Source organism: Echiichthys vipera (assembly GCF_963691815.1).
Source record: "Echiichthys vipera genome assembly, chromosome: 18".
NCBI classification, from domain to species: domain Eukaryota; kingdom Metazoa; phylum Chordata; class Actinopteri; order Perciformes; family Trachinidae; genus Echiichthys; species Echiichthys vipera.
The window spans coordinates 26,353,235-26,412,649 of record NC_139843.1 but is presented as its reverse complement, the minus strand read 5'-3'; the positions used below and the strand labels follow the sequence as shown (position 1 = coordinate 26,412,649).

At 42.9% G+C, this 59,415-nt stretch overlaps 2 protein-coding genes across 2 annotated transcripts; one reads left to right on the top strand and one right to left on the bottom strand.

Annotated features, from left to right (window-relative positions):
* Positions 1-3,517: 3,517 nt before the first annotated feature.
* adgra1a (adhesion G protein-coupled receptor A1a) lies at positions 3,518-27,042 on the bottom strand (the record flags this gene model as incomplete). The annotated part of the gene is made up of 5 exons (XM_083932924.1): positions 3,518-5,015; positions 5,105-5,200; positions 17,199-17,350; positions 21,407-21,530; positions 26,993-27,042. The coding sequence occupies 5 exons, from the start codon at positions 27,040-27,042 to the stop codon at positions 3,518-3,520; spliced, it is 1,920 nt and encodes a 639-aa protein (XP_083789050.1).
* Positions 27,043-45,158: 18,116 nt separating this feature from the next.
* On the top strand, positions 45,159-51,892 carry cabcoco1 (ciliary associated calcium binding coiled-coil 1). Its single transcript, XM_083932452.1, has 6 exons — positions 45,159-45,225; positions 45,306-45,397; positions 46,388-46,557; positions 47,598-47,742; positions 50,834-50,906; positions 51,063-51,892. The coding sequence occupies exons 1-6, from the start codon at positions 45,163-45,165 to the stop codon at positions 51,141-51,143; spliced, it is 624 nt and encodes a 207-aa protein (XP_083788578.1). The 5' UTR covers positions 45,159-45,162; the 3' UTR covers positions 51,144-51,892.
* The last annotated feature ends 7,523 nt before the right edge of the window (positions 51,893-59,415 follow it).

Sequence of the window (59,415 nt, the reverse complement as noted above, 5' to 3'; positions counted from 1 at the left end):
CAAAATGTCTCGTCTGTTTAATTTATATACAAACATAAATGTAAAAGTTACCATTTTAGGGGCAATCACATGCTTTAACTTTATGCTAGGCTAGGCTAAACCCCGCCTGGCTACAGCTCCATACAGACATCTCACTTAAACGACAAAAAACAAATTAATGTTTACAATCGATTGTGGTGAGCCTGAAAACTTGCCGTACCCAAACTAGGCTAGCCTGAAGGGCTAGGCTTTCCTGGTAACTTAGGTCAGACCTATTGAAATGGTTTCAGGAAACAGATAATAAGCCAATTATTATTTTTTTATTATGTAAGCTTGGCTCAACTGGTAATGCTGCATTATGAAACACCTCTCTGGAGAAAACATAAGGATGTTTCTGGAACAACTTGAAAGAGTTGCTTCTAAAACCTGAGTTCAAGATTGTATGATCTATCAAAACTTGTTGAGAATGAGATGTGTGTCATTTCTCGTCACAGTGAAAGCTGGCACATCATTTTGGCACTATAGCCTACAAAGTTTGTGCTTTGTAGCACATTGCAGTTTTTTTGGAATTATTATCTCACCAGGTGTGTTACTATAGTACATACTAGTGCAATATTTGTCAGACAAGAGTCTATTTGACTCTATTTGGCAGCATACATAAAGTGTCTCCATAGAAAATCTTCATAGACTCAAAAAATTAATCTTTATCAAGATATTCATAAATGTAAGATTCTGCAAGGGTGAATCCATAACAATAAATACACATAGCACAAAAACACACCGCATTTGTATGAACCTCATGCACTGTTGCACACATAAACACACACACATGCTCACACTGATTCAAAAGTGTTATGTCATATGTGTAAGCACTCAAGTAAAATTATATTGTGTCTAGCAATGCCATTAGAAACGTAATAACATTGGCAAATACAGATCTTTTTAAAACCATCAATCCAAATATGTAAAGGTGCAATCAGTGATATTTTTACTGGTTCTTTGCATAATACTGTATATTAGCAGAGGTTTCAATGCCAGTCTATCTTCCTCATTGATTGGATGGATACTACCATAGACTGTATAAAAAATGGACGTAGCATACCCGTTGAGGTCCATTCTCTCAACTTGATCCAATCGTCCTCGGCTACGGGAGTCTCCATCTTGTCAGACTTTGACTCCGCCTCATTTCCTCTTACCAAAAAAGGGCATGTATGTGATGTTGGGAGGAGGGAGATACGTCCATCTGGCTGACGTTTACCACCGAGGAGAAGTGAGGGCCAGAGGCTAGCTGTTACTCAAGAGGCCACGCCCCTAATTATTATTATTATTATTATTATTATAAACTTTAACTTCCAATAAAATATAAACTAGCCTGATACAAAAAAATGTACCCTCCTCAGTGTTGTCATGGAGATATGACCTAAACAAAAAGACTAGAATGTTTTTTGTCCCAGGCCTTAAACAGGTTTAATGATGCTGTGAAAACGGCCTATTTAACATGGGGGTCAATGAGAAACTACTCTATTATGATACCTGCCCCTAGTGGACACACCGAGAACTGATGTTTTTGGCACTTTCTGATTGGATCAACCAGAACGTCACTGTGGTGGGGGGTTTAATACTACTCATAATGCTCTTCCACTTGCTGGTTGATGAGCTTCTGAGTGTTTGAGATCTGTAAAGAATATTCATGTATTTGGGTTTTTTTTAATGAAAAAATTATATATATATAAAAAAAAGTTAAAGTATAGCCTATGAGTAAAAGTCACTTCACTAAGAAGTTTTAAGTCAAATGTACACTGCTGCGCTGCATTCCTCCTGTGCTCCAGCTCAGTCATGGCTCACTTATTTCAATGTAAATAAGACATGTTTCAGCAGCCACATTAATGATATACTGCCCTACAGAGGCAAAGTACACTATCTACAACATCAATAACATCATGAGTTACAGTATAGAGTTTGGGACTGAAAGTATACAGGTTACGGTGGATTTGGATTAAAATTATACCATAGCAAACCAGTAAACCATAATATCTTATAGGAGTGCAGACTATTCATTTGTTGGGACAACAAATAAACTGACTTTTTGAAGCCTTGTTTTATTGTTTGACTTTTTTTCGGAGTTACTGCACTTTGCCTTTGTAGGGCACACATTTTGTTTGTTTTCTAAGGATTTCGATGGTAACAGCTGCTTGGTGACAGAACTTGAATATTCCTGTGAATGTTCTCATTCGTCCAGGTCATCGTTATCCTCAAAGCAATTTCAGTCAAAAGCAACTGGACTCAGTTATTTGTCTAGGAAGACGTTTCACCTCTCATCCAAGAGGCTTCATTAGTTCATGTATGCATCTGACCAGGCTGGGACTGGTCCAACTATCTGGTGTGGAGATCCAGGTATTTAACCTCTCACAAGGGCGATGATGTCACTGAAACGACCGTTGTTAGAGTGGCAGTCATTGGTGGGAAGTTGGTTTCGGCTTCGTTAAAGAACAACTGTTCACAAATGGCCCCATGTGACTCCAACAACTGCCGTTAAGACTCAATAGAGCACTAACGAAGCCGAAACCAACTTCCCACCAACGACTGTCACTCTAACAACGGTCGTTGGCACTTGGAGCACAAAGGGTTTCAGTGACATCCTCGCCCTTGTGAGAGGTTAAATACCTGGATCTCCACACCAGATAGTTGGACCAGTCCCAGCCTGGTCAGATGCGTACATGAACTGATGAAGCCTCTAGGATGAGAGGTGAAATGTCTTCCTAGACAAATAACCAAGTCCAGTTGCTTTTGACTGAAATTGCTTTGAGGATACTTAACTATGAAAACCTTGCTCTGTCATCACTCATTTTAAATGTCAACATAGCTGATCTCACAGCACAGTCGCTGTCACAGTTTGCATGGTGATGACTGCTGGTCAACTTTCATACTCATACAAGTTTAATGGGTCGATGCAATCTTTGCGTCTAATCCAATTGGGTCTGCCTGTCCTCAAGTATCTGCTGGATCAGGTCTCTTATGTTAGACAATTAATATGTGCTCTTTAAGTTTGGGTATCTTTCCCACTGTTCTGTTTGGATAAGGCCGAACTCTGAATTGTGTGAAGTATTTTGTCTTGGGTTATTCCTTGCAGTTCACCTGTATGTCTGTGGTCTGCAGAAGAAATGTGCAGCAACTGACACAAACATTGGGAGGGCATTCAAACTCCACATGAAAAGGCCCAAACTGGACCTGACGTGGTTCTACCTCAGGGCCTTCTCGTTGTAACTACTGAGCCACTGATTGCAACTTTAAACTGCTTGGAGCAGAATATGAATTCAACATTAATTGAACCTCTCTTGTTTTTTAATATTTGTTATAAAATCTGATTAGTAGCACACTTAAAGATAACTTCTTCATAAAGGATTCTGAAATATCATCAGGATAACTGAACTCAACCTGTGATTTAAGGGCAAAGCTGAAGGCATTGAGACCCAAACACTTACAGAGTCATTTGATTATCCTTGAAGGTCTGGTGAGTACAGGTACAAGTATAAGAAAACTATACGGCGGTTTCATTCCTCCAAGGGCCAGTCCGTATGTTTCCTGTGGCGTCTGAACCAAACAGGCTGTCTTCCTGTAGGCTCCTGTTCCGGCCGATGGTACCTCGCCGGCTTACAGTGCCATGCTGCCGAGGCAGAGTATTTCTTGGGAAACCTTTTGGCTCCACCTCTACACAAAGCCTATCCTTTTCTTTCTCTGTTGTCTTAGACATGCAACTGTAAGTGTCTGGGTCTTGCTGATATTGCAAGGTGAAGGGATCGGGTTTCTCACAGCAGCTCGGAGTGGAAGAGTGATCAGCTGAGCTGTACATGCGCCATTGGCAGCTGTGGACCCCTTGAGAAGGCAGGAGGAGGCTGTGGCAGGAAGTAATGCTGTCATGCATGTTGTGTGGGTGGCTGTGACAGGAAGTAATTGAGTCTTGTACGCTGTGGCAGGAGGACTGGCGTTGCAAGCTGTGGCACGAGGCCAGCTGCTTATCCAAGTGAGGGCTGGGGCAGGGAAGCTGGAGGTCCGGTTGTGGGGTGTTGGAAACCAGCGGTGAGCCCTCAAGGTGGTGCACTGTGTGAGGACTGTCCAGGTGGGAACTGTGCACACTCCCATCCATACTAGTGGAAGTCATGTGAGAACGGTAGTCCTGGAGGCATGGGCGTGGGCGGTTGAAGGAGCGTGACTTTGTTCTGTCATTAAGGCAGCTCTGTAGAGGAAGAGCAGGGCGAGGGAGATCATCAGAAAGTGACTGTGGACGGGGTGAGGGCACTGGCTCAGCGAGAGGGGAGATGGGGGTTGCACTAACAGGACTCATTACAGCTACACAGCATGGACCTGTGTGGTTGGCCGTGGGGCTCTGGGAAGGTGGGGTCATTTTGTGGTAAGAACTCTGCACAAGGTGAGGAGAGAGTAGAGGCTGCTTGCCTGAACATGGGGAGCTCAGGTGGCAGTGTGGCTGATGGACCTCCTGCCTCTGGCTCTGTCCATTCCCATTCCCATCCTCTGACTTAGACTTGGATGGGCAACAAGCCCACCAGCGGTGCCATACATCATCACGCTTGGCACAATGCTGGATGAGAAGGAAAAGTCCCAGAGTGACACAAAAAGCCCCATACAGGCAGCTAAATATCATATCCAGGAAATGTCCCAGTGACACCGCCAATGCTCCTAAAGCCCAGGTAGCCAGGAACAGAAAGAGGGTAAAGGCTGTGGCCCGGAGCTGAGATTTAAATGAGTGCTCATTGGCCAGCACCGACATGCCTGTTGCAAATGGCGGACAGTCCCCAGCTGACCCAGAAACTCCCCCAGTGTCGATGTGGCAGTGATGGTTGGACTCACTGGATGATAACTGCTGCTGCTCCTCACTCAGAACTCGCAGGTCATACTTTTTCTCTGGGTGGCGTTTAAGCTGGACGTAGGTGCACAAGAAGTACAGAGACATGACTAAAACCAGAAGACTCACTGGAGCATAGAAACCTCCCAAGCTTGGTTCCCATGCCATCCAGCAACTGAAAAAGACACACAGAGAAATTAACATGTATTTTTTTTACTGAAGAATTAATGAAAACATGATTAGTCAGACATAATGAGTACTTACTACAAAGCATCATCCCTGCTACCATAGTTATCCATACCAAACGCTGCCGTTACACCAACAACGATGAGAGGGATTCCATCACTTACAAGATAAAATCTGCAAAAGAAGTTTAAAATGACAAAGTATGATGGGATCACACCAGCTGCAGAAACTCCAAAGAAAGTTCTATAGTAATTTCTTTCTTTAAGATTATTTTTTGGCAGTTTTCAAGCCTTTTTTTATTAGCTAGGACAGACAGGAAATGGGGTGATTGAGAGAGAGGGTGAGACATACAGCAAAGGGCCGCAGGTCGGAGTCAAACCCACGGCCACTGCTCTAACCACTATGCCACCGGCCGCCCAGTTCTAGTGTTATTTATATTTATCTATCTATCTTATCTATGATTTATATTACTATTGGATGGATTGCCATAGAATCTGGTTCACACATACATGTTCCGCTTTGGTGATCCTCTGACTTTTCATCTAACGCCATCATCAGGTCAAAATTACAATTTGTCCAATACTTTGTTTTATGACTAAATACATGCTAAACTAATGGCATTCCCATCAGCCTCAGCTTTGCAAGGTGTTTAGAAGTTATTAGCAGAGTTAGGGTTAGCTTACAACCAAAGATGCTGTCCCAGTTAGTCAATAAGCTCAACTGCAAGGAAAACAATGGGATCTTATTGAGGAAGGCTCAGTCTTTTCTTTCTGAGGAAACTTCGATCCTTTGACATCAGCCCAAGGCTGCTAGGCTTTTTCTACCAGGGCATCCTGGCTAGTGTCCTATTTTATGCTGTTCTGTGCTGGGGGGGCAGTATATCTATTGACGATAAGAACAGGATCAATAAGCTGATCAAGAGGGCTGACTCTGTGATTGGCTTCAGCCCAGACAAGTTTGAGGTAACAGTGAAGAAGAGAACAAGGACCAAGTTGAAAACAGTCATTCTCTATGGAAACCACCCATTTCACAACACATTTAGGGCCCATCCACACGGGAACGCGTTTTCCTATAAACGCACATTTTTAATACTGGTTAGACCGACCATCCACACGCAGCCGGCGTTATCGGAAGTCTGAAAGCGGTCTTTTCTGCGTTGTCGTCTGGACCGCGAAAATGCATACTTTGTTAACGATGCCGTCATATCCACACCTCGGACCTCTAACCCCCGTGCAACACATTACAACAGCGCTGCTGCGTGGAGAGAGACACAGACCCACAGACTGAACTGGACTCTGAGGCTGAGCCACATGCATGGGAATGAATTAGGCCGACCATATATTTCTCCTTTTTCCCTGATGGTCTGAATAGGACGCTAAATTGGTCGCTAATAGCTTTTTATAAATAAAGTTGCCAAAAAGGTCGCAAAAAGTAGCGAGACAGTGACCGCCTGTGAGTGCTTTGGAACGGGGAAGGGCTCACAACAGCACCCGCTGCTTGTTGAAATCAGTTACCACAGAGTGATTCGTGCATCAGAGTCCAAAACAGCACAGAAGTGACCACTAACACCAGAAACAGTCGACAGATTTCTCTCTAGGATGGATGAGGATTTGGGAAGTCTCCAGATTTGGCGACAAATCTCTGGTATTTGTATTATGATTCAGTGGAGCTCCGTATCTTCTTCTCCATGTTGGTGTATTTCTGTGGCAGTTACAGCGCCCGGCATGTGTATTACAGCGTTTTCAGCTGGTTTCGTGTGGACGCAGATATTTCTTGAGCAGAGTCCGTGTGGACAGAAAACCTTTCAAGAATGGAGGGAAAAAAAAGATTGTTTTCGATCGTGTGGACGTACCCTTAAGGAGCTCCAAAGCTCATTTTGTGAGCGCCTAGTGATGCCTCAGTGCTCTACTGAAGGACTCAGACCTGTGATTTAAGGGCAAAGCTGAAGGCATTGAGACCCAAACACTTACAGAGTCATTTGATTATCCTTGAAGGTCTGGTGAGTACAGGTACAAGTATAAGAAAACTATACGGCGGTTTCATTCCTCCAAGGGCCAGTCCGTATGTTTCCTGTGGCGTCTGAACCAAACAGGCTGTCTTCCTGTAGGCTCCTGTTCAGGCCGATGGTACCTCGCCGGCTTACAGTGCCATGCTGCCGAGGCAGAGTATTTCTTGGGAAACCTTTTGGCTCCACCTCTACACAAAGCCTATCCTTTTCTTTCTCTGTTGTCTTAGACATGCAACTGTAAGTGTCTGGGTCTTGCTGATATTGCAAGGTGAAGGGATCGGGTTTCTCACAGCAGCTCGGAGTGGAAGAGTGATCAGCTGAGCTGTACATGCGCCATTGGCAGCTGTGGACCCCTTGAGAAGGCAGGAGGAGGCTGTGGCAGGAAGTAATGCTGTCATGCATGTTGTGTGGGTGGCTGTGACAGGAAGTAATTGAGTCTTGTACGCTGTGGCAGGAGGACTGGCGTTGCAAGCTGTGGCAGGAGGCCAGCTGCTTATCCAAGTGAGGGCTGGGGCAGGGAAGCTGGAGGTCCGGTTGTGGGGTGTTGGAAACCAGCGGTGAGCCCTCAAGGTGGTGCACTGTGTGAGGACTGTCCAGGTGGGAACTGTGCACACTCCCATCCATACTAGTGGAAGTCATGTGAGAACGGTAGTCCTGGAGGCATGGGCGTGGGCGGTTGAAGGAGCGTGACTTTGTTCTGTCATTAAGGCAGCTCTGTAGAGGAAGAGCAGGGCGAGGGAGATCATCAGAAAGTGACTGTGGACGGGGTGAGGGAACTGGCTCAGCGAGAGGGGAGATGGGGGTTGCACTAACAGGACTCATTACAGCTACACAGCATGGACCTGTGTGGTTGGCCGTGGGGCTCTGGGAAGGTGGGGTCATTTTGTGGTAAGAACTCTGCACAAGGAACGCGTTTTCCTATAAACGCACATTTTTAATACCGGTTAGACCGACCATCCACACGCAGCCGGCGTTATCGGAAGCCTGAAAGCGGTCTTTTCTGCGTTGTCGTCTGGACCGCGAAAATGCATACTTTGTTAACGATGCCGTCATATCCACACCTCGGACCTCTAACCCCCGTGCAACACATTACAACAGCGCTGCTGCGTGGAGAGAGACACAGACCCACAGACTGAACTGGACTCTGAGGCTGAGCCACATGCATGGGAATGAATTAGGCCGACCATATATTTCTCCTTTTTCCCTGATGGTCTGAATAGGACGCTAAATTGGTCGCTAATAGCTTTTTATAAATAAAGTTGCCAAAAAGGTCGCAAAAAGTAGCGAGACAGTGACCGCCTGTGAGTGCTTTGGAACGGGGAAGGGCTCACAACAGCACCCGCTGCTTGTTGAAATCAGTTACCACAGAGTGATTCGTGCATCAGAGTCCAAAACAGCACAGAAGTGACCACTAACACCAGAAACAGTCGACAGATTTCTCTCTAGGATGGATGAGGATTTGGGAAGTCTCCAGATTTGGCGACAAATCTCTGGTATTTGTATTATACCAGCGCTGTGTAAAGCGGCAGCCAGCAACAGTTGCTCCCTCTCCTTTCCGCACTTTTTTGCTATTTTATCTTATTTTACTGTCTTTTTATTAGTACTTTTTCCTGTAAGTCGTAGTGCTAACCTTAGCCAACTATGTTCGTGAACTTTCTTACGTGTTTTTTGTCCGTTTGTCTCATTCTTGGGACAATTTTTGCCGACCGCGTCTCCGTCTGGACGCAACAATGCGGCGGCTCCATTGTTTACACCCGTGAACAGCTGTTGTCGCTAGCACCAACGGCGCTGATGCGGGAGAGGCCTGAAATCCCCAAAGAACTGAGGAGAAAGTACAGGGGATGTAAGGCTGGACGTAAACAACGGGAAAAGAAGAGGAGATATAAACCATCTCTCCCTTCCATCACCATGGGGAACGTGAGGTCGCTGGCTAACAAGATGGACGAGCTGGCGGGCCTGGTGAAGACTCAGTGGATGTATCGTGTGAGCAGTGTGCTGTGTTTCACGGAGACGTGGCTCCACGAGGACATCCCGGACTCGAACGTAACTGTGGACGGCTTTCAGACTGTTCGGGCGGACAGGAGTCACCGTGAGAGTGGCAAGAGGAAAGGTGGGGGACTTGCTATTCTTATTAACAACAAGTGGTGTCATCCTGGACACGTTACTGTAAAGGAGCGTGTGTGTAGCCCGGACATTGAGCTGCTTGCCGTGAGTCTGCGGCCATACTACCTGCCGAGGGAGTTTTCACACGTGATCGTTCTGGTTGTTTACGTTCCTCCGACTGCAAACGCGGCGCGCGCGAGTGACGTCATCCACACCGTCGTCGCGGGACTTCAGACACGGCACCCAGACGCATTCATTGCAATATCTGGGGACTTGAACCACATCACTCTGGCTGCAACACTGCCCACTTTCAAGCAGTTTGTGGACTGTCCCACCAGGGAAAACAAGACACTGGACCTGCTGTATGCTAATGTTAAGGAGGCTTACAGCTCCAATGCCCTTCCTCCTCTTGGAAGATCAGATCACAACCTCATCCATCTGCAGCCCCTGTATAAGCCCCAAGTCCAGCGGCTTCCTGTGACCACCAGGACTGTGAGGAGATGGTCACAGGAGACTGACGAAGCTTTACAGGGTTGCTTTGAACTCACAGACTGGGATTTGCTCTGTAATTCACATGGGGAGGACCTTGATGATCTCACGGACTGCATAACAGGGTACATCAATTTCTGTGTGGACAGCGTTGTTCCTACAGAGACTGTACTCTGTTTCCCAAATAACAAGCCGTGGGTCACCAGAGACATCAAGGTCCTGCTGAATGCGAAGAAGAGGGCCTTCAGAGAGGGGGACAGAGAGCAGATGAGGCAGGTCCAGAGGGAGCTGAAGGAGAGGATCCAACAGGGCAAAGACACCTACAGGAGGAAGCTGGAGCACAAACTCCAGCAGAACAACTTAAAGGACGTGTGGAGCGGCATGAGGAGCATCACTGGCTACAAACCATCTGGTAGCCAGACGGTAGGAGGTGGTACTGAACGTGCCAATGAGCTGAATCTGTTCTTCAACAGATTTGATGAAAGGGCTCTGGACCACCTCCCCACGGCTCCTCTACAACCACCCACCTCCAAACCTCCAACCCTGCTGACACCTCCCCCTCAATTCCTTCCTGATTTTGCCCTACCTGTCCCCTCCCCCCCGCCATCACCTCTCTCCACCCCCACCAACACACACAGCAGACAGACCTTCACTGCAGAGCAGGTGAGGAAGGAGCTGTGCAGACTCCGCCCAGGCAAGGCAGCGGGTCCCGACGGTGTCAGCCCGAGGGTCCTCAAAACATGTGCGATCCAGCTGTGTGGAGTCCTGCAGTACATCTACAACCTCAGCCTGAATCTGGAGAAGGTCCCTGTGCTGTGGAAGACATCCTGCCTGGTACCATTACCAAAGAAGGTGCATCCCAGTACCTCAGAAGACTACAGACCGGTGGCGCTGACGTCGCACCTGATGAAGTCCCTGGAGAGGCTGGTTCTTTCACTTCTTCGGCCCCTGGTCAGCTCATCACTGGACCCTCTACAGTTTGCCTACCAGCCGAGACTAGGAGTGGAGGATGCTATCATCTTCCTGCTCAACCGTGCCTGCGCCCACCTGGACAGAGCGGGGACCACAGTGAGAATCTTGTTCATGGACTTCTCAAGTGCGTTCAACACCATCCGGCCTGCTCTGCTGGGACGGAAGCTGACGGCGATGCAGGTGGACCCTCCCCTGGTTTCCTGGATTACGGATTACTTGACAGGTCGACCACAGTATGTCAGACTGCAGGACGGAGTGTCTGACACCGTGGTCTGCAGCACTGGAGCTCCACAGGGTACTGTTCTTTCCCCATTTCTGTTCACCCTGTACACCTCGGACTTTCAGTTCCTCTCTGAGTCCTGCCACCTGCAGAAGTTTGCTGACGATTCTGCAATTGTTGGCTGTGTCAGTGAGGGGAAGGAGGAGGAGTACAGGGGCGTTGTGGACTCCTTTGTCGACTGGTGTGCAGCTAATCACCTGATTCTAAACGCCACCAAGACAAAGGAGCTAGTGGTGGATTTCCGCAGGAGTAAATCTGCCCCCACACCCATCTCCATCAACGGCGTGACTGTGGATGTTGTCCAGGATTACAAATATCTTGGAGTATACCTGGACAACAAACTGGACTTTTCCAAGAACACTGAGGCTGTTTACAAGAAGGGCCAGAGTCGTCTCTATTTCCTGAGGAGGCTCCGGTCATTCAAAGTATGTAACACCATGCTGAGGATGTTCTACCAGTCAGTGGTAGCCAGTGCCATCTTCTTTGCTGTTGTGTGCTGGGGCAGCAGACTGAGGGCAGCAGACGCAAAGAGGATCAGTAAGATCATCAGGAAGGCTGGCTCCGTCCTGGGGGTCACACTGGACTCTTTGGTGGCGGTGTCTGAGAGGAGGATGCTGTCTAAACTGCTAAGCATCCTGGACAACAACACTCACCCTCTCCACCAGCTGCTGACCTCCAGCAGAAGCACCTTCAGCCACAGACTCATTCTCCCCCGGTGTAATACTGAACGCCGGAGGAAGTCTTTTCTTCCGGCGGCCATCAAACTTTATAATTCATCTCCCCTCAGTCAGGTAAGGAACAGTGGAGACACTGTATCCTGAAAATGTCACTTTGTCACTTTATACCATCACTGCATCACTTTATTCAGTTGTACTTTATTCAGTTGTACTGTCACTTACTTCAGTAAGTAATGCTGCTATACGACACTGTCACTTTATACCACCACTACATCACTTTATTTATTTATTAATGGTTTACTGTAACTATCGGCTGATACACTTACTGTGCTTTAGGACATGCTGCTACATTTCACTGTGGTTACTGTAACTTACTTAAGTACGAAATGCTGCTACACTCCACTGTGCCATACTGTCACTTAGTTCTGTAGGACATGCTGCTACATTTTTAACATTTTTAACACTTATAACTTATCGCTCCTTCTCACTTATTTAGTTTGTACTTATTTTATTTCAATCTGCTGCTAAACTGCACGCTGCGTATTGTTGTATATTGTATATACCTGCGCTTAACCACGACGTCTGTTGCACTCTGTCACACTTGGTTCATTGCTTGATTTATCTGACGTTAGCTTTATTTTGATTTGATTTATGTTTATGCTTATTGTTACTCTGATCCTTTTCCGCCTTTGTATCGAAACTGTTGCACAATAATTTCCCTCGGGTTAAATAAAGCTTCTTGAATCTTGAATCTTGAAACTTATGATTCAGTGGAGCTCCGTATCTTCTTCTCCATGTTGGTGTATTTCTGTGGCAGTTACAGCGCCCGGCATGTGTATTACAGCGTTTTCAGCTGGTTTCCTGTGGACGCAGATATTTCTTGAGCAGAGTCCGTGTGGACAGAAAACCTTTCAAGAATGGAGGGGAAAAAAAGATTGTTTTCGATCGTGTGGACGTACCCTTAAGGAGCTCCAAAGCTCATTTTGTGAGCGCCTAGTGATGCCTCAGTGCTTTACTGAAGGACTCAGATGCTCCTTCGTTCCTGCAGCAGTCAGATTTTTTAACGCCCGCGAACTAACGGTTGTTTGTTACTTTTAAATTCTGGAGCTGTATTTTCAATTATAAATGTTTTTTATCAATTTCTCTGCTGCTATTCTCTTGTGTTTAGTACTCTGTCATATATTATGTCTGAATCATCTAACCATGTCAAAACAGCTGTGCAATGCAACTGTATGTATTGTATGTCAAGTGGATGTATGTGTTTTATCTGGTGGCATAGTTTCCCCTAGGGGAGTAATAAAGTTTTCTAATCTAATGTAATCCAGATGTTAACAATGTCATTGTGAGCATTTTTCCAGGTTTACTCCAGCATTTAGTTTAAAGCACCAGTGTAACGACGTATAGCCTCACAGAGCCGCTAGCACAGCTGTAACATTTCTGTTTGTGTACAGATGAAACAAATATTTTGTAATGTTTATGGTAGCACAGGCAAGTGACTGCCTGCTACGCATTTCTGCTTGTCGCACCTCCGACGGTGCCATTGGGGGTAGCTGCAGGGTAATCAGCCGGGAGCCACCCTTCATTGATGTTTCGCTCCATTAATCCCGGGACATCTCACGGTGGTGGAGCAACGGCAGGGACGTCTCCCTGCCGCCCCCTGCAGCTGACCCTAGGACCCTTGTTTTCCCCATGCCTGGTCCTTCCTTCTTAGCCAAAGCCAGAAGCTTCCCTGCTCAGCCTTATCAGCTAGGTCCTTCAGAGCCTTTCTGAGTTTGGGGCCGGTGACCCCCATGTTTTTCAGGAAGCGCTGGGTGGATGCTCCCACGAACCCCCTACAGCCTACTTCCACCGGGTAGCAGACAGCTGACCACCCAGCCTCTCTACATTCGGCTGTGAGGTCGAGGTAGCTGTCTTTTTTCCTCTCGAAGGCTGCTTCCATTCCTCCTTCCACGGGACAGTGAGCTCAGCCAAGATCACTGCTGTGACAGATCAGAGAATGATGTCCGGTCGAAGGTTAGATGTGGTGATCTCTGTTGGAAACCTGAGCTGCCGATCGTGGTCCACTCTCAGGTTCCACTCACAACTACCTGACAGGGCTGATCTCTGTGGCTGCTTGATGTTGGTGGGCCCTCCTCCCTCTCTGACAAAGTGGATCGGAGGCCTTGGTGTTGGTGATCGGTGCTCTTTGGCAGCTTCAGCCCTACGTACCTCCAGGATCTCCGCCAGCTTCCGCAGGACTCGGTCATGACGCCACCTGTACCGACCCTGGGTCAGAGCTGTTTTGCAGCCTGAGAGGATGTGCTGCAGGCTCGGACTTGGAGCATTGCAGAGTTGGCAGCTCTCGTCTGAGCCATACCAAAGACAGAGGTTGCTGGGGCTTGGGAGGGTGTCGTAGGTGGACCTTATGAGGAAGCTCAGTCTGGCTTGAGGGATCTTCCACATGTCGGCCCAACCTACGGTCCTGCGTATTACTCCTTCCCAGGCCGTCCAGCGTCCTTGTTGACTTTGGCTAAGAGCTTTGATTTGATAGCTCTCCTCCTCTGTCCTTACCGCCTTGGAGATCACTAGGTCTTTCCACTCCTTCCTTGTAGCTTTGGACCACATCTTTGGGGCAGTCCCCCACCCCAGGCCAGTTCTCCCTGACTGTGTCCTGCCGACAATCTCTTGGTGTTTCAGCCTGCTGATAGCCTGGTCTACTGCTAGCTCTGCTCTCCACTTGCGACCTGTTCGGACTGGGGCTTTGGTGTTCTGCACAGAGGGGTCCGACGAGTCTCTCAGCTCTAGGACGAGCCTCGCCTTATGTTGTCTGTAGCCCAACAGGATTGACTTCAATGGCAGTTGAAGTGCATTGAAGTCAATCTAACTATCGCTCGCTCCTTCTCTCTCTTGCCTCTTCGCTTCCGGATCCGCTCTGCCCTTCTCAGGGTTGCAAGTCTGCTGCTGATCTGGTCCCAGAGCACTACCAGACCCTCTTTTTCGTGCTCATCTGCTTTACGCCAGGACCTCCTAAGCAGCCTCCTCTCCTTCACAAGCTTGAGAATCTCTTTCTCACGCCTTCCCGCCTCCCTAGGGGTGTTCTTCCTCTTGATTACCTCCCCAAACCTCTCCTTGCCCTCCCCGTGGACAATACTGCCAAAGAGGTTTAGCTTGGGTACTGTGCTGCCTCGTAGAGAATTCTCAAGGATGGTGTGCAGCTCCTGGTCGAAGCTTTCCCAGATGGCTTTTTCGATGGATTTTGGCCATTTGACTTTGGCTTGTCTGGTAGGTCTCTCCCTTGCGTGTCTTGCGGGGTTGCTGCTGCTGGGTGTCTCTTCATGACACTCACGCTCTAGGCTGTGCGCCTGTTGTTGACTCTGGGCCTGCTGCTGGTAAGGCTGTCCCACCTCCCTTTGACCATCCGCAATGGTGAAATCAGTAGCACTGTGGTGCTCAACCTGGCTCTGACTTCTCCTTGTCTGACCTGCTTGCGCAGTGCAAGTTTGCCTTTGGTCCTTCCCTCCGCATTTAGCCTGCCCTTGGTGAATCCGCAGGCCTCTGTAAGTTGTCACTTTCAACCACCCACAGCTGCAGCTTCTCAGGATCCTTTGCTCGATAGTCGTTGCCGTGCCGGTCAGTTCCGTGTTACCCGTCCTATTTGGCCCATCTTCCATCCCGCCTCTCGGAGGACCATCGGGCTGTCTTTTATTTGTGCTCATAGTTAGTTTGGGTGTCCCCAAAATGAGGACCTGTGGAGATTAATTATTTTAATTATTGATTTTAATTATTGAGCTTTAGATGTGGTAGTAAGCATATTTTTACCTTGGTCAGGTTAGCTATATGAAAAACTGGAGTCCGGTTAGCTGTTTCTTCCTGTAATCAGTTATTATGCTAAGCTTGGCTAGCCACATCCTGAAGCTCTGTATTTAATAATAATAATAATAATAAGATTCGAAGGAACTGAAGGCAGGGACAGACAGCGGCGAGACTTTCCACGTATCGCGCTAAATTATCGTGAGACCTCCTCCCCGGCCGGAACAGCGTGGTTGGCAGATGTAAAAAAACCCTGGAGGAGTTGAGTCATAGAATAAGAAAAAGTCGTTGGGTTGTTGCCATGTCTCAGTTAAACAGATAAAATCAAACTTCCGATCACTGAGGAGATCCTGGATGAGATGCCCCTTGCTTGTGAGTAGGCGGATGTTTAGCAGACCGAAGTTGACAGTGGTGGTGCCGTACAACACGGCCGGTGTTGGGTGGAGAGCGACTGGAGTTGGACCAGATGGACTTGATTTTTTTCAAAGAGTCCTCTCAGAAGCTCCGGCGGGACCCCTGGTTGATGTATCTCCGACGGGGCAGGAAAGCGATGTCCGGGTGGAGGTGTAGTGGAGTCGGCGGAGGCTCGAGCAGGTGGAAGCGCCGATAGGCGACAAGGTGAGCAGTCAACATTCAAACAAGGTTAAAAGTGCAGGTGAGCAGCGGCAGCCTGTCGCGGCAGCCTGTCACGCCAGCGTTCACTCATCTAGCTAGGTCCGCCATCTTGCATTATTTAAACTAATGCTTCACCTTCAAAATGATAATTTGTAGATAAATTACTCTAAATTTAGTTTTTCTGTCATGCCAAAAGAGGAATCCAAACACTAAGAAAATTCTTTGTTCACCTTGGAGGTATGCAAGAAAAAAAATAATTTTCTTCTAGAACTCAAGGTTACATGTGGTGAATAACTGATAACAAACGCTCATTCTGAGCCAAAAAGCATTACAAAACTATCTGCGCTCACTTTTGCAATAAAGATCATAATTTTTCATCCTATTAAACATTACTTGAAGTAAAGAACAACTGATCTGTTAGCAGTAAACAAGCTGATTTAATGATCAACTTTTAGTAATTAAGTAACTGATTGAGTTGTATTACAACAATTTCAATTTCTGTTTAATTCAAGCTCCTCCTTTGACTTTAAGTGATTCTGCCAGGGTAAGCAAGAAGGGGCGGCGTCTAGTAGCCAAGTATTATAACGCCCTTACAGACTTTCTTCAAGTCCGTAAGGGCGTTCAAAGATGAACTGCATAAAGACCAGTTGGCTAAACATTCCAAAATGTGATTTCTCAAAATAGGCGGCATGGTGGTGCTGTGGTTCAAATCTGGGCTGGGGCTCTTCTGTGTGGAGTTTGCATGTTCTCCCCGCGTGGGTTTTCTCCGGGTTCTTCCTCCCACAGTCCAAAGACATACACGTGTTAGGTTCATTGATGACTCTAAATTGCCCGTAGGTGTGAATGTGAGTGTGAATGGTTGTCTGTCTCTGTTTGTCTCTATGTGCCCGTGATAGACTGGCGTCCTGTCAAGGGTGGACCCCGCCTCATGTCCGATGTCTGCTGGGATCAGCCCCCCCCCCCCCCCCCTCGGTTGAAGATGGGTGGATGGATGGATTTCTCAAAATAAGCTGAAAATCTTGTGAGTCAGAAGTCTAAGAGTGCAAGCGTCACTGTTGTAATCCTTAAAATGCATCACAGTTGAGCATCTTGCCGGCTGCCTCCCATCATGCTCTCATTGTGGTTTTGAAAAGCAGGATACTTCTTGTTGACAGAACCCAGAGAAGTGGTCATGATTAATTCACACATTGTCAGTTGGTGATGTAATCAGAACACTGTCAGCCCTGTTGTACAGCTTACCTAAGGACGGTTGGATTGGTGTGAGTCTGGGCTGGCCCATTCCTGTTCTTGGCTCGAAGTGGGTCTTTGGATACATCTTTACAGATGTTTCGAGCAGTAAATGTCAGCCACAGCATAGTAGACAAAGAAGCATAGTGGAGCACAATGCCAACCTAAATAAAATAGTAAACAAACATTATTAAAAGCAATACGCAATCATTGTCCAAGTTAGCATGTGGGTGTATTAGAGTTTTGTATTAGTCTGAAACCTCTCAGTTCATTTTTGATTTCATTATCAACAATGCAGGGAAAAATGCCTCTGTACGCAATTAGATGACCTATAACCCAGGGCTCCAGACTGCAACCAAAATTTGAGAGTGTGCAACTTCATTTTACATGTGTTAAAATCTCATCTTGTCTCGTTCTCATGAACTCAATATTGTGTATTGTCTCATCAGCTGAGGGTCTCACACCCCTTATTCTGAATGTATGGTATATTTTTTTAATATTGTACTGTCAAGAAAGAAATGGAGCTGTCGGTTTACCTTCTATCTTTAAAAGGGCACAATAACAATGCGACACTGAATTTGAAACAGCACATTATCAAAGTATTTATTAGTAATACAGTGAAAATTTGTAGAAATGTGAAAATTTGGTTAGCATAATGTTTATGGTGTGTACCCCTAAAAGTTTTGGTTGCGCCCCTGAAATTTTAGTTTGGAGCCCTGTAACCAATCAGAGTAACAAAACGATGTAACACTGAGCAACACATGCAAGTTGGGGTGGTCTGTTTTGTAGCAGATAAAAAAGGTGGTTGAGTCAAAAACTTTTCAAATTGCAACTAAACAGTACACTAAAATGGGTTTCTGAGGCGTGAAATAATCAATACAGTAACATAATTTATCAGTGCTACCTAGTTTCCCAGTTCAATTTGAGTTTATGATACATATATATATATATATATATATATATATATATATAAACTGGAGATCTAAATTAGAGAACATTATTAATACTTGATTTATTCTTAAATACTGTTATTTTTTAATGTTCAGAATTTGATCGAATATCCACTGTGGCTATACTACTGCTGTACTAGCATGTTTTTTAAAGGAGCATTAACGCAAATCTCTCATCTTCAACTGCTTTCCCGGGGTCGGGTCGCGGGGCAGCAGGGGACCCCAAACTTCCCAGGCCACCTTAACCAGCTCTAACTGGGGGACCCCGAGGCGTTCCTAGGCCAGTATGGAGATATAATCTCTCCACCTAGTCCTGGGTCTTTCCCGAGGCCTCCTCCCAGCTGGACGTGCCTGGAACACCTCCCTAGGGAGGTGCCCAGGGAGCATCCTTATTGGATGCCTGAACCACCTCAACTGGCTCCTTTCAACGCAAAGGAGCAGTGGCTCTGCTCCGAGTTCCTCACAGATGGCTGAACTTCTCACCCTATCTCTAAGGGAGACTCCAGCCACCCTCCTGAGAAAACCCATTTCGGCCGCCTGTACCCGCAATCTCGTTCTTTCGGTCATGACCCAGCTTTCAGGACCATAGGTGAGGGTTGAAACGAAGATTGACTGGTAGATCAAGAGCTTTGCCTTTCAGCTCAGCTCTCTTTTCGTCACAACGGTGCGGTAGAGCGACTGCAACACCGCCCCCCGCTGCTCCGATTCTCCGGCCAAAGTCACGCTCCATCGTCCCCTCACTCGTGAACATGATCCCGAGGTACTTGAACTCCTGCACTGAAGGAGTTCAGTGCAGGAGTTCACTAATCCTCATCCCAGCCGTTTCACACTCGGCTACGAACCGATCCAGTGAGTGCTGAAGGTCACTGACCGACAATGCCATCAGGACCACATCATCTGCAAAAAGCAGAGACGAGATCCTCAGCCCACCGAATTGCAACCCCTCCCCACCACAACTATGCCTCGATATCCTGTCCATGAAAATCACAAACAGGATTGGTGACAATGGGCACCCCTGGCGGAGGCCAACCCCCACCGGAAACGAATCCGACTTACTGCCGAGAATCCGGACACAGCTCTCGCTTTGGGTGTACAGAGATTGGATGGCCCACAGAAGTGACCCCCTCAACCCATACTCCCGCAGCACCTCCCACAATATCTCCAGAGGAACCCAGTCATATGCCTTCTCCAGATCCACAAAACACATGTAGACTGGATGGGCATACTCCCAGGCCCCCTCCAGGATCCTTGCGAGAGTGAAGAGCTGGTCCGTTGTTCCACGTCCAGGACGAGATCCGCATTGTTCCTCTTCAATCTGAGGTTCGACTATAGGATGAACCCTCCTTTCCAGCACCTTGGAGAAGAGTTTACCAGGGAGGCTGAGTAGTGTGATACCCATGTTATTGGCACACACCCTCTGGTCCCCCTTTTTAAACAGAGGAACCACCAGCAAAGTCTGCCACTCCCTTGGCACTGTCCCAGACTTCCAGGCAAGGTTGAAGAGACACGTCAACCAAGACAGCCCCTCCAAACCCAAAGCTTTCAGCATTTCTGGACGAATCTCATTCCTTGGGCTTTGCCACTGTGGAGTTGTTTGACTACCTCAGTGACTTCCACCAGAGATATTGACAATGATTCCCCACCAGCCTCCAGCTTTGCCTCTACAAGAGAGGGCGTGTTAGTCGGATTAAGGAGTTCCTCAAAGTGCTCCTTCCACCGCCCGATAACCTCATCGGCTGAGGTCACCAGCGTCCCGTCCTTACTGTAAACAGCTTCGACGGTTCCCCGTTTCCCCTTCCTGAGATGTTGAATGGTTTTTCAGAAGCACCTTGGTGCCGCCCGAAAGTCCTTCTCCATGACTTCTCCGAACTCCTCCCACACCTGCTGCTTTGCCTCTGACACAGCAGAGGCAAAGCCCTTCTGGCCTGTCGTTACCTTGCAACTGCCTCCGGAGTCTTCAGGCATAACATATCCCGGAAGGCCTCCTTCCTCAGTCGGACAGCTTCCCTGACCACCGGTGTCCACCACGGTGTTCAAGGGTTACTGCCCCTTGAGGCACCTAAGACCTTGAGGCCACAGCTCACCGCTGCAGCTTCAGCAATGGAAGCTTTGAACATTGCCCACTACGGTTCAACGCCCCCAACCTCCACAGGGATGCCAGAAAAGCTCCGTCTGAGGTGTGAGTTGAAGATCTCTCGGACAGGGGCCTCCTCCAGATGTTCCCAGTTCACCCGCACTACTCATTTGGGCTTACCTGGTCAGTCCAGAATCTTCCCCCATCCTCTGACCAACTCATCACCAGATGGTGATCAGTTGACAGCTCTGCCACTCTCTTCACTCAAGTGTCCAAAACATGCGGCCTCAGATCAGATGATACGATCACAAAATCGATCATCAACCTTTGGCCTAGGGTGCTCTGGTACCACGTACAATTATGAGCATCCTTATGTTTGAACATGGTGTTAGTTTAGACAATCCGTGACTAGCACAGAAGTCTAATAACTGACGACCACTCGGATTTAGATCAGGGAGGCCGTTCCTCCCATTCACGCCTCTCAAGGTGTCTCCATCATTGCCCACGTGGGCGTTGAAGTCTCCCAGCAGAACTATGGAGTCCCCTACTGGAGCCCCATGCAGGACTCCATTAAGGGTCCCCAAGAAGGCCGAATACTCTGAACTTCTGTTTGGTGCATGTGCACAAACAACAGTCAGAGTTTTCCCCCCTACTACCCGCAGGCGTAAGGAGGCGAACCTCTCATCCACTGGGGTGAACTCCAACACTGCGGCGCAGTGCACTACGTACAAGCTCACAGAAAGACTGTAAACTTTTAGTCCTGTTTGACAGTGATTAACATAAAAAATACTTCATCACACTGATCCACTGAGACTCACATGTGATTAAAAAAAAACAAACACTAAAAAGTCAAATTGGGGCAAATATCTTTTATAGACACTATTCTGTATATTTGAGCCAGAACAAATTCCAACATGAGCAGCCTGAAAGGAATCTAGACAGTAATATACAGCAAGCCTCAACTTTAGTAGTGATTTAGCACATAGTAGTGATTTAACTTAACACTCAGGGAACACTGGCTTTCCCATGGACACTGATGCCTCTAAGTTTCTGAGTGATGCCCATAGCTGCCAGTGACCTTAAAAACTGCTTCAGCAACAACGGAGAAAGTTCTCTTTGGATCATCATGCTTTTGTACTTTTAAAAAGTGCTGTGAAATAACACAATGTTTAGAAAGTAGGAAAACAACAACTTACAATTTGACACACAAAGGGAAAGTTGATCTGATTGATGCCCCCAGCGAAAACTCCAAATGTCAGCCCCGTGTGAAAGAGGAAGTTGAGGAGTGTGTGCCAGCCATTCCTGCTGATGCGGATCACACTGCAAACAATGAGATTACAGTTAGAAAGACAAATGTCCTCTTACCTAAATGCCTCTGCTGGGTAATCGCACAAAAGGGTGGTTGTAGAAATGAATACAGTATTGTTGTGTATGATCATCTTTGGCCTTGAGAAGTATTACAGGAGAAAACATTTAGCTTTGTGTAAGAGTGACAGATAAACTGTACAGCTGTACTATCACATAAGGATGGGTCATATGAGGCGGTTAGTGTACTTACAGATAGTTTAATAAAAATTGGCATTGAAATAAAATGTATTCATGAATATAAATCACATTAAATATAGTTATGGTGGTGTATTTTGTCATGCCAAATTAACATTTTTTTCCTCTCAATAGCACAAGTGAACACTAATAACATTTCAAATCTGTAGACAGCATAACCTAAACCTCAGCTTAAATTAGAACCAGAACTATTTCAAATCCACCTTAATAGGACCTGCATGCCATATGTACTTATAAAAAAGTGACAGTTTGCTGTAATCACTCCCTGTCTCCACTGGCCCTGAGCTGAACTCTTCCTAATGTGACTCCACTGGAAGAGATGGGATTACACAGTCCTAGTTCCATGCTACAATGAATTCCCAAATTCAGCTGAAGCAAATATGACATTTGAGCAGCCTAAGACTAAGTTCAGACGATGCAAGGGGCTGTGTGGTTGCCTCTGCTACTAATGAGATGATGAAGTTCAATCCAGTCACAGCCTTCTATACTGTGACTGATGAGTTTGAGTCTTGACTTTTGGGTTTGTGTAGTCTGCCCTCTTTCTAGGTCTCCATGGGGGAGAGAAGGTTGTGTGGCTGAGGTGTCTGGCAACACCTTAAGTTGCTAGATCTCCTCCTGGATCCATATGATTCATACATGTTTAAAACCCATCTATACATCTATCCATACTAAGTGTCAATATGGTGATTTTTAAAGATGAACCGATCCAACAAATTAATGCAGATATAAATGTACTTAATATTATTTATTGACAAATAACTAAGCGTAAATCAGCAGCAAAATAATTAATAACACTTCCATGTAAAGTGCACTGCAAACAGATATTTTCAAATGTGATATGAAATATAGCAGCTGCCTGAAACCCAACAAACACTGGCTTAATTAACTAGCTGTGTATGATATTAATCAAAAAGAATCAGTGCATCTCTAGTGATTTTACTATGTTGGTTTAGTCCATGAAGATGGACAGCTTGACAGCTCCCCAAATGTGAAGCCAAAACATCTAGATCACCCCCTGGTGGCTGGCTGCAGTATAGGTCATAAAACTTGTCCCCTCCATGTTAGCAACAATTGATTTTTTTATTTTAAGAGGTTTTTTATCACGGTTTTTTTTTTTGGTTTTAAGTAGTTATTTGCTATAAAAAAAAATGGGGTGAAATATCATGATAGCTATGATCGACTTTACGGCTTCACTTTTGTAAAGTGGGAGGATGTGGAGAAGGCATTGTCCATCTTTACATAGTCTATGGTTTATTCTGTATACCTGACATCTATTCAAATCAAATCAAATCAACCTTTATTTATATGGCGCTTTTCATACAGAAAAGTGTCGCAAAGTGCCTTACAGAGATGTACAGAAAAAGAGAAACATCAAATAAAATCAGGAGAAGAAAGTTAAAAGAACCCAACCCTCCCACAATCATGCACAGAGACACACAGACACACACACTCACAACTACGCAAACACTAGTTGTCACTACAGAGACATGGCCGGGCAGCGAGACCTTAGGTACAGAGGAGTCTAGAGGAAGCTACCATTGGGGGGCCAACCACACTGGGAGAGGTCCCAGTCCAAGGTCACAGGGAGCACCGCTGCAGAGACCACCCCGACCCAGGCAGACAGGAGCCTCCGCACCACAGTGCAGAGCCCTCTAGCTGCCCGGGCCGGAACTGTCCACGGGACAGCGCCCCCGCGGCCAGACCAGAGACAACTCCCAAACTGGCAGGCCCCCTGAGGAAACACTGGAGATTAAAAACTGTTGCCTAAAACAGTAAAGGGTTAAAATATGGAGGCTAAAAACACGAGGGACTAAAACATAAAAGCATAGAGGCTAAAACATGAAATTGAAAATAAAAGCATAAGAGCATAAGACATGAGGCCATAAAAATAAATAAAAGCATGAAGGCTAAAACACAGAGATTAAAACAGTAAAAAAGGATAAAAAGTGCTCTGATTAGCACTGCCTAAAAGAAATCAATTAACTAAAAGCCTGGTTAAAAAGATGGGTCTTTGGCCTCTTTTTAAAAACCTCAGCAGTCTCCGCGACCCTGAGGCTCTCCGTCAGGCTGTTCCACAGTCGGGGCCCATAACAACTGAAAGCCGCCTCCCCGTGCTTTTTTAAACTGACCTGTGGTATGGTTAAAAGGCCGGTGCCGGAGGACCTCAGGGTCCGCGGCGGCCGATAAGGTAAAAGCAAATCAGATAGGTAAGAGGGCCCAAGACCGTTAAGATACATAAAAACTAGTAGAAGAACTTTAAAATCAATCCTGAAACGCACTGGGAGCCAATGCAGCGACTTTAAAACCGGTGTTATGTGCTCCCGCCCTCTGGTCCTTGTCAGCACTCGTGCAGCTGAGTTTTGTAATAATTGTAGACTCGAAATGCTCTTTTTGGGAAGGCCAGAGAGCAGGGCATTACAGTAGTCTATACGACAAGAGATAAAAGCATGCATCAGCACCTCCGTGCTGGCCTGAGAGAGAAGCTCAGAGTCAAAAATCACACCCAGATTTTTTAACAGATTGTGATAGTTTAAATTTCTGTAACTTTGGTAAAAGTTTCTCTTTCTGGCCCTCAGGACCAATGAGTAAAATCTCTGTTTTGTCCTGGTTGAGCTGTAGGAAATTTCCTGCCATCCATGTCTTGATATCTAAAATGCAGTTAAAAAGGACATCAATAGGTCCTGTGTCATCAGGAGACACGGCGATATACAGTTGCGTATCATCAGCATAACTATGAAAGCTGATGCCGTGCCTCCTGATGATGTCCCCAAGGGGAAGCATGTAAAGATTAAAAAGAGTTGGACCTAAAATTGACCCTTGACCCTTGCATATTTGTCCGTCCTAGGAAAGGGATCCCACCGCTGTTGCTCTTCATTTTTCCCTTGAAAGTCCATTTGGGATAACATGACATGCTTTCAGAAAATTTCTCCTTCAAGACCATTCTGGGTCTCAAAAGTGAAGCCATTGCAAACGTGCCTTAAACCTGCATTGTCTCTAATCTCCAGCAGGGGGCGACCCCACTGGTTGCAAAAATAAGTCTGACTGTATAGAAATCAATGACAAAATGACCCTACTTCTTGCCAATCACTAATTTCAAGTCCTGTTCAATACAGCACAATGTTCACTTTGTCAATTATGGACCCATTTACAGTAAAATGTATTTCTATAATCCTCAGTAGTAACGACTTCATGACCTTCTTTAATGACAAAATTATTACTATTAGAGACAAAATCAACTCGCTTGGCACCAATTTTTCTTCAAACCCAGGAACCTTAGAAACAACTGTACGACCTGATATGTTCTTGGACTGCTTTTCTACAGTTGACCTTAACAAATTAACATATACTATTTCAGCATCAAAGCCTTCTACTTGTCTCCTAGACTCTATTCCAACTAGGTTACTTAAAGAAGTGTTACCTTTAGTTAGCACTCCTGTATTAGATATGATTAACATGTCTTTATCCGCAGGTTATGTACCACAGTCTTTTAAAGTAGCTGTAATTAAACCTCTTCTTAAAAAGTCCAGTCTTGATGCTGAGGTACTAACCAACCAACAATAGACCTACATCTAACCTTCCTTTTCCCTCTAAGATCCTTGAGAAATTAGTTGCCAATCAGCTGTGTGACTTTTTACATAATAATGAGTTATTTGAGGACTTCCAGTCAGGATTTAGAGCGATTCATAGCGATGAGACAGCACTGGTAAAAATTACTAACGACCTTCTTATAGCTTCAGACAAAGGACTTGTTTCTGTACTTGTTTTACTAGATCTTAGTGCTGCATTCGACACTATTGACCATCACAACCTGCTACAGAGACTGGAGCATCTAATTGGAATTAAAGGAACCGCACTGAGCTGGTTCAAGTCTTATTTATCAGATAGATCTCAGTTTGTACATGTTAATGACAAATCCTCCATGCACACTAAAGTCAGTAACGGAGTCCCACAGGGTTCTGTCCTTGGACCGATTCTATTCACCTTATATATGCTTCCCTTAGGAAATATTATAAAGAAGCACTCCATGAATTTTCATTGTTATGCTGATGATACACAATTCTATTTGTCGATCAAACCAGAAGAAACCAGAAATCAGTTAGCTAAACTTCAAATGTGCATTAAGGAAATAAAAAGCTGGATGACCTGTAATTTTCAGACAACAAACTCAGACAAAACTGAAGTTATTGTACTTGGCCCCAAAGGCCTCCGAAACTCAATAGCTAAAGACATTGTTACTCTGGATGATGTAGTGTTGTCCTACAGCACCACAGTAAGGAATCTAGGTGTTATATTTGATCAGGATATGTCCTTCGATTCTCACATAAAACTAACAACAAGGACAATATTTTCACCTGCGTAATATTGCGAAAATTAGGAACATTGTGTCTCAGAAAGATGCAGAAAAACTAGTCCATGCATTTGTTACTTCTAGGCTGGACTACTGCAACTCCTTATTATCAGGCTGCTCCAATAAGTTTGTTAAGAGTCTCCAGTTGGTCCAAAATGCTGCAGCTCGTGTACTAACTAAAACAAACCGAGGAGAACATATTTTTCCTGTATTAGCTTCTTTGCACTGGCATGTGCAGAAGAAGGAGCATTACAGGGCATGATGTGCATTTCATGTATACATTTGTTCCTTCCATTTCATGTAAGGAAAAGTAATGGCTATACTTCCAGTTCAAGAAGGCTGCTTTGGGATTATCTGGGCTCGCTGTTCCTGTTGTTGCTCGTTGAGTCCGGCCTCGTCCACACCAAAACAGAAAACGATGGGAAGAGTAATCAATTAGATTACTTGTTACTGAAACAGTAACGCCATTAGCAACGGCGTTATTTTTTTAACACTGTTCCCATCACTGCATGTTAGCTATGTTCATCTCATCTACACAGTCCATGTGTTGGCTGTTTTCATGTGAAAATTGAAAAAACTGTCTAGGAGAGAAGTTCCAACCCTTGTACTTTCAAGCCTGCACATACCTGACCATTCCCTGCATAAAGTGTGCACCATTGCTGGATTGTCTGTTTCAGAAGTTATCAAATAGTCAGATGCTTTCCCTTCTGATTTCACCATTTGAAAAGGGGGTTTCAGACGCTGACAGACGTTCCAAGAAGCATTTTGAAGTATATTTATAGCTCATTCAACATACATATGGGCATGTGAGTATTGTATGAAGATACACTTGAAAAATCTGAAACCATCCATTAAATCATGTTCTTCTCACCTGTGGTGGACAATATAGGTCATGATAGAGATGAGCAGACAGAGCAGCATAACAGCTGTGCAGGCATACACCACTGGATGCAGGTAATCCCCGGGGTATGGTGGGAAGGACAGCACTCTCTTCAGATCCTGCAGAATGACACAATTTTATTAAGAATAAAACAGAATCATTACATCCACAAAAATTAAAATAAAAAAACAGAGAAATATACGCCCTCACTCAATGAAAAAAACAATAGAGGGTGATTTGAACTGCTTTCGTGTTGCCAAATGTTATAACGAATCTGTCCAGATGGTCCTGTGATGATCGAAGCCATCCAGGACTCGGTCAGAGGTGCGTTGGTGCAGTTGTCTTGGTCAATAGTCTTGGGAATATACATTTTCTTTTCAAGTGTTAGATGGTCAGAGTGCTATCATGTCGGGACTTGGTTTGCTTAGCACAAAGACTGGAAGCAGGGGGAAGGAACTGGCCCGGTTCTTTCTAAAGTATATATATATATATATATATATATATATATATATATATATACATAAAGATACATTTGTCAATGTCAGTTAAACCCTTAATTTTAGAGCAAAATGTTTAATAGAAGCAAAACATAACATAAGCTTATGTGATCAGTACAATACACACGCACACACACACACAATAGCTGAGCCTTTAGCTCTCTGTCTCCAGTTTCTTTCCCTGATGCTCACATGTTGTTATGAGCAACATAACAGTGATTTAAGAATGCTGAAATGAAAATAATCCTGGTTCCTCTATGCAAATACTGACATCTATGATAACATGATCCAACCTCACTCATGCTAATCAGAATGACTCGGAATGACTATGAAGCCTGCAGAATTGCTGCTGGAGGCTGGACTGTGCTGAATGTTTCCTATGCCCTGCACAATTACTCATGCTTCTTTCAGTATGGGTGCATTAATGAAATCTCCTGACATGGTACCAGGATCTAGCAACTAAACTGAGTGACTGTGAGCATATAGTAAAGCTCCTGTGCATCGCAGTGCCGTGTAAAAGTAAATTTGAAATTGATTAGATTTCTAAAGCAAAGACCATCGGCTTACCTTAGATTTAGGCAGGAAATCATTGTACTACTGCTTACTGTAGTTGTAGTGTTGCCTCGCTACACTGACATCACTGTCTCAAAATAACTCGCTCCACACCATGTAAAACATGGTTACAGGGATTTCAGTGTCTTCTGAAATATGAAATCAAATTAACTAAAAGCACATTATCAGACTTTGTTTGGGACGCTGTATGTTTGCCTTTTGGGACACTCACACAGGCAAGAAGAGTTTTCTTCTAAAACCCAACTGCATAATGGATTCAATCGCACCATTGCAGTATGAGGGTCTGCCGAAATCCTCTTGCTGATAATGTAGGGCTGATGATTGATTAATCTGCGATAATTTTCTGTTTAAAATGTCAGGAAAAAAATCAGTGCATTCATACATGAACAGACAGAGATTTCTTTCCATTATAGTCAAATGATGCTGCTGTAGCGGCACCTACTGGCCAAATGGCACACATTTTATAATGCCAACTTAGCCATCATATCTCCACATGTTCACCAAATGTAGACATGAGATCTTCTTTCAACACAGGCGTATATCTGGCAATTTGACACATCATTGGAGGGCCCACTCTCAACACACTGCTGAATGTGAATAATTCAAATAAAATGAAAATATTTTTCTTTATCAAAACTGTAAACCTGTGCTTGACTATGAGGAGGGGGTTGTATCCAAGCCCCGCCCACAGCTTCCTTCCTGTTGATCCAATCAGGAAGTGCCAAATGCTTCAGTTCTCTGAGTGTCCACTAGGGGCAGGTTTCATAATAGAGCAGTTTCTCATTGACCCCCATGTTAATCAGCCGGTTTTTACAGCATCATTAAACCTGTTTAAGGCCTGGGACAAAAAAAACATTCTAGTCTTTGTGTTTAGGTCGCGGGACTAATAAAGGAATTCTTCTTCTTCTTCTTCTTCTTTTAACAGTCTATGGTAGTATCATGTGAAATAGTGTCATCTACATAAAGCCATTATAGCATCATCCTTATGCCTGCTGATGTCTATATATACTGTGCCATTCAGGGATGTCCCGTTCAAAGCGGCCACTGTATGACACAAGTGGGGTAAAAACACATCTTAGAAAATGGAATCACTGTACTTGCATTACTACTATTATAACTCAGATGACTTAGCTGTGGAGGCAGGTGTGTGGAGGAGGCTTAGAGAAAGTGACTCATATACAGTACGTGATGTGCATCTCCTGGACAGGTCTAACATTGCCTCTGTGTTAAAAGGCAAAACGTGCCTTCAAACAACAGTTAGGCCTTCTCCTTTCTTTGACTGGAGCACACTCCTGCATGTGCATAATTCAAGCGGAAGATTCCTGTGGAGGCAGAAATCAAGAGCTAACTCGGCTCCCTCTTTATGACAGCGTCAACTCGCTTTGCCTTTGTGTTCCAAGGCCTTGTATTTTAGAGACACTGTCATGTCTTCTTCATCTCTCTCTCTCTCTCTCTCTCTCTCTCTCTCTCTCTCTCTCTCTCTCTCTCTCTCTCTCTCTCTCTCTCTGGGACAGCATGCTCTCTAATCATGCTCCACTGAACAACCCATCTATTAGACAGAGCGTGACTGATTAAATCCTTTGCAGATCCCATACAATGAAAAAATACAGGCATGCACACACAGCAGCAGAGATTTGTGAGCACTACGCTCCACTTATCTTAGCTGACCGACCCCGAGCTGTGTCACGAGCTAAGATTTTGTAATTAGGCTTCTTTTGTTCTGTGTAAACATGATTTGAGTATCAGAGATTTCACTAGCTTACAACCGTTACAGGGACTCCAGATACAAGTTACAAGATGGAAAATCTTATTTTCTTCTTAATACCTTTGATCAGTCGAAGCCAGTAGCATTCATTTCTTGTATTGTCTTCCTACTCTTTATATTTTTCTGAGATGTCTGAGCTAAATCGAACACTCTTGAGGATTATCGATCTTTATTTTTCTTCTACACATTCATTAGTAACAGGGTAAGACTGAAGACATTCTTTAATTGATGGGTATTATCCACCATAAAGCCTGATTTATTTTGAACCAAGCTATACCAGCAGTCCAAAAAACTGCCAATGCTCACAATACATTTCTTAATACCTTTATCTCGAGATCACCAATTATTTCGAGAAAACAAGCTTTGTTATCTTGAGATAATGAGATTATCACGTTGTTATCGTGAGAAAAGAAAAGATTGTTTCCTGTTATGACTTATGTTTATCAGAGATTACGAGTGCCTGTCATGCAGTGCAGTTGAATCAGCCGACTACAGCTGTAATGCACCAGAACTGACATGTGTTAAATATGTTCTAACAGCCCTGATCAAGCTGACGAGACTTAGTGATATCTCTAAGTTGAGACAGTAAAATGCTTGATTTTGTGTCTGTATGTAGTCCGAGGTTCAACTCAAATGTATCAGGAATTATCAGGAATCATTCATTAATGTTTTCCCCTATAAAATTCAGTGGTATTTTCTTTTTGATTTATAAAGGACACAGGTAACATGTTTTATACTTGTTGTGAATATAAGCCAATTATTTCATGTGAATTTGTAAAAACCTTATTTTGAAAAGACAGACACGTGTATCCTTCCAGTAACTTTACAGTCACCATCAGTTTGCTTTAAGCCTTTTGAAGTTCTGACCTCTGATAAACATTTTAAATATTAAAAAGGAAATAGTATTTTGTTTCAATTATCTTGTTATCTCGAGTTAACAAGTGAATAAACTTGGCATTAAAAAAAAGGAATTGCAAAGACTTCCGACTTCCATAAAAACTAAAAAGCACCACTACGCACTCAAAGAAGGACTGGGGGGAAAAAATGGCGGTGGACCTTCCTGTTGACCCTGTTATTTTTATTAGTTGTTTTTTCCTGATTGCCTGTTCACCACAGAACAACGTTACATAATTTTTTTTTTTACTATCAATTAGATTATGCCTGAGCCTCCCATGATCACTCAGTGGTTACAGAAAGTAAAACATGTCTTATGATGTTTGATCCTTTTTTGGAGTGCAGAACTAGATAAGATATGTGCTGTACCCTGTACAGTGCTAACTCTGTGTGACAGATGAGACCCAATCTCAAGATGATTCTTTGTATTCTTTTGTGTTGTTAATTGCCTGTTAATGTGCATTAAAGGCAATAAAATCCAAAAAAATGAACTAATGGACAGAGGGTTGGAGAGACAGGCAGGTCAGTAGGGCCCCCTTGTGGGTTTCGATACCTCTGTTCTTTACATGCAGCCCTGCAAGCTGAGCAAACAACAGGCAACATTTCAAAATGAATATTTGAAAACAGGATTGAACAATGACAGTGAATGTCAGTGAGCAGAGCTGTATCCTGAGGATTCCCCACCGCTCTTACACTACATTTAAACTGCACTAGTGCCAATTATGAACGCACGCTGGACCAGTGTCTGGATAAAAGATGCAATTGCGCCTTTTCTGATGTTTTTATAGAAACTTACAAATCTGCCTCTGGATCTACCAGATTGAGGATCAAGTTTCCCCTTAGGCGAACCTGTATTTTCTGTCAAATGCCCTAAATAATGCACCCACTGACCATCTGCCCACAGATAAGCTAAGCAGCCATGACAGCAGCTACTTACAAATCATCAGGTATGTCACCATAATGACCGTGTAAGCGGTAAACCATCTTACCATTAGCTTTAGTGAAGTTCCACTTAAGTTGTGAAGCTCTGGTGTCTCCCGGTGCCCCTGCTGCCCCCTACCCTGCGTCCTCCGGCTCCATGCACAGGCTGGGGAGGATGTGTAATCAAGTTTGTGTTTTGCTCCAACACTGCCGGTGCAGCAGAGGATGATCGGAATCACAGGGGTTTGTCCAGCAGGCCGGTGCTCTTCCTCCAGTTTGGCGGCTCCGGGAGCAGCGCTGACGTTCGGCCACGGTCTCCCGGTCCCGACTCCATCTGAACGGCAGCACTGAGGGGAAATAAGCAGAAGATCCATCTGACTCTGCGCTGTGTCGTTATAACCCAGCCTTTCCATCTGACACAGGAGAGTGGGCAGTGGGGGAGATCACGGATCACGTCCAGGATGCAACGAGACTGATTCAAAAAGATGACGACAGGCAGGAGATAAGACTGTCACGGCCACAGCTCATCCCAGAACACGTCTTTATTACCTGTGCATTTGCGCTCTCACTGTGATACTGATTAGAGATTGAACAATAATTCATTATTGTTATAATATTTGATTATTGCAAAGCTCGATGTGTAATGGAACACATGACAAAGACTGCGTGTGAATATGACAAGGATGTTTTCCAAAGCAAAGGGCTGATTTACCTGCGGTGGTGTCTTCTCCAGCTGATCCAGACCCTCTTCAATCCAGGTCAGTGGAGAGAGTGGCTGCGAACCGTATGACGATGTGCCGCATGTTAGGGAGTAAGCGAGGGCGGGGAGAGCCGGTGAAATAAAGTGCAGCCGCGGCACATGATCTAGGCTGAGGAGGGGGGCGTTTGAGCTGACGGTCAGGCAGCTGCAGGTGGTGCCACTGGCAGCTGTGGTGACGTGTGTGTGTTGGGAGAGTAGAAAGAGGATCCAGGTCCTCAGTGGTGAACTGTAGCAGTGGCCTAGAACCGGCCACATTTACTACATATCTAACACAACTACCGCAGCCTACTTGAGTTTAGGCTACTGCAGTTTTCTGACACTTCATCTTTCTCATATTTCCCTCGTCTTCTGCATTATTGGGTTTCCTAAATTTATCAATAAAAGATTGAATCTGGAGAATAAACAGAACGCCACAATCTAGTGTCTCAAGATCGTAGTCAACAACAAAAAAGAAGTCCAGCAGTGGGGTTGCCAGGTTGGTCAGACCGGCCCAGTAGCTACAGGAGACCGGAGTCTGTTTGAGCCTGTTTGAACCCATCCCCTCCAACAAATCACACCATAAAAACAAAGATTAGAGAAGTTTGACTGACAGTTAGCGTTAGCCGTTCCAGCTAAGTAAAGATGAAAGTGATGTTAGCATCAAGGAGAACCGTAGCCATTTGGGCGTGCGTTTTAATGGCGGTTCTCTCCTTTCTATCAGTCCATGGAGTGAATGCTCGGCCTATATTGACTCTGGTTTTTGCCCGTCTCAGCTCACTGCTGGGACAAATAATGCCCCCTTCACCGAGGCTCCGAAGCAGCTGCAGGATTGGCAAACTCTATTTCACCCAGTGTCAGCCTACAGTAGCTGCACCCAACAACAGACAACCCTGGCAACCAGCAACGCCCAGCGCTATTGGCTGCTACCATGGAAACACAACGGGACAGAAAGGCATTGTCAAACCTGTCAAAAAACTTTTTGAATATTATTTCAGACTAAATATATTTTTTATGGAAAAGCAATACTTTTCATTCTTCTTTTATTCATCTTGGGTGGCAGGGTGGTTAGCACTGTTACCTCACAGCAAAAGAGTTGCTGGTTCAAATCTCAGCAGGTGCCCTTCTGTGTGGAGTTTGCATGTTCTCCCCTGTGTCTGCGTGGGTTTTTTCCAATATGCAGTCAGAAACGGTAGATACATTATCTCATAAAGCACTTGACTTATCTATCATTTGTCATTATTCTTATTAATAATAATAATAATAAGAAAACAATTGAAAAGTAGCCGCTGCTGTACCGTGGGCAAGAGATGGTGTGGACTTCAGTGAATAGCCTACACTTCATGACACTTTCCTTATTATTATCGCCTATAGAGTTAAAAGGTGAAGCCCTGTAAATTCAAATGGATTCTGATTGGCTGTCAGTGTTTCTATCTTTCGTCGAAATGCTCTGAAAGTGATCCCAATGATATCGCTTGCCACTGTTATTGGCGTTGTGGTGTGGACTCCGCTATCCTTGAGTTACAACCATAAGTCCAAACTATATGTCATGATGGTGCGGGGAAATAACACTGGGAAACTGGACCCAAATGCAGACACGGACACGGGGTAAAAAGTACAAACAAAACGTTTAATATAATCGATTAAGAAACGTGAAATAACGACTGGGGATACAGAAACACTGAAGACTTGACGGTCAGGGAAAACATGAACGAGGAAACAACGGACGATCAGGGAACAGGACGAGGAAACAGGAACGCGGGAAACTACGGAGGAAAACAAAGAGAACAACGATTAATATAACAAACAACGAGCAGATTAACAAACAACGAGGAGTGCAAAGAAACAACGAACGAGTAACAGGAGCCAATCCGACAAAGAGTTTACCAAGGGAAGGATAACAACGGTCCGGCGCTGCATGCCTGTCAGCTCTGGGACACGCCTACCGGACCTAGACAAACAAAACACAGAGGGGAGACACATGCAGGGAAAAACCGACAAAGAGACAAACTCAAACAAAAGGGAGAGAGGAGAGTACTGACAGAACCAACTCTTAACACTATATATTTATAGTTATGGATAGTTATAGTTCTTGCCCCTTAAATTGAAATTCTGGTGTAAAATCATCCCAGGCTCTTTTTAGGCAATTACACTCATCAAATAAATCGTCAAGACATTTTTTTTTCGTGCACAAACAACTAACGGAGAAATCCGGGACTGTCGCTAACATCCAAATGTGGCTAACACGGATTAGCTCGGGGCGATGAGTTGAACGTATTCAAACGTCTTTTTTAACCACTAATACTGCTCAAAATACACCAAACCTCTGCAGCAGCATGAGAATTCAATTCAATTCAATTAAATTTTATTTATAGTGCCAAATCATAACAAAAGTTATCTCAGGACACTTTACAAACTAGGTATAGACCACACTCTATGACTTATTTATGATTTACATAGACCCAACAATTCCCCCGTAGAGTACGGTGGCAATGAAAACGTTCCCTATTACAGGAAGGAACGTCAGACAGACCCAGCTCTGTGGAGAACGGCCATCTGTCTTGACCGGTTGGGGAGGAAGAAAAGGAGAGAGAAAGAGAGAAAAGACGGACAGATGGACAGAGAGAGACAGACACACTTCCAGTAACTATAATAATATCTATAGTAATGTGAATATGACTTATATTGTCACGTGGGGTGACAGAGAATACACGGAGGATGGGACCCAATTGCAGACACGGAACTCAGGAAACGGTATTAACAAATTTAATAAAACTTATTTACAAAAGGTACACTAAACACAAAGGAAAAACACGAAGAGAACTGATACAAACTGACACGATGAGTGGACACACGAGGACAGGTACACAGGGAGACATCAGGGTTGTAGAGGGTATGATCCGGCACTGAGTGAGGCTCAGTACCGGGTTGATATACAGAGTGGCAGGTGATTAGTGCCAACAAGAATTACCTGCCAGGAAAACAAACTCAAACCAGAAAACAGAAAGAAAGCACATACAGAAAAACACAGACAGAGGGAGACAAAAACAACGACTAAAAATGAGAGAGATAGAATGTCCAGAACCAATCACAACATATATGTTATGGCAGTTAATACAGCAAAATAGTAGAAACAAGCAAAGCTAAGGTTATAGATTATAATAGTAGCTGGAAGTGTCATGCAGGACCACGGCAGCAGGCACCACCACGATCAGCAGAGACCTGCGAGACGACAAAGCACAAACAACTCCAGGGAAGAAGTTGAATTAGTAACATGCATTGATGAGACATGAACAATACAGCCAGAGAGGAGAGAAGCTCAGAGTAACTGGAATAGTATTATCCCCCGGCAGACTAGGACTAGAGCAGCATCATTAAGCAGAACAAAATCAGCTTAAAAATAACAACATTGCTAAGGGCTCCTAAGCCCTAGCTGTAAGCTTTATCAAAAAGGAAAGTTTTAAGTTTACTCTTAAATATGGGGACAGTGTCTGTATTTCGAATAGCACTTGGGAGTTGGTTCCAGAGGAGAGGAGCTTGGTAGCTGAAGGCTCTGCCTCCCATTCTACTTTTGGAGACTCCAGGAACGACGAGTAGCCGTGCATTCTCAGAGCGCAGCGATCTAGTCGGGTAATACGGTACTATGAGCTCTTTAAGATACGAAGGAGCCTGACCAATAAGAGCTTTGTAGGTAAGGAGGAGGATTTTTAATTCTATTCTAGATTTTACAGGTAGCCAGTGCAAAGAAGCTAATACATGAGAAATATGTTCTCTTCAATTTGTCGAATGTCAGTACACGAGCTGCAGCATTTTGGAACAAACAGGAGACTCTTCACAGACTTATTGGAGCAGCCAGATAATAAGGAGTTGCAGTAGTCCAGCCTAGAAGTAACAAATGCATGGACTAGTTTTTCGGCATCTTTCTGAGAAACAATGTTCCTAATTTTCGCAATATTACGCAGGTGAAAATATGCATTCCTTGTCGTAACTTTTATGTGAGAATCGAAGGACATATCCTGATCAAAAATAACACCCAGATTCCTTACTGTGGTGCTGGAGGACAACACAACATCATCCAGAGTAACAATGTCTTTAGCTATTGAGTTTCGGAGGCCTTTGGGGCCAAGTACAATGACTTCAGTTTTATTTGAGTTTAACATCAGAAAATTGCAGGTCATCCAGCATTTTATTTCCTTAATGCACATTTGAAGTTTATCTAACTGATCGGTTTTGTCTGGTTTGATCGACAAATATAATTGTGTATCATCAGCATAACAATGAAAGTTTATGGGGTGCTTCCTTATAATATTTCCTAAGGGAAGCATATATAAGGTGAATAGAATCGGTCCAAGGACAGAACCCTGTTGGACTCCGTGACTAACTTTAGTGTGAATGGAGGATTTTTCATTAACATGTACAAACTGAAATCTATCTGATAAATATGACTTAAACCAGCTCAGTGCGGTTCCTTTAATGCCAATTAGATGCTCCAGTCTCTGTAGCAGGTTGTGATGGTCAATAGTGTCGAAGGCAGCACTAAGATCTAGTAAAACAAGTACAGAAACAAGTCCTTTGTCTGAAGCTATAAGAAGGTCGTTAGTAATTTTTACCAGTGCTGTCTCATCGCTATGAATCGCTCTAAATCCTGACTGGAAGTCCTCAAATAACTCATTATTATGTAAAAAGTCACACAGCTGATTGGCAACTAATTTCTCAAGGATCTTAGAGGGAAAAGGAAGGTTAGATATAGGTCTATTGTTGGTTGGTTAGTACCTCAGCATCAAGACTGGACTTTTCAAGAAGAGGTTTAATTACAGCTACTTTAAAAGACTGTGGTACATAACCTGCTGATAAAGACATGTTAATCATATCTAATACAGGAGTGCTAACTATAGGTAACACTTCTTTAAGTAACCTAGTTGGAATAGAGTCTAGGAGACAAGTAGAGGGCTTTGATGCTGAAATAGTACATGTTAATTTGTTAAGGTCAACTGTAGAAAAGCAGTCCAAGAACATATCAGGTCGTACAGTTGTTTCTAAGGTTCCTGGGTCTCGAAGAAAAATTGGTGCCAAGCGAGTTGATTTTGTCTCTAATAGTTTTGAATAATTTTGTCATTAAAGAAGGTCATGAAGTCGTTACTACTGAGGGTTATAGGAATACATGGCTCAATAGAGTGGTGGCTCTCTGTCAGCCTGGCTACAGTGCTGAAAAGAAATCTAGGATTGTTCTTATTCTCCTCTATTAAAGATGAGTAATAAGCTGCTCTCGCATTACAGAGGGCCTTCCTATATGTTTTAAGACTTTGTTGCCAAACTAAGTGAGATTCCTCCAGTTTAGTGGAGCGACACTTACTTTCCAACTTTCGCAATATTTGTTTTAATTCACAGGTTTGTGAGTTATACCCCGGAGCTAACTTCCTCTGTTTCATTATCTTCTTTTCTAAAGGAGCAACAGAGTCGAGTGTTGTTCGTAGTGAGCCTGCAACACGGTCAACAAGGTGATCAATTTCAGAGAAACTAACGTTAGTGCAGGAATCTTGAATATTAGGATAAGGCATTAAAGTAAATGTAGATGGAATCGCTTCCTTAAATTTAGTTACAGCACTATCAGATAAACATCTGGTGTAGACACTTTTACCCAGAGGTGAGTAGTCCTGTAATATGAATTCAAAAGTTATTAAATAAGGCGAAGTACTTTATTTATCCCGCAACGGGGACATTTTTTCACTCTTATTATTAATCATGTTACACACACAGGCCCGAAATACACACACAGGACCTATCCATGCAATTAAGGAGACCAGTGACCAGCGCCCCGAGCAGTTGGGGGTTCGATGGCTTGCTCAACAGCACCTCGGCAGTGCCCAGGAGATGAACAGTCCACACTACATACATGGTCCACACCGGGACTTGAACCAGCGACCCTACGGTTCCCAGGACCATTAAGTCATTAATTTCCACACCATAAGCCAAAACAAGGTCAAGGATGTGATTAAAACAGTGAGTAGGTTTATGTACAATCTGACTAAAACCCATCGAATCTAATAGAGAGATAAACGCAGTACTAAGGCTATTATCAATGTCCACATGAATATTAAAATCGCCTACAATGATTACTTTATCAGATTTAAGGACTAAATTTGACAGAAACTCTGAGAATTCAGATTCAGAGTACAGACCAGGAGCACGGTACACTAACAAGTATAATTGGCTGCACAGTTTTCCAGGTTGAATGTGAAAGATTAAGAACAAGACTTTCAAATGAATTATAATTTAGTTTAGGTTTTGGGTTTATTAATAGGCCTGAGTCATAAATAGCTGCAACGCCTCCTCCTCGACCACTGCCTCGAGGAATATGAGTATTAATATAACTGGGAGGAGTGGATTCCTTTAGGCTAACATATTCTTCAGGACAGAGCCATGTTTCAGTCAGACAGAGTAAATCAATATGGTTATCTGATATCAGATCGTTTACTAATACAGCTTTAGATGACAGAGATCTGATGTTTAAAAGTCCACATTTTATTTTCTGATTTTGTTGCATTATCGCAGATTTGGTATTGATTAGTATCAAGTTTTTCTGTATAGCGCCATTTCTGTTCACTTTTTATCTGGTTAATTTAGGTGATCGTGGGGCACACAGTGTTTGTATACTATACTGAGCTGGAATATGCTCCACAGGGAGCACAGAGTGATGTATTAAACTGTGACTCTGCTTCCTGATCCCAACACTGGATTGGCATGGTTTTAGACCGCTAACAACTGCGTCCAGGTTCTTAGATATGAGAGCAGCACCCTCCAAAGTAGGATGAATACCATCTCTCCTAATAAGACCAGGTTTTCCCCAGAAAGACTGCCAATTATCTACGAAGCCCACTTTATTTACCGGGCACCATCCAGACAGCCAGTGACGGAATGATGACATGCGGCTATACATGTCATCGCAAGTCAAGTTGGGCTGGGGACCAGAGAAAGTTACGGGAAGAGTCCCTACACAGAAAACAAAGCACCAACAACGTAGTTAGTGAACCCAGATTTTGTTTGAGTGTTTTAAAGATTTACCTACAAACAGGCATTCAGGAGGACATCTTCGCTTTCTCTTCATCTTTTACACATCTGTAGTCACTACGGCGACCACTGACGCTTCCAGCTGAAGGTCGCCAGTTAACATGGTCGCTGGGTAAACTTAAACATCGGTAGCAGCTCCTCTCGTAGTAGTCCATTCAAGTCGATTACAAATACAATCCAAAAGGAAGGAGCCCATTGAGAATGTATTCCAGCAAAACACATAAACCTTGTGGTTTAAAAGTTTGGTGAAATATAAGTTAATAATAGATGGTAAAAGGTTTAGAAAAGTCCCACACATCTTTCCCTGCAGCACCGAAACATTACGCAGATCTCAGTGGTCAGGGGGCGTGTTGTTGCCTGAAGACAGACGCACAGTGAGTGCAGGAACAGGTCAAGACGACGAGCCTGCAACTTGAAGTGAAGAGAGACTGAATGGTTGGATTTGTATCTTTCCCGGCTGCGAAAAAAAAATGAAAGCTTACAACCCAGACACGTTTCATAGGCTGCCATTGAGGCACTCTGACCATGCTCTGAGAAACCTGTGGATTATTGTTTTGAATCTGGACATTGAGACGCTGATGGAGACACTTAAGCAGAGGGATCACTGTGTCTGCAGCAAACATTTGGAAAAGGACGACTTCATTATTCCCAGAAGAGCTTCTGACCCAAAGAACCCAAAGAAGGCGTGATTGAAGAAGACTGCCATTCCACGAGTGCAGCAACTGGAGGTAAAGATATTTCACCAAACTGCCACCAATCACAACGTTTAAGTGTTTTGCTGAAATAAATCAATGGGTTCCTTCCCTTTGGATTGTATTTGTATTCTACTTGAATGGAGCAGTTTGTACCAGTCGAGTAGGTAAGTCTTTAAAACACTCTTTTAATAAACTCTGGGTTCACATACTACTTTGTTTGTGCTTTGTTTTCCGTGTATGGACTCTTCTCATGCTGCTGCAGAGGTTTGGTGTTATTTGGAGCAGTATTAGTGGTTATAAAAGACGTTTGAACGGGTTCAACTTGCCGCCCCGAGCTAATACGTGTTAGCCGCATTTGGCTGTTAGCGAAAAATTTCTCTGTTATTTGTTTCTGCACGAAAAAAATGGTCTCTTCTTTGATGAGTGTATTTGCCTAAAAAGAGCCTGGGATGATTTTACACCAGAGTTTCCCTTTAACAGTTTGTTGATTATTAATCTGTAGCGCTGTCCATGGTGCTGACGTAGCAGACACTCATGGGCCGCTCACTAGTCCTAGTCACCTAGCTGTAGCCTACTTAAACTTAAGTAGCCTATTATTTTGAGGTACCTTTATTTTACTTGAATATTGCATGCTACTTTATGCTACAACATCTTTAATCCAATCCAAATTATAATATTATTGTATTATATACAAGATTTTACTTTTAAAGTTGTACAGTTGACAGCTTTAGTTACTACTTCCTTTTCAGATTAAGATTTTACATGCAGAACACGAGTTTATAAAGTATGATGCTTTATTGTTAAGTCAACCAGTAGTTTATCCTATAAACAGGTATGCAATAACTAAAAACTAATGATATCATATGTTAATACAAAGCATTATTAACAATGCAATCCTTTGAAAGAAGGGTTTCTGCATAGTGAGTACTTTTACAATCACTTTGTGATAACTTTTTACTTTTTACTTGTAATGAAGTAGGCTACTTTAAGAATACTTTACTTACTTTATAGACCAACTAATACGCTGCTGCAGCCTCTTACTGGTTTGAAAAAGAAAAATCTGTGTGGGACTTCAGAAAGGTTCACAGGACTGATAAAGGATGACAAACCATGGTTCTTTCCATCTGTCCAGAAGGAGGAGGATGTCCAAAATATGGTCACTTTAACTCCATAAAGCATGGTGTAGGTAAGCAAACAAGAAAGGGCATCACATTAAGTGAGGAAAGAGCTGTGATGAAAATGTCTTGCAGCACTGTATTGTAGGCCTACATGCAGTGCCGGCCCTGAGTAATTTGGTGCCCTAGGCAAGATTTAGCCGGCACCTTCTTATATCACAGCAGTCAATTTCATAATCAATGTTCATACACTCACACAGAAACTGCATGTGTGTATTCAAGATTTTATTTCTTTGAGTAAAAAATATCACACCAAATAAAAACTAAAGAAATAAACAAGTGATAAATGAAAAATACAAAATAAATAAGGCAAACATATTAAGCTAAACAGTGCCCATGTAAACAAGTGACATAATATGAATTAAGAATACAATATAAATATGGTATTGCACAAAATAAATAATGAAACCAGTCCAGATATGACAACACACACTATTGCACACAGTAAAGAAAAATGAGAGACCTCTTGATACACCGCTATTTACATGATACATGAGAGAACATCACGCCACCTGTTTCTCTCAGCCTCAGCGAGTGCCATCTCTTGCCTATCTATTGTTTACCCCTTTGCAAAACGGACCTCCGACTCCTTCCATGTTGCCATGTGGGTATTATGCTCCTGGCTATCCTCGTGAGCTTTCAGCAACTGGCTTGCATTTTTCCAGTCCATCAGTCCTTCTTTGATAAGTTTGTAATCTTTTGTAGAGAACATTTTGCAGAAAAAGCAGTGTAAGCCATCATTCTTTTTGGAATACATCAGCCAGCTTCTTTTGATTGTTTCTCCATTAACTAAGACTCTTTTTAAAAAGTCATGTTGACACCTTCTCCCATCTTTATTTTTCGGAAATGTGTAACTGTTTGTGTTTGAAATGGTCCTCTGTGTACTTACTTTTTTCTTACTTTGTCTGTAAGAAGAGCTGGCCAGTCAGCAGGGTCTGTTGGTGCAGCCTTCAGTCCTAATGCTGTGTCACTGGGGGTGGTACTGAAATACTTTCAAAGTGCGACTGAAGAGAGAAGAAAAGAAATGTGACCGCTGGAAGTTACATTTTAATAACAAATGGTGTGCTATAAGACTAAAATGAAAATACGATGAGATTCATTAAAATTTATTGTCATTGCAATACAATACAGTCTAACCAGAGAGCAAAAAGCAGTAATGTGCAGTGGAATTAATATGTATATTTCGTCTATGAATGATATGGGAAAGCTAAGGTGTGGAGTATTAACAGTAATACACTTTAAATGCACTTAAACACTGATGTAAACTTTAACAAACATAACTGCAGCACAATTAACAAAGGCTTACAGCTACACTATTACAAAGGGGGTGGGAAACTAAAAGCATTTTAACTGACATACCAGCAGTAGACACCTGTAAAAAAAACAACTGAACAGGTATAACGTTAACTTTTCAAACGTCCCTGATGAATTTAAGGTGGAGTAACATTAACACATATCGACTCAGCTATTTATTGATTAGTAAACGATGCTGCTATCGTCCGAAGTAAGCTAGCAAGCTAACACTCTGCTCCAACAACGGTAACTACGATCATTAAACTACTTATTTCATTTACATTTACGTCATCACATTGACGTTACTGTACCTCTATCTTTTTCACGTTTTTGTTTCTCTTCTTTGCTTCGTTTTCCTTCCCTGGGCGCCCGACGGTTTCAGTCTTTTAGACATAATTCCGCTACAGTGTCATTAATCTTCTTCTTCGTCTGGGGTCACGGTCCGGTCAGATTCAGGCAACTGGCCTTTCGACCCGCCCCACTCACGGAGGACAGGTACAGTGCAGAGAGCCGGGAACCAGAAAAAAGGCCTCTTCATTATTTGATAGTATTCACTATTAAGTTATGTTGCTGTGGGCTTATATAATATTTTTTAATGGCGCTGGTAAAAATAAGAATTTATATACATATACTGTTTTTTTCCTCCGCCCGTTTGCGGCGCCCCCCGCGGATGACCGCGCCCCTAGCATTTGCCTATACCAGGGGAGGGGGAATATGGCTCTTTTGATAGTAAAGGTTGCAAACCCCTGTCCTATACTGCCTATGCCCAGAGCCGGTGTTGTGCCGTATTGAGCACCCCTGCCGTGAAATGCACCCCCTCGCATAATAGGTGATATTCTGGATCAGAAGGCTGTTGTTTCCACCTATAGGAGTAGTTTATATACAGGTAACCCACAACTGTCAGAACATTGGTTACTTACTTACTTTTAACGAGTTAAAAATCACAACCTTGGATAATAGCAAACATAAAACAACACCTTTTTGTATGTTCTGTGGAAATATACTGCAGCCATAATTACAAAATGAATTAAAATGATCTTTTGAACAAGTTAAATGCATTTGACTTAGCATTTCCTAAATAGAATCCCAGCTTTTCTTGCAATCCATAGGTTCAAAAGTGTGTGCTTTTAATTGGGTTACCTGAAACAACAGCCTTCTGATCCAGAATATCACCTATAATGCCAGGGGGTGCATTTCACGGCAGGGGTGCTGAATACGGCACACCAGCTCTGCCTACATGTACTGTATGTTAACTGTAGATTGAATAAAATGTGAATGAGCACATATAGGTAAAAAAAAGAAAAACGTTAAACGAAATGGTTGTCACACCACCAAAATTCAAACCACAGGTCCAACTAGCATTCTCAACTTGACTTTAAAGCAGAGATGACACACTGAGTGAAAGCTGGCCGGATTGGAATGACTATACCTTCAAAATAAAAGCATGCAAATGAGTCAGTAATAAAGTGTATATTTCAGTTTGCTTAATTTGTAGGCTACAAAACAACAAAAGCCACTATAGCTAAACTCATCATAGGCCTACAAACAATCGTGGGATAAACAGATGTTAAATAGGATAATGACCACATGTTCATAACCTCCATAAACGTTAATTACAAATACACATATAGGCTCCAATGAAAAGATACCATCGATTAAAGAAAGAAGACTAAAATTGCGCACTGTGTGATCAAATGTCAGTGGGGTCATCATTTAGGACGTAGAACAACAGTTTGAGGGGTTTCACTTCCACAGCAAAAGTAAACTCACAGGAAAGTTTGTTTGGAATTCTTATTTTTCTAATATGCATTGGAAATAAACTTAGCTTCTACCGTATAAATTAGTTATCCCCAATAAATTGAAAGTTATTATAAAATCATGTACAATATTTATCACACTAATACATTTGTCTCAAGTTTTGCAGATGTGGACAACAAATGTGAATTTTGTAAGATTGAAGAAGAAACTATTCTGCATTTATTCTGGAGTGTCAGAATACTTTGGAGTTCTGAAAGAAAAATTGAGAGCTTCTTTCAGTACAACCATCTCATTAAATTGAAAGCAAAAGACGTCATTACCTGCTATGGAAACAATACAGTGGATTCATGTCAACTTACTAATTCTAAAATTTCATCTTCATAAAAATAAATTCTACAAACTTCAGTCCCTTCAAAATTGAATTTCGAAATTATTTTGAGTCTATCTTTTAAGGAAACATAATATAGCCCACTTTTTAATTGAATTTCTTTGTATGAATCTATTCGTGCATTATTTATTGTTGTATGTTCTGCATTTGTAATTGTGTATTTAAACACTCCCTCTTCCTAAGTTTACTTATGTTATGTCATTATGATTTAAGGTTGTAATGTTCATTGAAAGGAGAAATTACTTTACCATTTATATTTTTTTCTTTGTCAAGTACGATGCCGACATGCTCTACAAATGTTTGTATTATATTTGTGAAAATATGCAAATAAAGTTTAAAAAATAAATAAATAAAACAGCTTGATGGGGTGCTGCCATGGCAACGACCAGAGCGTCAACATGTCCGGAGGAACGACACGTCGTGAAAAGAAGGAGCAGCCCAAAGTAACAGACACGTCACAGGTAATAACCGACCACTGCTGTGTACTCTTTCTAATGTGAACACGTGTAACTACAGCACGGGTTTCTTTCCTTGTTGGAAGAAAGAGGAAACTGTGGACGTCCTCCAGTGGGAAGCGCCGCCACACCAACAGACCCGAGAGTTGCTGAACAAACCGGGGGATGAACTTCCGCTGTGAGTAGTGCTACTGTTAGCCTCTTAACTAGCGTCATCCCCGCAGATAGGGCAGCCCGTCATTATCCTGCCTGCAACTAGCTAACGTGTGTAGCTCTGGCTAACACGGAGCTAAACGTGGGTGTGTCGAGTATGGCCGTGTGTCCAAACTTAGACACTAGCTGCGTTTCATTAGCTGTTCAACATGCCCTGCTTCACTATTACGTCACAGAATACGTCACACGGAGGCCACTTGGAGAGCTGAGGGAAATTTTGCGGGTGGAGGAGCACCTGCCCTGTCATTATTATTGCTCTGATATATTGAAATATAACATTTATTCCATGGGTTTACAGATAATTTTGAGAAGAAATCATTGGAACGACCGCTAAGATGGGGGCAGGGAGTCCCCCGAGGGCAAGTGAACCAGGGCATGTTGGACCACTATTGGAACGCAGCTAAAGTATTTAAACTAAAGACTTTTGTCCTGCTGCTCTCCCTCTCTCTGACGATCTGTGCTTAACACAAATCCTCAGTGGTGCAGTCTCAGTCAGCAGGATGAGCCACACCTGGGTGGCTTCACGCAGCTCTAATTCACTTGAGTGCAGCTCACCTGTTGCTGCTCTCCCAGTGTGTAAGCAGATAATTAGGGTAATATTTGCCTGCCATGACTTTCCCAGTGGCCTGCAGTGTGAGAAGAGTCTCTGACCATAGTAATGAGGCTGTTTCAGCAGAGGCACTGGTGTGCCACAGTTGATAGCTTTGCCTTCTGGAATGAGCTTTCCAAATATCCACAGTGTGAAGGCTACATTTGTATTGTTTTATGTGAACTCTTCTCTCTAAATTCACCAAAAATAAAACTATACATACAAGGACCAATCCAGCTGTGGACATGACCTCCATATCCTCAGTGGTAGCTCTGGCTGAGATGTTTCATCAGTATTTATGTGACTCCATACAGAATGACTGCTGCACTCAAATAATGTGTACGCTCTGCTCCCTGCTGTTTGAAGTGAAATGAAGGAGATTCTGGGCTTGAGGAACCATCACATCTGTATGAAGGAAGCTGCTCTGCTGGATTACTATGTCTGCGGTTTGTGTTGGGCCAAAGAGGCCAACTTCACCCCTGCACAGACCTCCTTCACCATGGCTGTACTGCACATGCTGCTGGAAAACATAAGAGGTGAGGAGGGCACGACAGGCACACACTACTTCAGAATGTAAAACACTTTAGCCATTGCTTTGTCTCCTCATATCTTGACTATTATGATGCCTTACAGTTTATTATTGTGTGAGCCAAAAAGCTGTAGAATTACAATGCGAGGCAACTTTATTTATGTAAAAATATTGCTTATCAAGGGTAGATTTGATATGGGTCTATACTTAACAGTAAAGGCATCTAGGCTAGGCTCTGTTTTATTAAATGGGGTTTAATAACTGATGTTTTCAAGGCTTTTGGAAAATGCCTGATTGGAGAGAGCTGAACGGGCCCTCGCACCCCACTCGGGTGGGGTTGGCAGCAGGACACTGGCAGCAGGACACTGGCAGACCCAACCATACATTCACGCAACCATCACACACTACATGCATGGCCCAAGATATTATTTTCTGCATCAGCCACTGGGCACTGAAAATTATGGATTCAAATTTTGCATCTCAATGTTTGTATCTCTTCCTATGTGGCACCAGAAAACACACACACACACACACAACGATACACCATGTTGCTGTATATTAGATGTAGGCCACAGCATATACATTTCATGTAAATCAGATGGTGTCTGTCACATAAGCTTTACTTGCTGGTGCTGTGACTCTGACTGATTATGGGTGTGTACATGTCTCATGTGGACTTTTTAAAACTCCTCCCTGTACTATAATTTATTTTGTAATGTCATATTGTTGATGATAAACTTTGTTAAATCTCCTCGATCATCGCCATGTTTGTTCTTTATTGGAGTAACTTTTTCTATTCTATTCTTAACGACGCCCTCTAGAGGATGTTTTTCTCAACGTCCTTGAATGGACACATGAAAGCATGAGGGCAGTGACAATTAGAAAGTTAACACGTCTCTATTTAGGCACAAAATGGGAGCAGAAATGAGCATTAAGATGTTTTTATATTTTATTCATCTTGCTTTAAGGTAGTTACGCTATTGCATTAGATATCTACACATCCTGTAAAATATATGCACTAATTTGTGCTTTCCTGTCATATTCCAGAGAAGCAGATGGTTTTAGTGGAGAACTTGGTGGAGTTTGCTAAGGCCTTAGGTGCTGCTGGCCAGTGCTCGACATCAGAGGAAGACAGCACTTCACTTCTAGAAAGAGAAGAGGCCACAGCACTCATAAGTTACATCAGAAACAGGTCAGAGGAATCCTTCAAATGCTTTTTTATTGACAGGTAAAATCTGAATATTGATTCTTTCAAGCTCTGTCTGACGTGTACAGAGACACCTGAAATGTTACAAATAGATGCCCACATAGATCCCAGCCAACAAGTCCATGTGGGCCCAGCATGAGTTTTATCAACTGGCATATACTGTAAATGTATCCATCCGCTTGCTCTATGCAGGCCCCATGTGGGTTATGGGAGTGTACACTCAGTAGGGCCCGACTGATATGGGATTTTTTAGACCGATACCAGTTTGAGAGAGGAAAGGGTCACAGATTACTCATATGGCTGCTGATGTAGTGCAGCCATACTAGATTTTTAGCTGGAATGGAAATTGATCTTTTCTGTGTGGATATTGCACCAATATGACTCTGCAAAGGTACTGAGAAGGCTGCTTTCATAAACATAACTTTATTAAAGAACATATATTTAACATTACACAACCAATTCTAGAAATGAACACTGAAGGGGAAAAATAAAATGAGTAGCTTAATAAACATGTTCAGTATCACTCGATTGCTCACAATTTAAAGAATAAATACAAATAAAATAAATGGCTTACTAAACATAATTTTTAGTATCAGTCAACTGTTGACCATTTAAGAAAAGAATAAATAAAAGCTATATGACAGCATTTCTGAATCATCCGAAGAAGAATTTTCTGCATTATGTTTTTGAAAAAAAAGGACAACTTATACACCGATTCTGATAATATATATATTATATTATATTATATATATATATATATATATATATATTCTGATAATATTGGCTACTGTGTATTGATCTGGCTCTAACACCATCCTACATGAACCTACATGGTTAACTACTATCAACCACAGGTCCCAGTTTTGCACATATGGACCTTATTTGTACCTCTTAATGGCCTAATTATTAGGTATATAGCAGTAGTGGTGACAAAAAGAGGTAGCACAGATCACTCCACCTGGAACTCACATTACTTTCAACATAAAGTATATGAAGCTGACGGAGAGAAACTGGCATCACATGTTAAATGATCCCGGTATGTTCAGTAAAACACAGGTGGGGACATCTCAGCTCCTCGTTGTTTCAAAATCAAAAGAGAGGATTTTAGATACACCATCTGGTGCACCTGGACACATCATCAGTGATGTAATCTAGAATCGTAGGGGGTTTCGGGTCTTTCAACAATCATACCCCCTCCTCTAGCCGGGGTGATCAAGTCCCAGCTTGTGTCCAGGTAGCGCTACTGCCCTACATGCCACGCCTCTCCCCTCCTGATCCACAGCCACCTTGATGCCACTTCTGCAGCATCAGTGGCCAACTTGATGGGGATTGGCCCACAAACCCTCGACATCCCACTTTGATAGGTTGACATATTGCTCGCCACCCATTGCTCTGGTAATCCTCCACAAGCTGAGAGTACTTTGCCCTCTTCCTTTCATTGGCCGCCTCGATACGGTCCTCCCAAGGCACTGTGAGGTCCAAGAGGATTACCTGCTTGGAGGCTACTGAAGTGAGCACAATGTCTGGCCTTAATGTTGTTACGTCAACAACTTCTGGGAACTTCAGCTGCTTACCAAGATCAACCGACAGCTCCCAATCACGCGCCGTTGCCAACAAGCCAGAAGAGGTGTTCCGGGCAGCTGGTGTTGACTTCTCCCCTGTTCTGATAAAAGCGGTGGTCTTCACTGGGCGGACGCTCTTGCTGTGGCTAACTCCACTGCAGATGGAATCCGCTATGGCTTTAAGAACCTGGTCATGTCGCCAGTGGTAACGCCCTTCGCCCAGGGCTTTTAGACAGCAGCTGAGAATGTGCTCCAACGTTCTTCTCCTCAGGGAGAGGGGACATGCTGGTGCCTCCACCTTTCCCCAGGTAAAGAGGTTGGAGGGACTTGGCAACATGTCGTAAACAGCTTGAATCAGGAATTTTATGCTATAGGGTTCTGCCTTTCAGAGCTCCGTCCACGTGACCTTGTGCTCCACTGCTTGCTCCCATCTTGTCCAGGCGTCCTGTTGCTGCATCCCAACCATCTGACAGGCTCGCTTCTCCTCAACCCCCGCACGCACCTCGCCGAGGATCAGCGACCTCCTCTCTTTCCCTTGCACCTTGTCGTAGCAAGGTGCTCTTCCGCTACCTAGACCAGCTCTCCCCTGTGCCACTGTGCCCACCAACACCTTTTGCCGTAACCTTGACTCTGAAGTCAGTTGTCACCAGGTGCAGATTAACACCATTAACTGGGAGGGTCTGAAAGTGTTCTCTAATTTTGATCACTGTTTTTTTCACAAAATAAAGGTTTTTGTTGAAGCGCATTGGTTATTTAAAAAAACATGCTAGTACAGCAGTGGTATAGACACAGAGGATATTCTATTAAATTATGAACTATAAAAAATAATAAAAAAATAACCAATCATGTCTGAGAGAGATGGGCTTTTGTAGAGCGCGTTTGCACATGTACGAGCACGAGCGTGCGCACGAGCACGCCGATTCTGATGTCATTTATGTGCGCCTGTTCGGACATAGAAAATAGAAGGACAGACCATGCACGGGCATTTAACAACAACAACAATGGCGGCTAAAGGTTCACGTTGGTGTGATGCAGAGGTGGAGTGTTTACTGCAAATTTGGTCGATGAAAATATTCAAAAACAGTTGACAAGACGCACAAAAACTCTGAGGTCTATGGAAAGATTTGGGAAAAAAGCGACGCATTGCGATGACGTCATCAATGTGTGTGACGTGTTACGACGTGATGACGTATAGGCAGGCAAGAAGCATTGGCCGAGGCCCAGGCAGTGTGAGTACAAACGGGCCTGGAGGGGGGGACAAGGACCCTAAAGCACAGGGCGCGGTGCGGAAGGACAGTGTGAGTGTGCCCTTAGTTACTTTGCCATGCTGCAAATCCAGACGTTTACCCACATTGTTATGCTGAAGAAAAAAAGCAAACTTAGTTGAAATGAAAGTTACTTAGTTATCATTTAAGATATATGTTGCTGTAAAACAGCTCAGTGCACTTCTAGGCTATAATGTGATTTAATAATTCAACTGCAGTAGCTGACCCTGTGTATTCTGTTGGCTGCAGTCTGTTTCAGAAGTATAGACTCTATGAGCTTCTTTTCACCACATCCCGAGAAGAGCTGCTGACAGGCATGGAGGTGAGTGTGTGTGTGTGTGTGTGTGTGTGTGTGTGTGTGCGTGCGTGCGTGCGTGCGTGCGTGCGTGTGAGTGCGTGTGAGTGCGTGTGAGTGCGTGCATGTGTGCGCGTTCAGTTTATAGACAATAAGATAATATTTCAAACATGCTGTTTTCAGAGGACCATCGAGGTGTTCAGCTGTCAGGAGGCTCTCACTCCGTTGGAGGAAGGCATTCCCACTCGCCTCTACTTCCAGTAAATTGCTCTGCCTGCTTTCCAGAAAAAATGAACATGTGATGAGGGACTGATGGATAGCCAGATAGAATCCGTTTGAGCTGTGAGCTGGTTCCTTCGTTGCCCACAGTGGGGGTCTTTCTGTGGAATCAGAGTGTACATAAACAGTCCATACCCCATCTTTGTTTCTGTACCTTTAACACAATCCATGTTATTAGATTGCCTCACATGAATAGATCAACATAAATGAATTGATCATTATTATAAAGTAGGCTAATATTTAGACCTTGTACAAGTCAAGTGATATGTAACATCGACACAAGGCTACCATTTTTCCTTCACATAGATTGGTTGCCTTTTTACTACTAATAATAATAAAACGACACGGTTCTAACATATACGCTGGATGCATCCTTTGTGCATATAGTAAAAGCATCTAAAATTCTCCCTTGGCCAACACAAGAGAACTTGCTTTAACTATTTTAATAATATGAGTAATACAACTTTTCATACACAAAACACTTCGCAAAGGGCTTTACACGAAGGGTAATGATTAAAAATCAAAGAGCAGATAATCTAAGCAATAGTGAAACGTTTTAAATACAAATATAAAGTGGAGGAAGTAAAACAAAGGACTGGGGAAAAGACTGAACGCAAAGCCTGTCATTTCCAAGACAATCCCCCCCTGTCCCACTGCAAAACAGGTGAAGCAGTTCCTTCAAGGAACAGCTCAGAATATTGAAAAAATGAAATTACCATTTTTTATCCTATAGAAGAAAACATTGTTGAAATCTTTTGATCACTGTTTTTTTTTTCACTAAATAAAGGTTTTTGTTGAAGTGCTTTGGTTATTTAAAAAAAAACATGTTAGTACAGCAGTGGGATAGACACAGAGGATATTCTATTAAATTATGAACGATAAAAAATATTGTATAACAATATTTCAGAATAAATCAAGAATTATTCACTTATTCTCTAATTTTGATCCCCAGTGTATTATATATATATATATATATATATATATATATATATATATATATATATATATATATATATATATATATATATATATATATATATATATATATATATATATAATGAGGCTGATGACCTCTGATTTCAGCCATTTCATGAAGTGATAACGTGTGAAGCAGGTGCTATGGACGAGGTTCATGTCTTATATATATATATATATGATATGAAAATAAAATAAATATATAAGATTATGTGAATATATGATCACAGCCTTCTGAAGCTGCTGGGAGGTGTGGCAGGAACCTTCTTATCTAGAACTATGAGGCTGATGACATTTCAGCCATTTCATGAAGTGATAACGTGTGAAGCAGGTGCTATGGACGAGGTTCATGTCTTATATTGACAGAATAAATAAACACGTTGAAATAAAGTACTGATAGTGCGCTATAGCACTTCACTGGCATAGCGAAATTACGTGTTACTAAGAGGAACGTGAAATCAATATATGTAGCACATGACATTCATTTAATATACTGTATATCTACGTACGGAAAATGAACACTGCACCGGAAGTGACAGTATAACTTTATTTTTTTATTTTTGTGTGCATTTCCTGCCTGAGAGTGGCGGCTGCAGACAGACTCTTGTGACAAATGTGATGGTTAGGGTTAGGCATCGAAACGGCTTGGTTAGGATTTTTTTTTTTTTTTAAACATTGTAGTTTGGTACTACTAATGGTACTTCGGAGGACATGAACATTGCTGCCGGCCCGGGACACAAACTCTGGTCTCTCGGGCGAAACTCCAGTGTTTAGGACCCAGACCTACCTCCCCATGCAGAGCTCCATGGTCTTATACTACATCCCTTGCTTTTAATACGTGGAATACACACAATATAAATATGTGGAATACACACAAAATAAATACGTTGAATACACACAAATTACTGTGCATTACTTTTCGGAGTTATATGAACAGTGAATGAGAATATGAACACTGACTCTGGAAACCAGAAAAATCTGTTGGGCTCACAGATAAACCGTGGTCGCAGACTCTTTCCCTACTCTACGTACAGAAGCACTTCTGCCACTTTCTCCCCTTTAGGTTCAGCTGTTGTGATTTGTGATTAAGCTTTGGGTAACTAGGTAATGCCTCGTTAATGAATCTGTACAAGGATCTGGTGTTAACAAGTCAAAGACATCTCAAGGAAATAGTTCCACATTTTAGGAAATACTATTATTGACTTGCTCTCAGAGTGAGATGGGAACTCAAGTATCATTCTTGGGTCTGTGTGATTATTACAGTATTACAGTCAGGATGTGGTTAGCCTAGATTAGCATATGTAATGTCCCTGAAGAGGGAAATGTGAATGAATAAAACAGACAGTGTTGAACCTTTTGCCAGCTTCATTAAAAGTGAAAAAGGAAAAACATTACTCACACACTGTCACGAACGGTGACGGGGAAAACACGGTGGATTGGACCCAAATGCAGACACTGACTCAGGAGTCAGTTTTAACAGATTTAATGAAACTTATATAACACAAAGGGCGCACAGAGAAAAAAGGGAAAACACGGAGAGGACTGGACAAAAACCTCTCACGGGGAATGAGCACAGGAGTGGGGTACGCTGGGAGACAGGCTGGCAGGTAGGCAAGCAGGCTGGCAGACAGGGAGACGGGCAACTGGAGCAACAAAACACTAGGAACAGTCATAGATCGACAGGAAGACGGGCAACTGGAGCAACAAAACACTAGGAACAGTCACAAATAGGTCCACGGAGGAGTGAGAGGAACAACATTGACACGAGGATGAAGCCAGCCCCGCTAAACGCTACCGCTCCTGCTACTGAGACATCTGGAGTATCTGCAATAACGATCCGGTCCCGAATGAGACTCAGGGCCGGCTTAATATACAGGGAGGCAGGTGATTAGTGCCAACGAGAAACACCTGGATCGGTTGCTATGGAACGTACTTTCTTTATTTAACTAAGGGGCGACTGTGGCTCAGTGCCAGAGTGGATCGTCCTCCATTTCAGAGATTGGGGGTTCGATCCCCCACCTCCCCTGGTCCACATGACGAAGTTTTCTTGGGCAAGACACTGAACCCCGAATTGCTGTGCATGGGTGGGTAAATGTGGTATGAATGATTAGATTAGATGGTATGTAGATGTTAACTGAATGTCTGTGTGAATGGGTGAATTTGACAAACACTGTGAAAGTGCCTTGAGTAGTCAGGAGACTAGAAAGGCGCTATATAAGTACAAGTCCAACTAAGACTGTTGCTGCCCTGTTAGCTTAAGCTAGTGTAGCCTAGCGTTAGCGTAACTTGTAGACCGTGAATTTCACAAACTGAATAAATACAATATAAAAATAAACATCAAACTGCTTTGCTAGCTCAATCGTGTTGTAACTAAGCAGAGTATATGTTAATATCAATACCTCCATCAACACACAGGCCATCTACAAGAAGGGCCTGAGCCGGCTTTACTCCCTGAGGAGGTTCAGGTCCTTTAATGTCTGCAACAAGATGCTGCAGATGTTCTATCAGTCTGTGGTTGCAAGCACCATCTTCTTTGCTGTGGTGTCCTGGGGTGCGGGCATCAAGGCCAAGGACACTAACAAACTGATTAGGAAAGCAGAGTCTGTTGTTAGCTCCAAGCTTGTCACCCTGGAGGAGGTGGTGGAGCACAGGATGCTGGCAAAACTGCTAGCAATCATGGACAATCCCTCTCACCCCCTCCACAAGACAATAGACAAGCTGAAGAGCAGCTTCAGCAACAGACTGATCCAACCCTGCTGCTCTAAGGAACGTTACAGGAAATCTTTCCTACCCACGGCAATAAGACTTTTCAATTCATATACCTCTGTCAGAGCCTCAATTACCTACCTGGACTAAATCAGATCTGTAAATTCTTGCACATTGCATTATTGAACATTCTCTGTCCACATATTCATAGTATAGTATTTATGGTATGTATACATTGTTTAGTTATAGTATTTTTTAGTATCAGTATGTATATTATACACTCACATTACCACAAAAATCTATCTATTAACTCAGAAAACAAACATAAATATGTACGTGTCTGGTGTAATGGCAGTTTTCATTGAACACAGCTCCAGCTGCCGTCATTTGATTTTGATGTTGCTTGTAAAGACATGAATCTGTGACACATAGTCTATGCTAGGTAAGGCTAGCTAATCTTAGCACTAGTGGGCTAGCTCTAATGTTAGATTCCAACAAAGGCTAACATTATCATCTTACATTCAGTGTTGATAAAAATCAAACCATGTTAGATAATTACCTTTCTTCTCAAACAAAATCATCCATTGTATTTAAGAAGAGCAGTACACCAACAGTGGACCGTTGCTGTTGTTGTTGTGCTTGAAGGGGGCGTTAACATTTCTGGAGAAACCTCCGACAGTGACATAATGACAGGGCTCTCTAGCCTGTGGAAAAACCTAACAGGTTTTGATAAGGTTCCCAAGTTGAACCAACAGTGAACCAGCACCAGCTGAGCACTAGAACTAGGTCTGGGTTGGTCAAAAAGGGGTATTTCAGTATATGTGTTTAGCATCTCTCACCGCTTTGCTAAACCTGTATTAAGACTCTTTAAACCATTCTTTGTCCACACTCCTAAACGCTTCTTCCATTTCCAACCTTAGTCAGCTGTAAACCAGGGTTTGTTGTTGTTTCACATTACCCTGGTGTGTGATGATACACAGCTGTCCTCACAGAAGCTGAAATATGATGTCACAGCATCTGTGTACTCATCTAGACAGTACAGTCCAAGCACACCTGGAGATCCTCCAAAGCTTTACTGGTCCACTTCTTTGATGTCCTCACAACAGGTTTAAAGAGTTTTAGTTTTTCCCTGTATGCAGGAATTAGGTGGCCCAGTGCAGCGCAGTGGACAGCGTCCCAGGCTCTGTTGATTGTTGTGTAACAGTCATCTAGAGTCTTCTCCTCTCTGGTTGGGCATTTGATCAGCTGACAGAATTTGGGGAGTTCATAGCTGAGATTGCCTCTATTAGGATACCAAGGATATAACAAAGGAGTCCGGGTTAGTCCGCTCCACACAGCTTCAGTTCAGTTCAGTTTGTGCGTCCTGCATGTTGCTCTGGGGTGGGATGTAAACAACGACCAGCATGAATGAAGCGAACTCAAGGGGGGAATAGAAGGGTTTGCAGTTGATGATGTAGGTTTCCAGAGCAGGAGAACAATATTTTAGCATCACTGTTACAACTTTACAACAGCAACTGTGGATGTAGAAACAGATACCTCCACCTTTAGTTTTTCCCGAAAGCTCTATGTCGCGGCCAGCTCTGAACAGCTGGAAGCCTGCCAGGTATGGATCCACACAGCCAACTTTCAGTGAAGCACAAAACAGAAGATTAGGAAAAGTCTATGTTCTTTATTATCAGTAGCTGAAGTTTGTTGCACAGTGATCTAACATTAGAGAGGAATATTCCCAGAGTTCCCATAGTGTGTAGCCCACGTCTGCGAAGCCGCACAAGCGCACCGGCTCCTTTGACTCAAATGTCCAGTATTTCCAAGGATGGGAATCTACTGATAGTGTGGGGAAACAAACAGAAGACCTGAACACACTATGCCCTATACACAGTAAACCTCAACCACTTAAGAAGTCCAAGAGTTTTCAAGTATTGCTATTGGATGACAGGAAGAAATTCCTCAGAGACAAGTACATATGTTTCTGCTGTTGTGCTTTAGTCACACCAGGCCAAGAACCGTAATGTTTTGGTTACGTGAGAGTTTTTGTTTTTTGATTTTTTTTTACATTTTAAACTTCATTAGTTTTCAAATGTTTTTGGTGCAAAAATAGGCTACCTCAAATAAATAGCCTTTCATTTATGGGTTTCTAACCCTAACCCCTAACCCTAAAACTGACTCAACTATCTAGAACAGTGACTTAACATTCTAGAACAGTGACTTAACATTCTAGAACTGTTACTTAACATTCTAGAATTTTGATTTAACATTCTTGAGCTGACTTTCTCTAGTATCCAAAGTCCCATGATGACCTCTCAAGATCAGAATAATACGAACTCTAGTGAATAGCATAATGCAGGATCAAAGCAATGATATATTTGTGTGCACTTAACATACTAGGTATGTGACTTAACATTTGAGAATTGTAACTTTACATTCTCGAACTTTGACTTAACATTCTAGAATTGTTACTTGATATTCTAGAATTATAACTTAACATTCTAGAATGGAAACTTAACATTCTAGAATTGTGATTAAACATTCTTGAACTGACTTTCTCTAGAATCCAATGTCCCATGATGACCTCTTGAAATTATATCTATATAAACTCTAGTGAATAGCATAATGCAGGATCAAAGCAATGACATGTTTGTGTGAACTTAACATACTAGGAATGGGACTTAACATTCCAGAGATGTAACTTAACATTCTAAAACTATGACTTATAATTCTAGAACTGTGACTAAACATTCTAGAATTGTGATTAAACATTTTTGAACTGACTCTGCTCATTAACAGAATCAAAATGGCTGCTACAGCCGATCAACAGGAAGTACCAGGAAATACCCGGGTTAATAAAATAAAGGTCTGCACTTTGAATTAAACTTTACCAAACTAAAGTGTTGTGCAGTACTATAAAATCCCTGCTTGGCTTTCCTTGGATGCCCCATTACGCTGCCTCTATCTCCAGCAGCAGAGCCACTTCCGAGACAGGTCGCAGGTAAGTCCGTGGCAGGGGACTTCATGATGACCTCTCAAAATCAGATTAATATGAACTCTAGTGGATAGCATAATGCAGGATCAAAACAATGATATGTTTGCGTGCACTTAACATACCAGGACTATGACTTAACATGATAGAACTGTAACTTGGCATTCTAGAACTTTGACTTGTGAAAGAAATTCTCTAGAGTCCTCAGTGTTTCTCAAATCATGTCTTTACTAAGCTGCATGCTTTCTCCAGATAGCTTCATATACAGTCACATCAAAGCACCTTACAAACACAGGAACATCAAAGTAACAATAGCAACAAACACACCACCCAATGTTCATGACTCCAGTAGATGTTATCAATGCTCTACGACCACCAAATGTCACCATCTGCAACCCCCATATGGCCCCTCTCCACAATCCCCCCAGCACTCAACCACAGCTTGAATGCCAGTCAATTGTTATGTTAATCAACATACAGAAACCAAGGATTTACACACCTTAAACTCAGAAAACCCCACTATGTAAAATTGATTTCTCACACTCAACATTCTAGAATGGTAACATAACTATCTAGAACAGTGATATAACATTCTAGAACTTTGACTTAACATTCTAGAACTGTGCCTTCACATTCTAGTATTGTTACTTAACATTCTAGAACTTTGACATAACATTCTAGAACTGTGACTTAACATTTTAGAATTGTAAATTAACATTCTAGAACTTTGACATAACATTCTAGAACTGTGAATTAACATTCTAGAATTGTAAATTAACATTCTAGAACTTTGACTTAACATTCTAGAACTGTGCCTTAACATTCTAGTATTGTTAGTTAACATTCTAGAACTTTGACTTAACATTCTAGAGCTGTGACTTAACATTCTAGATTTGTAAGTTAACATTCTAGATTTGTAAGTTAACATTCTAGAACTTTGACTTAACATTCTAGAACTGTGACTTAACATTCTAGAATTGTGATTTACCATTCTTGAACTGACTTTCTCTGGAATTCAGTGTCCAATGATGACCTCTTGAAATCAGATTAATATCAACTCTAGTGAATAGCATAATGCAGGATCATTCATCATTCATCATCATTCTAGAATTGTGCCTTAACATTCTAGTATTGTTACTTAACATTCTAGAACTTTGACTTAACATTCTAGAACTGTGACTTAACATTCTAGATTTGTAATTTAACATTCTAGAATGGAAACTTAACATTCTAGAATGGAAACTTAACATTCTAGAATTGCGTTTAAACATTCTTGTATGACTTTCTCAAGAATCCAATGTCCCATGATTATCCCACAAAATTATATTTATATAAACTCTAGTAAATGGCATAATGCAGGATCAAAGCAATGACAAAATTTGTGTGAACTTCACATACTAGGACTGACTTAACGTTCTAGAACTGTAAGTCGACATTCTAAAATAGTGATTTAACATTCTTAAACTGATTTTTTTTTTACACACAAACTCACAAAGCATATGGACATATCATGACTTTACATAGCTTTACATCATATACTTTGTACATAAAGACAAAGCCATCAACTTTGTAAATACAACATTGCTCATGGAGGTTGTG

What these genes read in the sequence shown, in the direction of transcription:
- cabcoco1 (XM_083932452.1), top strand. Translation starts at nt 45,163, where the DNA reads ATGTCCGGAGGAACGACACGTCGTGAAAAGAAGGAGCAGCCCAAAGTA. An exon ending in AAGTAACAGACACGTCACAG is followed by an intron (nt 45,226 to 45,305) that starts GTAATAACCGAC and finishes CCTTGTTGGAAG; the next exon opens with AAAGAGGAAACTGTGGACGT. An exon ending in ATAAGTTACATCAGAAACAG is followed by an intron (nt 47,743 to 50,833) that starts GTCAGAGGAATC and finishes TGTTGGCTGCAG; the next exon opens with TCTGTTTCAGAAGTATAGAC.